The 60,948-nt window shown below is 45.8% G+C and overlaps 2 protein-coding genes, 1 long non-coding RNA gene, 11 other non-coding genes and 2 pseudogenes across 21 annotated transcripts in view; 15 read left to right on the plus strand and 1 right to left on the minus strand.

Moving 5' to 3' along the window:
- Positions 1–7,199, plus strand: part of STAU1 (staufen double-stranded RNA binding protein 1) — a 37,327-nt gene extending 30,128 nt beyond the window's left edge. For 4 of the 6 annotated variants that reach the window (XM_077458796.1, XM_077458799.1, XM_077458800.1 and 1 more), the window contains 4 exons: positions 2,817–3,136; positions 3,350–3,472; positions 3,598–3,683; positions 6,720–7,199. In XM_077458796.1, coding sequence (XP_077314922.1) covers positions 2,817–3,136; positions 3,350–3,472; positions 3,598–3,683; positions 6,720–6,807 — 617 coding nt within the window. In that variant the 3' untranslated portion in view covers positions 6,808–7,199. Of the gene's footprint in view, positions 1–2,816; positions 3,137–3,349; positions 3,473–3,597; positions 3,688–6,719 lie in introns of those variants that run through there. The other 2 variants (XM_077458801.1, XM_077458803.1) reach the window with 1 other exon arrangement.
- Positions 7,200–9,676: 2,477 nt separating this feature from the next.
- On the minus strand, positions 9,677–24,750 carry LOC143935150 (retinol dehydrogenase 10-like). Its single transcript, XM_077458804.1, has 5 exons — positions 24,267–24,750; positions 21,717–21,815; positions 20,191–20,336; positions 13,911–14,042; positions 9,677–9,923 (listed from the first exon to the last, which is right to left on the minus strand). The coding sequence occupies exons 1-5, from the start codon at positions 24,717–24,719 to the stop codon at positions 9,857–9,859; spliced, it is 897 nt and encodes a 298-aa protein (XP_077314930.1). The 5' UTR covers positions 24,720–24,750; the 3' UTR covers positions 9,677–9,856.
- Positions 24,751–31,265: 6,515 nt separating this feature from the next.
- On the plus strand, positions 31,266–43,547 carry LOC143935151 (uncharacterized). Of its 3 annotated transcripts, none has more exons than XR_013263467.1 (18): positions 31,266–31,358; positions 32,703–32,780; positions 33,185–33,242; positions 33,469–33,518; positions 34,263–34,317; positions 34,547–34,596; positions 36,107–36,164; positions 36,450–36,499; positions 38,604–38,682; positions 38,934–38,988; positions 39,218–39,267; positions 39,741–39,809; positions 40,892–40,946; positions 41,250–41,321; positions 41,665–41,714; positions 42,020–42,074; positions 42,889–43,038; positions 43,159–43,547. It is a non-coding gene; the product is annotated as an uncharacterized LOC143935151 (long non-coding RNA). The 3 variants fall into 3 exon arrangements; XR_013263465.1 differs by having other exon boundaries at positions 41,271–41,321; XR_013263466.1 differs by having other exon boundaries at positions 31,344–31,362; positions 41,271–41,321.
- On the plus strand, positions 32,988–33,077 carry LOC143937640 (small nucleolar SNORD12/SNORD106). Its single transcript, XR_013263728.1, has one exon. It is a non-coding gene; the product is annotated as a small nucleolar SNORD12/SNORD106 (small nucleolar RNA).
- Positions 33,315–33,401, plus strand: LOC143937636 (small nucleolar SNORD12/SNORD106). Its single transcript, XR_013263724.1, has one exon. It is a non-coding gene; the product is annotated as a small nucleolar SNORD12/SNORD106 (small nucleolar RNA).
- On the plus strand, positions 33,586–33,671 carry LOC143937639 (small nucleolar SNORD12/SNORD106; annotated as a pseudogene).
- LOC143937638 (small nucleolar SNORD12/SNORD106) lies at positions 34,388–34,477 on the plus strand. The gene has a single exon (XR_013263726.1). It is a non-coding gene; the product is annotated as a small nucleolar SNORD12/SNORD106 (small nucleolar RNA).
- On the plus strand, positions 36,224–36,313 carry LOC143937641 (small nucleolar SNORD12/SNORD106). Its single transcript, XR_013263729.1, has one exon. It is a non-coding gene; the product is annotated as a small nucleolar SNORD12/SNORD106 (small nucleolar RNA).
- Positions 36,581–36,670, plus strand: LOC143937644 (small nucleolar SNORD12/SNORD106). Its single transcript, XR_013263732.1, has one exon. It is a non-coding gene; the product is annotated as a small nucleolar SNORD12/SNORD106 (small nucleolar RNA).
- LOC143937634 (small nucleolar SNORD12/SNORD106) lies at positions 38,740–38,826 on the plus strand. Its single transcript, XR_013263723.1, has one exon. It is a non-coding gene; the product is annotated as a small nucleolar SNORD12/SNORD106 (small nucleolar RNA).
- LOC143937642 (small nucleolar SNORD12/SNORD106) lies at positions 39,061–39,150 on the plus strand. The gene has a single exon (XR_013263730.1). It is a non-coding gene; the product is annotated as a small nucleolar SNORD12/SNORD106 (small nucleolar RNA).
- Positions 39,884–39,969, plus strand: LOC143937647 (small nucleolar SNORD12/SNORD106; annotated as a pseudogene).
- Positions 41,024–41,112, plus strand: LOC143937637 (small nucleolar SNORD12/SNORD106). Its single transcript, XR_013263725.1, has one exon. It is a non-coding gene; the product is annotated as a small nucleolar SNORD12/SNORD106 (small nucleolar RNA).
- On the plus strand, positions 41,399–41,488 carry LOC143937645 (small nucleolar SNORD12/SNORD106). The gene has a single exon (XR_013263733.1). It is a non-coding gene; the product is annotated as a small nucleolar SNORD12/SNORD106 (small nucleolar RNA).
- Positions 41,795–41,884, plus strand: LOC143937643 (small nucleolar SNORD12/SNORD106). The gene has a single exon (XR_013263731.1). It is a non-coding gene; the product is annotated as a small nucleolar SNORD12/SNORD106 (small nucleolar RNA).
- LOC143937633 (small nucleolar SNORD12/SNORD106) lies at positions 42,309–42,399 on the plus strand. Its single transcript, XR_013263722.1, has one exon. It is a non-coding gene; the product is annotated as a small nucleolar SNORD12/SNORD106 (small nucleolar RNA).
- Positions 43,548–60,948: the final 17,401 nt, after the last annotated feature.

Raw genomic sequence — 60,948 nt, forward strand, 5'->3', positions numbered from 1 at the left:
ATACTTTGTGTAAATCTCAGGACTGCCACCCAAGGAGTTTTTCCATGGGATGAAACTCTTCCTCCTTGCATCTGGGTTATGATTTTTTTTTAAATCAACAAGTTTTATTTTGTTTACAGTACATACATGTTATAGTGTACATTTCCAGGTATGGTACATATTATACAAAGCTTCAAATAAGTCTTATCTCCGTCTCAGATATTTGCTATCACATGTCCTATGCTTGAAATAAATGAAGTAAAGAGGTACCTCATGCCAATGTTTTGCGGTTTGCTTTATTACCCATGGGCTTGGTGGTCCACATGCCGTTGACTTTCCCGTGTGTGGTGCGAGAGTTAGGTTATGAACAAGTGTCTGACTCCTGCAGCCACCTATTTCAAATTGTATAGTATTTCTCAGGACATCCTCTATTGGTGTATAGAATTTTTTTTATATGGGAGGGTGTTGTTTATTTCCGCTTTCCAGTCTACATGGGTTATCACTTATACAGGCAGTCTCCCATGTGACTCCTCAATGGGATCTGAATCTGGCTTTCCCTGTACTTCAGAAACTTGAACCCATTATAAATGTTCCTCTCTCTATTCTCCCTGGCAGTTGTTTTTCCTGTGGCCAACACCTCTGCGAGGTGAATGTCTGAACTGGGTGGACTTATCATTCAAAGAACCCTTTCTGGCTTTGCTTAAGTACAAGATGGATTTGAGGTCCAGGATTTCCGTCTGACCTAATGGCCGGACTGACAGCTATTCTGTTGGATGGAACTTTTGTACTCCAGCAGCTCTTTGGTATCAAGTGGACTCTATTCTGATTTAAAGATTTTCATCTACAATTTGTTCTGGTGGACATCTATGATGCTGTTATCGGTACAAATCTGAGGATTTTATATCCTCATGAGTTTGATCTTTCTGATTCAATTCATGCTATTCGTGGAATTTGAGGTCTATTTATGTATCCATCTTATTAGCCCTCCTGTGGTCCACCTTTGTGAGCGTGCACTTTAGTCTGGGGACTCCGTTACTGGGATTCCATCTGCTGACCACCATTTTTGCTGGTTCAGATCATTGGTTAACATTAGCCAGCGGCCATTTTTGTTCATTCATATACCGTAAATACTCCTGAAGAAGCTGAACAAGCGAAACATGTAGAGTGGTATATTATGGAATGATCAGTTGTTTTATGGTTTCACCATTCTAGTGAAATTATGAACTGTATTTATTATGTTGATGATATTATTGTTTTTATTGTTTGTAAAAAAAAAAAAAATTTTAGTTTTGAGCATATTGCTTATGTGACCTTAATTAACTTTACAGTTTAGCACCTTAAAAGTCCCGGGGTTTTGTTTTAAAACTCCAGTGTCCTTCCTTGCTTTGTCTGACCTAATGTAGTTTCTGCCTTTCACTTCAATCAAGGCATTGTTCTCCTGTCCCTTATTTCAGTTCATTAAAAGGAAACTTCCATTCACTGTCTGCATGTGGTTCACGCAATGCGATTCTTTTTCAAGCACTGCTTCTTTCAGAAAGACTGATTCTGATGCAATCCGGAAGGGTGCATCAGCTTCAGTCTACCATCTCTAGGTGTCTCTGGCAGACCATCATTCAAGCTTTTGGCCTCAAGGACCAGGTCCCCCTCTTTCCTGTTAAAGCGGAGGTCCACCCTAAAATGGACCTCCGCTCATCGGAATCCCCCCCCCCCTCCGGCGCCACAATCGGCACCTTTCAGGGGGGAGGGGGGTGCAGTTACCTGGATAATCCAGGTAACTGCACCCACTTCCGGGCTAGCTCTCTGCGGAAAGGGGCGTACGTTTACGCCCCTTTCCGCAAGCGCCCGCCCCCTTCAGCAAGTGCCCCGCTGCCTGCTGGGAAACACACAGCTCCCAGAGGCAGCGGGGACCGTCCGGATTGCGCCGCGCGGCTCGCGCGTGCGCAGTAGGGAACCAGGAAAATGAAGCCGAAAGGCTCCATTTCCTGATTCCCATACCCAAGATGGCGGCGGCAGGACCCGACAGACGAGCGAGCAATCGGCTTCGGGTGCCGACATCGCAGGCGCGCTGGACGGGTAAGTGTCACTATTTAAAAGTCAGCAGCTGCAGTATTTGTAGCTGCTGGCTTTTAAAAAAAAAAAAAAAAAACGCGGAGTCCCGGTGGACTCCCGCTTTAAGGCTCATTCTACTAGAGCTGTGAGTGCCTCATAGGTATTTAAGAATCGGAATCTGTTTCCTAGAGTTGTAAGGCTACCCCTGATCTCCTGTACACACGTTCTACCACGTGGATGTGTGGGCCTCATCTTACGCCAGCTTCAGACATAGGGTCCTTCAGGCAGCTCTGAGAAATAGGCTCTTCTCTACCACTTCTGTATGAGTTTATTTGCTGTGTTGCCCAGCCCTAAGTTGGACTTCTTTTGGACATCCCAAAACTTTGTCCTTTCATGGACAAAGAATATAGGATTTTTGTACTCCTTGTAAAATCATTTTTACAGAGTCCATTGAGGGAAACCAGTCCCAGCCCTATGTTTATGATCATGCTCCTAGTTCCGGTTCACTACAAAACTGAGGCTTGCTGGTAGCAAGGGTGGTTATCCTGGCCTACAGTTTGTGTTTGCCAGTGTCCAATCCAGAAGCGGGCAACAGTATAATCCTGGCGTCGGGCTACCTGTGTCCCTCAGTGGACTCCAGGAAAAGGTTTTTATGGGGAGTATAAAAACATGTACTTGTGTATACAGTGTCTTCTGTAATTATAGAAAATTGATGAAATTTGTGATTTAATTGTGTAAACTGAGTTGTTCCATCAAAACAATGAGCATAAAAATTTTGTTTACTTCAGACAATAAAGAAGACGAGTTTCGAATGCCCTATCACAGCCATCAGCAGCTGCCAGCCGGAATTCTACCCATGGTACCTGAAGTAGCACAAGCTGTAGGGGCCAACCAAGGACTTCACACCAAAGAATTTAATAGAGTGGCTGCAAATCCCGCTGTGGCCACTGTAACCGCAATGATTGCACGAGAACTGCTATATGCCGGAACCTCCCCGACGGCAGACACAATTATGAAGAATAACCATGGCCCCGCCCACACGCTGCACGGTCCGCTCACTCGGCCCTCGGAACAGTTAGAGTACCTGTCCAGCGTGCAGGGAATTGAGGTGAGAACAGCCAGTCCCAGGGTTTTTTGGTATTTGCTGCCTCAAATGAAACGTGATTTGGATTCTGCGCTTTAGTAAGTGACAGAATGTGGTTTGTGCTGCTCTGATGTGGGATTTGGATACTGCAATTTAGTAAATGAGGGAATGCAATTGGACAATGCGTTTTTTGGTGAATGATGGAGCTGGTTTGATGTGTAACTTTTTGTTTTGCAGGTTGAATATAAAGACTTTCCAAAAAACAACAAAAACGAGTTTGTATCTCTAATAAATTGTTCCTTCCAACCGCCACTAATCAGCCACGGTGTGGGGAAAGAGGTGGAGTCCTGCCATGATATGGTAAGATGACTGCTGGCTCTGCAGAGGGGTGTGCAGTAGGCGGAGTCATGACGACATTCATTTATAGTGTTGGTTAAAGAAGAGCTGACATTTCATTTTTTTTTTTTTTTTTCTCTCTGCTTCAGGCTGCTTTGAATATCTTGAAGCTGCTCTCTGAGATGGACCAACAAAGTCCTGAGGTGCTGAGGACGGGGAATGGACCAATGTCTGTGTAAGTTCAGGAGCCGTTCTGCCCACATTGCTGCCCATCTACTGTATACACTGCTGACCACAGAGGTCCACCAATCACTCTTATACCCTGACAACCCAATAGATTTACCCATTCATATCCTAACCCTGCCGATCAGAGACCCAACAATTCCTATTTTACTCTGCCGATCAGAGACCCACTCATGCCTCTCCTACCCTGCTGACTACAGAGACCCACTCATGCCTCTCCTACCCTGCTGACTACAGAGACCCACTCATTCCTCTCCTACCCTGCTGACTACAGAGACCTACTCATTCCTCTCCTACCCTGTTGACTACAGAGACCCACTCATTCCTCTCCTACCCTGCTGACTACAGAGACCCACTCATTCCTCTCCTACCCTGCTGACTACAGAGACCCACTCATTCCTCTCCTACCCTGCTGACTACAGAGACCCACTCATTCCTCTCCTACCCTGCTGACTACAGAGACCCACTCATTCCTCTCCTACCCTGCTGACTACAGAGACCCACTCATTCCTCTCCTACCCTGCTGACTACAGAGACCTACTCATGCCTCTCCTACCCTGCTGACTACAGAGACCCACTCATTCCTCTCCTACCCTGCTGACTACAGAGACCCACTCATTCCTCTCCTACCCTGCTGACTACAGAGACCCACTCATGCCTCTCCTACCCTGCTGACTACAGAGACCTACTCATTCCTCTCCTACCCTGCTGACTACAGAGACCTACTCATTCCTCTCCTACCCTGCTGACTACAGAGACCTACTCATTCCTCTCCTACCCTGCTGACTACAGAGACCTACTCATTCCTCTCCTACCCTGCTGACTACAGAGACCTACTCATGCCTCTCCTACCCTGCTGACTACAGAGACCCATCCAATTCCTATCCTTCTGCTGACCTAAGACTTGGTTCTTCCTCTCTGACCCTGCTCACTTTAGAGACTTGGTAATTCCATTTCTACTCTCTGTATAGACTTGGTCATTGCTTTCCTACCCCGCTAACTGTATAGACTTTACTTGGTCATTCTTCTCCTACCCTGCTGACTATAGGGACCTGTCTATTCCTATCCTTCTGCTGACCTGAGACTTGGTCACTCCTCTCCTACCCTGCTGACTATGGAGACTTGGTCATTCCTCTCCTACCCTGCTGACTATAGTGACTTGGTCATTCCTCTCCTACCCTGCTGACTATAGTGACTTGGTCATTCCTCTCCTACCCTGCTGACTATAGTGACTTGGTCATTCCTCTCCTATGCTGATGAATATATAGGGACTTGGACATTCCGCTGCTATACTGCTAAATATAGGGACTTGGTCCTTCCTCTCTGCCCCTACTGACTATGGGGACTTGGCCATTCCACTCCTACCCTGCTAACTATAGGAACTGGGTCATTCCTCTCCTACCCTGCTGACTATAGTGACTTGGTCATTCCTCTCCTACCCTGCTGACTATAGTGACTTGGTCATTCCTCTCCTACCCTGCTGACTATAGTGACTTGGTCATTCCTCTCCTATCCTGATGAATATATAGGGACTTGGACATTCCGCTGCTATACTGCTAAATATAGGGACTTGGTCCTTCCTCTCTGCCCCTACTGACTATGGGGACTTGGCCATTCCACTCCTACTCTGCTAACTATAGGAACTGGGTCATTTCTCTCCTACCCTGCTGACTATAGTGACTTGGTCATTCTTCTCCTACCCTGCTGACTATAGGGACCTGTCTATTCCTATCCTTCTGCTGACCTGAGACTTGGTCACTCCTCTCCTACCCTGCTGACTATGGAGACTTGGTCATTCCTCTCCTACCCTGCTGACTATAGTGACTTGGTCATTCCTCTCCTACCCTGCTGACTATAGTGACTTGGTCATTCCTCTCCTACCCTGCTGACTATAGTGACTTGGTCATTCCTCTCCTATGCTGATGAATATATAGGGACTTGGACATTCCGCTGCTATACTGCTAAATATAGGGACTTGGTCCTTCCTCTCTGCCCCTACTGACTATGGGGACTTGGCCATTCCACTCCTACCCTGCTAACTATAGGAACTGGGTCATTCCTCTCCTACCCTGCTGACTATAGTGACTTGGTCATTCCTCTCCTACCCTGCTGACTATAGTGACTTGGTCATTCCTCTCCTACCCTGCTGACTATAGTGACTTGGTCATTCCTCTCCTATCCTGATGAATATATAGGGACTTGGACATTCCGCTGCTATACTGCTAAATATAGGGACTTGGTCCTTCCTCTCTGCCCCTACTGACTATGGGGACTTGGCCATTCCACTCCTACTCTGCTAACTATAGGAACTGGGTCATTTCTCTCCTACCCTGCTGACTATAGTGACTTGGTCATTCCTCTCCTACCCTGCTGACTATAGTGACTTGGTCATTCCTCTCCTACCCTGCTGACTATAGTGACTTGGTCATTCCTCTCCTACCCTGCTGACTATAGTGACTTGGTCATTCCTCTCCTACCCTGCTGACTATAGTGACTTGGTCATTCCTCTCCTATCCTGATGAATATATAGGGACTTGGACATTCCGCTGCTATACTGCTAAATATAGGGACTTGGTCCTTCCTCTCTGCCCCTACTGACTATGGGGACTGGGTCATTTCTCTCCTACCCTACTGACTATAGGGACTTGGTCAAGCCTCTGCTACCCAGCTGTCCACAGACCTGCCCATTCCTCTTTTATCCTGATGACCATAGAGACCCACTCATCTTTTTTTCTACCCTGCCAATCAGAGACCTGCCTATTTTGGACACCCACCAATCTCTCTCCTGCCCCACTGACCAGAGACTCGCCCATTGTTTTCCTTTCTTGCTGATCGGAGACCCACCCATTCCTGTCCTCCCGTACTGGTCATCCTTCCCCACCTTTAACCCTTTTGTTGGTTGCTGATCCCTCCAGCTGAATCTGCAGCCCTCTGATTAATGATCCACTATGTATATTGTAGAGATGGCATCTGGCCGTCATTATGTCCATCTAATGCTCTGTGTTGTCGCTCTCTCTTATCCCCTTAGGTGTGTCAAACCCGAAATGGAAAGTGACTCTCTCCTCAAACCAGCTAGCTCAAACACTTTGGGACAAACACTGGACAATACAGCCTGATGACCGCCGCAGACGGAACTCCAAAGCACCAGAGAAAATCAAAATTATTATTATTATTTTTTTTTTTTTTTCTGTTTTTGTACTTGAACCGCTGCGACGAGTCCCGTCTCCTCTTCCCACGTCTCTTTCCCGCCTGTAATTTCAAATGATGATTTTTATAGTTTTTGTATCGGTTCCATCACTTTTTGAAACATTTCATGAATTGATCATATCCTCACATGTAGTCATATATGGATGGATTGTTTTTTTTTTTTTTTCTTTCTTTTTTAATGAGGCATTAGTGGCAATGAAGTTTTTTTGTTTTCAGTTGTAAAATGCGCTACCACTAAATGCCAGTTCTGCCAGGTAGCGATGAACTAACCATTGTAGGAATAAATATCTGAATTTTTTTATTTTTTTTTATTTTATCATTAGCACTAGACAGTGTTCAATAATTTGAGTGTTTACTTTTGTGTTTGTATTAAGGAGTTTAACATGAAGTATGTGAAAGGTGTGCAGCCTATATCACTGCATCATAGGATATGATCCGACCGGCGTGCCACCAGCTCATTTGATTTTCTTTGTGTGCTTTATCCCGTGGATTTACATCTCCATGTTGGGCTGAAAAAATGCCTTCGTCCGTGTATGAGTCGTGTTGCTTTAGGTGTGTTGGTAGCGTGCCCGCGACACCTGCAGTACATTTTGCATATTGTCTATTTAAAACGCATCATGCGTCGCCAAGTTCGGTATCGCTTCAGGTCATTGTTTACCCGGAATTTTTTCTCCCCATGGAATGTAACTAGTGTTTGTCACAAGAAAAAAAAAAAAAAGAAAATACAAAAAAATAAATAAATAGATAAAAAAAAAACATGAACCAGCTTGGCGGAGAGTTTTGTTTGACACTGCTCTACCAAGGTGTCTGGAATTGGCCTTGATCTTGCATTAGTCATATTGAGGACTTACATGTGGGTTGCTATTTTCCAAATATGTGAAGTTGATTAGAGAACTGCTAATATGACACTTTACAGCTGTATCAGTCTGGAGGTCCCATCAATTTATGATCATTATTGCTGGGTCCATCAAGCTTCACTGTGTTCTGGATAGTGTCAGCTCCCCCCCAAACATTATGGTTAGAGCCTGAGTTTCTCCTTTATGGCAGTACATAAGAAGAGATCCAGGACAGATCCACAGACGACACGTTCACCTTTTCTCTGCGATGGATCTGCACACCTGATGCATTTACCTCTACCCTGCGACGGATCCACACACCTGACATGTTCACATGTGCTCTGGTGCACATCCGCATACACGACATGTTCACCTCTTCTTCGGTGCACATCCGGATACACGACATGTGCACATCTGTATACACCTGACATGTTCACCTCTGCTCCGGGACACATTCTTATACACCTGACATGTTCACCTCTGCTCCGGGACACATTCTCTTACACCTGACATGTTCACCTCTGCTCCGGGACACATTCTTATACACCTGACATGTTCACCTCTTCTCCGGGACACATTCTCTTACACCTGACATGTTCACCTCTGCTCCGGTGCACATCCGCCTACACCTGACATGTTCACCTCTGCTCTGGGACAAATCCACACACTCAACATATTCACCTCTGTTCTGGGACGGATCCACATACCTGTTATGTTTATCTCTACTCTGCAACGGATCTGCACATCTGACACGTTCACCTCTACCTTGTGATGGATCCACATACATGACATGTTCACCACTGTTCTGGGACAGATCCACACACCTGATATGTACACCTCTTCTCTGGGAGGGTTCCATGCATCCATGTTCACCTCTGTTCTGGGACAGATTCACACACATGACATGTTCACCTTTATTCTGGGATGGGTCCACGCACCTGACGTGTTCACCTCTGTTCTGGGACGGACACACACACACACGATTTTCACCTCTGTTGTGGGACGGACACACACACACACACACGATTTTCACCTCTGTTGTGGGACGGACACACACACACACACGATTTTCACCTCTGTTGTGGGACGGACACACACACACACACACACACGATTTTCACCTCTGTTGTGGGACGGACACACACACACACGATTTTCACCTCTGTTGTGGGACGGACACACACACACACGATGTTCACCTCTGTTGTGGGACGGACACACACACACGATGTTCACCTCTGTTGTGGGACGGACACACACACACGATGTTCACCTCTGTTGTGGGACGGACACACACACACGATGTTCACCTCTGTTGTGGGACGGACACACACACACACACGATGTTCACCTCTGTTGTGGGACGGGGACACACACACACACGATGTTCACCTCTGTTGTGGGACGGGGACACACACACACACGATGTTCACCTCTGTTGTGGGACGGGGACACACACACACACGATGTTCACCTCTGTTGTGGGACGGGGACACACACACACACGATGTTCACCTCTGTTGTGGGACGGGGACACACACACACACACACGATGTTCACCTCTGTTGTGGGACGGGGACACACACACACACACACGATGTTCACCTCTGTTGTGGGACGGGGACACACACACACGATGTTCACCTCTGTTGTGGGACAGATCTATGCACATGACATGTTCACCTCTGCTCTGGGACATCTCCATGCATTTGACATGTTCACCTCTGCTCTGGGACGGGTTCACAAACCTGAAATGTTCGCCTCCTGTTCTGGGACAGATCAATGCACACGAGATGTTCACCTCTGTTGTGGGACAGATCCACAAACATGCCATGTTCACCTCTGGGACAGATCCACATACACGACATGTTCACCTCTGCTCTGGGACTGATCCACACGCATGACATGTTCACCTCTGCTCTGGGACAGATCCACACATATATTCGCCTACATCTTTTATTATATGTTCACGGTACAGAAAAGGGCAGATAATCAGCTTTTTTAGTGTCTACAAAACAGAAAATAAGATGTGTTTGTGGATACCGCAATAGAGGGTGAAATTCATATTTTGAGTAATGGGGTGAGCTTGGGTGGAAACATCTGGAAAATGGTATTGATTGAGTCATTTTGTCCTTTTTTCTCCTTCTAGAAACTTGTAGCAGAGGAGCTGCACCTCCCAGGGCACAACACTGGGGAGAGAAAACACAGATCATAGATATTCCTACATCATGTCTTTTCACACTGCACCCACATTATGTCTGCATGTCCTGCGCTTTGCTGCCATAGAGAACTGGTCACCTCTACCCTGACGGTGCTCACTAGGCATCATATGATCATTTTGCTAGTCTGTGGGATCTCAGTCTCACCTTAGAGAGAACAGTGAGGTTAATTTACGAAAACTGGAGAGTGCAAAATCTGGTGCAGCTGTGCATGGTAGCCAATCAGCTTGTTCAGTTCATCTTTGACAATAAAACCTGGAAGCTGATTGGTGCAGCTCTGCAGAGAAACCAGACTTAGCACACTACAGCTTTAGTAAATCTCCCCCAGTGTGTAGAGTGGGGTACCGTACTTGCCACCAAGGTTCTGCACCCCACCCTGGCACAGAGGGCTATATGCAAATTAAACCACTTCCCTCCTGCACTCTAGATCTCCATAGTGACAATGGTGAACCTAATCTTCAGCAACTTGATACTAGGCAAGACCTTGCAGCCCCCTAGGAACTGGAAGGAGTCCAATAGAAACACTAGAACAAAGAACAACAAGAACAGAGGATGTGCCAGCCTTGTGCATTACCTTTTATAAAACCCTTTATTGAAGAAATAAAACCGTTGTATGCTCGCAAACTGCATATAGTATAAAAGCGAAGTAAAGGATTTTTTCCCCCCTATTAATACTTACCTAGATGTATGTAGCATGGGTTTGATGCTGCATCTGTCCCCTGGCGCCTATGCACTGAGAGCCGAGCGATCGGTTTTCACAGCTTCATGAGCAGAGAGCTACAGATGGTCAGCCACAGCTCTCTGCTCCTTTTCCTCCTCACTCATTGGAGCGATGAGCTGTAGAGGGGGCGGAACAACCATCTCAACAGCTCACTAAGGCTGAGCCGGGTGTCAGTCCAGGCACCTGGTGGATCCAGACTCCGTGATCGGGCTGATGCGATGCCTGGATTGACAGTTGGTGACATCAGCAGAGTGAAAACGAATTGCACTCCTGTGATCCATAGAAGTACAGCCAAACAAACTTTGGCTGGACTTCTTTTAAAGTGGTTGTAAAACCTTACAGACCACTTACCTACAGGTAAGCCTATAATAAGGCTTACCTGTAGGTACTGGAAATATCTCCTGAACCTGCATGGTTTAGGAGATATTTACTATATATACTTGCGCTGACGTTATCTGCGCATGCACACTAGATCTTGCACGGAAGTGACGTCACACGACTCCGGCCAGTCACAGAGCTGGAGTCCGCGACCCTGAAAGGAAGAGGGGTGAAGATGGATGCTTCCACCAGAGGGGACATTGTGGACTTTGTTTGCAGGCAAGTGGCACATAATGGGCTAGTATGCGATGCATACTTGCCTATTATGCTTTTACTTTGCAGGGGAATAAAGAGGAAGTAAAACCCATCAGGGTTTACTTCCTCTTCAAGCGTGTTTTGAAGGTATGTCCCCTGTTCCTCAGAGCCAAAACATTCTGGCTCTGAGGAAGAAAGGACCCACCTTCGAAACATGTTAGCCATCTTAAAACATCTTCCCTATGTTGGGAGTGGAGCACTGAATTTTTATGCTCTTAATACTATACACAATAAGCAAGGCTGGTGCACCCTCTGTTCTTGTACAGAGACCCGCATACCAGAGAACAGAGTGGAATCATGGGTTGCTTTAAAGCGGAAGTCCACCCTAAAGTGGACCTCCGCTCATCGGAACCCTCCCCCCCTCCGGCGCCACAATTGGCACCTTTCAGGGGGGAGGGGGGGTGCAGATACCTGTACAGTACAGGTATTCTGCACCCACTTCCGGGATAGCTCTCTGCGGAAAGGGGTGTAGATTACGCCCCTTTCCGCAAGTGCCCCGCTGCCTGCTGGGAAACACACAGATCCCAGAGGCAGCGGGGACCGTCCTTATTGCGCGATTCGCGCATGCGCAGTAGGGAACCGGGAAATTAAGCCGAAAGGCTCCATTTCCTGATTCCCATACCCAAGATGGCGGCGGCAGCACCCGAGAGACGATCGAGAGATCGGCTTTGGGTGCCGACATCGCGGGTGCGCTGGACAGGTAAGTGTCACTATTTTAAAAGTCAGCAGCTGCAGTATTTGTAGCTGCTGGCTTTTTTAAAAAAACGCGGAGTCCCGGCGGACTCCCGCTTTAAAAAAAAAAAAAAAAACTCACACTAGGCCATTTTGGAGCATTGCATTCTGTTGTCCCCATGATACCTTCTCGCTGATGTAAGACCTACAACGATTGCTGTATGTATATAAGGATGTAAAGGGGGAGAGGGGGTAGTATATTACACTGGGAATGATAAAGGGATGATTGTAAAAGCAGAACCTTCCGCTTAGTGCTCAGAAAAATTGCAACTGCTCCAATTTGTAACTTGATGTTAAACCCCTCTCACACTGGGGAGGTGTCAGCAGTAAAACGCTGCTATTTTTAGCGGTGCTTTACCACCAATTTTGCAGCGCTATTTGGCCTACCGTCCCCCCCCCCCCCCCGCGCTAGTGGCCGAGAAAGGGTTAAAACCACCGCAAAGCTATGCAAACTATTCCGGTGGTATAGCCGCGCTGCCCCATTTATTTCAGTGGGCAGAAGCCGCTCCAAAGATGCTGCTAGCAGGACTTTTTTTTTACCATCCTGCCAGCGCACCGCTCTGGTGTGAAAGCCCTCGGGGGCTTTCACATTGGAGACACAGCAGCGGCTATTTCAGTGCCCTCCGGTGTGAAAGGGGTCTTAGAGTAAGGTGCACATGGAAGGGCTTTGCACAAGACAAAAAAACATTTTTTCCCAGCATACTGGGTTAAGTTTAGGGGTTAGATGGTTAGGGTTTCCCCTTGAAGAACAAGGTTAGGACTCAGGGACTGGAATAGGGATCTCCTCCAAAGGTCAGCAGGTGTGTCCACAGAGGTCAAGAGGCGTGGCTGACCCACACCCACCAAAGTGTTCCGCCTACCCCAACTAAGTCGGGGGGAAAGGGCTTTGACTAAAAAAGTTGTCATACAGTGGTCACCTGATTCGGTCTCCTCTACAAACCTGCTGTTTTTCTGATATAAAAAAGATTTGATATCATGACTTAAAGACCCCTTTCACACCACACCGCCCATTGCGTCGGCGGTAAAACGCCGCTATTTTTAGCTGCGTTTTACCGCCGGATTTGCTATTTCGGCATATTGCCGACGGTTTTAACCCTTTCGCGCCCGCTAGCGGGGGTAAAAGCGCCCCGCTAGCGGCCGCGAAAGGGTTGAAACCGCCGGCAATACGCCGCAATAGCGGCGTTTTTCCGGCGGTATTACAGCGCTGCCCCATTGATTTCAATGGGGAGCAGCGGTGGAGGAGCGGTAAACACACCGCTCCTTCACCGCTCCAACGAAGCTGCTGGCAGGACTTTTTTCTGACGTCCTGCCAGCGCACCGCTGTAGTGTGAAAGCCCTCGGGGCTTTCACACTACACATAATGGTGCAGCTTCTTTAGGGCGGATTGCAGGCGCTATTTCTAACGCTATAGCGCCTGCAAAACGCCCTGGTGTGAAAGTTTAGTGCTTGGCCCATGCTGTGATATGAAAGGCTGCTTACAGAAAAGGTAGCTATACAAAGACCTTATGCAAATAGAAATGTAAAATATAAATGTAATTATAATCATCTGCAGCATCACACCAACAGAGTGCTAAAATATATATATATATATATATATATATATATATATATATATATATATATATATATATATATATATATATGTTGCAGATGATTATATTGATATTCATGACTGATCATGCTGATGACAGATTAGCTGCTTCACTGCCACAACAAATCAATAAAAATCCTATGAAAGTTTTCGGCAATGTGCAAATCCTACATCACACTAATTGGCCGTTTGTGTTCCTGGACCCCAGAGCTTACAATTCAGAGCAACAAAGCGACATTGACGCTCATCTCCCAATATAGAGGGGTTTATGTCTACTCACTGTTTGAGAAGAGCAGCAAAATAGAGAATTCTGGGAGTGCAGACCATGTCCTGTTCACTAAGAATCCCTCCGACAGCCTTCCTGATATCTCTCTCCTGAGATGCCGATGAAAAATAAGCTTCTAATTCCGGTCTAATGAAAAAAAAAAAAAAAACAAGGCAGAGACACACTTGTCACATTTACTTCCATATTTATATAGCGCTGACATATTCCATAGTGCTGTACAGAGATTAGTGAGCCAGTCAGTGGGGTAACTAGAACCTTCAGGGCCCCGATGCAAGAAACAATGAAGGGCCCCCCTGAACCCCAGCCTTCCCTCCAAGTCCGGTGGTGGAACTCCAGGGCGTGGTCACAGGTATGACTTTTGTGAGCCCTGTAGTTCCACCACTGGTATCAGTGTTTTTTTTTTTTTTGTTTTTTTTTTTTTTAGGTGCCCCATTGGGGGACTGTCCCTAGGCAGGATGGAGTCCCCGTCCCCAGAAGAGATTAGGTCCTTTTCTCCAGGGCAGATAAAGTTACTGCCCCCAGGTGAGAAGGGGTCACTGTCCCCAGGGGAGGTGGGGGTCCCTGTCCCCACAGGAGAAGTTGTCCCTGTCCCCAGGGGGAGATGGAGGGGGTAAGTAATGGTGTGTGGGGGATGGGGTCCTCTCACTCACCATGACCAAGCTGTAGGCCGTGCACTCATCCATGTTGGCCTGGGCTCCATCCAGTGTGCTGAATATCAGAATATCTCCCAGAAAGACCTTTCAACATCTGTGTATGACGGGGGAGGAGGGGGGCTGTCAGAAAAGCCTATAGTGTCCTCCGGGGAGCTCTCATAGGGCTGCACTGCAGCTATGTGCTTAAGGTTTGTTTACCCGGGAGAAGTGTGCAGTGTGGGCCGGACTCAGGGGGGGGGCTGGGGAGAACAGACATCGGACTGAGCGGCAATGCATGGAGCAGGAGAGGGGTACTCTGAGGAGCCAGCCGAGGACACGGGTCATGCAGGGAATGCAAAACTAAATAGCAGCCAGTGCAATTTTCGAGCATGGAGCTCTGCTAGTCACCCTCCACCTCCAGCCACCCGTGTGCATGGTGCACTGGTACCCCTAGCTGCCTATGCTGCTGCCGGCCATATGTAGAGGGGGCTGCATGGGCCCCCTGCATCAGGACCCGGTTGCAGTCACGACTGCTGCACCCCCTATAGTTACGCCCCTGGAGCCAGTCATATCAGTCTTTGTAGTAGAGGAGCTAATATACTGTCCACCCACAGTCACAAACTATTAATATTATTAAGATACATTTATATATCTCTGTCATATTCCACAGCGATGTACGGCAAACACAGCCATTCAAACCAGTCTCTGCACCTGAGGAGCTTACACTCTTAATGTCTCATCACTAATATTATTTATAGCTTAATATTTTATATATAGCTTTGACATAGTCCACAGTGTTCTGCAAAGAATACTGAGCCAATGGTGTTAATTTTGTCGACTAAAACATTTTAGTCGACTAAATGAATACTATTTTATTCGACTAAAATATGACTAAAACTAAAACAATTTTTCTTGTATAAAAAAATAAAACAATTGAGATGACTAAAATACGACTAAAACTAAAATGGCATTTTAGTCCAAAGACTAAAATGGGACTAAAACTAAAATGGCATTTTAGTCAAAATTATAACCCCACTAAGGTTTATTGTTGCCCTCTTTGTCCCATTGGGGATATTTCTCTTCGCTTCCTGTCCCTTAGATGAAGCAGGAAGTGAGGGCAAATCCTTGCAAATTTAGGGAATCGCTTGGAGGTCACCAGGACTAGTGTCCCCATTGGAAGATTTCCCCTCTATTACAACCCAAACCCAAGTTTGGGACTTTCACATTTAATGAAAATGGTAAACAGGACAAATTATCAGGGTGATTCTCCTTAAAGTTAAAGAGGAAGTAAACCCTTACAAACCACTTTGACCTACAGGTAAGCCTAGATTAAGGCTTACCTGTAGGTCCAAGAAATATCTCCTAAACCTATATGGGTTAGGAGATATTTGCCCGAAAACGGGCACCGCTGTCTACGGCGCATGCGCCGTAGACAGCGGCGCGCAGGCGCACTAAACGCGGCAGTTCCAAGAATGGAGCTGCCGCATTTGTCGACTCCCTGCGCATGCGCGGGAGTGACGTCATCGCGGCTTTGCCGAATGACAGCGGCGGAGCTGCGAGACGCCACTCCCGTGCGCATGCGCGGGAGTGACGTCATCGCGGCTTCGCCGCTGTCATTTGGCGGAGCTGCGAGACGCCACAAGCAAGATGGATGCGGCGGACTACAGGGGACAGCGGCGACTTCACTGGCTCCTGTGTCAGGTAAGTGACACATAATGGGCTACTATGCGATGCATAGTAGTCCATTATGCTTTACCTTTGCAGGGAAAAAAAGAGGAAGTAAACTCATCAGGGTTTACTTCCTCTTTAAAGGGGTGTTCCGGCCAATATTTTTTTTTTTTTTTTTAAAGTCAGCAGCTACAAACACGATAGCTGCTGACTTTTAATAAGGACACTTACCTGTCCAGCGATCCCGCGATGTCGGCTGCCCCGAGGCCGATCCGTCCATCGGATCGGCTGCTGGCGCCTCCATCCTAACCAAGGAAAACAGGCAGTGGAGCCTTGCGGCTTCACTGCCCATTTCCTACTGCACATGCGCGAGTCAGCCGGCGCTTTGTGAATGGCCCCGTTGTTTTCTGGGATACACACCTGTCCCAGAAGGCAACGGGGCCGCTCACCGAAGAGGAGGAAGCACCGCAGAATAGGAAGAGGCAGATTAAGTTAGATTAGCGTTTCAGGTAAGTGAAAAAAAAAAATTTGTTATTTTATTAATGCATTTTTTTTTTTTTTTGGGTGGCCCTCCACTTTAAGCTGGTCATGCACTAGTAGATTTCTGAATGAAAGTTCACAGGACAATTCATACAAAAATTCTCAGTACATTCGAAGACTTGGCGATAGTAATTCGAAAGTACGTTAAAATCATGTTTGCTTTTAACTAGGGCTGTTACTGATTAAAATTTTCGTGTTCGATTAATCTTTTTTTTTTAATCGATTAATTTCGATTAATTATAACGCACATACAGATCCAACTACTTTTATCTGATCTCCTTGCATTGCAACTCTGCATTAGTCAGTGGTAAATGTGGTATACACTATATACAATCACCCGACACTAGTTAGTTTCCACAATCCATGACTTAACTTCACAGTTCACACAAATACGTTTTAAATTCAAACTGTAGCACTGATGCAAGTAATTTTTTATTTTTTTTTGTACTCAAGTCATTTTTTTCCCACAGTAGCTTGACAATCCCTCCAACTCCGGTCTAACTAATCACTCTCACCTTATGGCATGGACCCCCGTGCAAACAGGTGGTCATGCAAGTGGGTATCAAAAGGGTTAACACGGACCATAAACTCTCACATATCCTAAGGCCGCGTACACACGGGCGGACTGTTCGCCCAACTTAGTTTGTCAAACAATCCGACAAACAGTCCGCTCAAAATTTGCATGAGCGGACTTGACCACACACGATGAACGAACAGTCCGCTGAAAGCGTGCGCGATGACGTGAACGGCACGTACGACGGGACTCGAAAAACTACGTCCTATACACTGCAATGCAACCTTCGGCGTGTAAATCCTTTCTGAGCATGCGCGGAACTTAGTTTGACGAACAAGCCTACACACGAGCGGACTGTCCGCTCAAACCAAGTTTCAGCGGACTGTCTTACGGGAATTCCGAAAAACTTTGTTCGTCAGACTGTCCGCTGAAACTGTCCGCTGAAACTGTCCGCTGAAACTGTCCGCTGAAGCCCACACACGAGCGGACTGTCCGCTGAAACACTGTTCAGCGGACAAAGTTGGGCGAACAGTCCGCCCGTGTGTACGCGGCCTTAGATCTCAGCAAGGACGCCGGGTCATGTGTAGAAAGAAAAATCCTCACCGCTTAAGTATAATATTTAATTTTTGTGTTCAAACACAAACTACTCACGTAAAGATGATAAAAACACAGCATGTAAAGCCGACAATCATGTAAGTTCCATAGGGCAGCAGTGGGTGACGCCATGCGTAGCTCCTCCCCCATATGCGTTACATTCAATCAGAACTTCAACGTCACCGGACTCCTCCCCCCTTCCCTTCGTTAGTAGACGGACGCACTTGGGGAAGGGGGGAGGAATCCGGTGACGATGTCCGTGACGTCACCGGATCTCCGACGGAACTCCCTGAAGACCCGGAAAATTAAAGATTAATCAAGGAATTAATCTTTAATTTCCACAGCCCTACTTTTAACGTTTGTATCGAATGGACTTTACCAAATGAAAATCACACACACTGTTAGAAATTCATCCATTCGAGAAAAAACTTCTGTCCCGAGCCTATGAATTTTCTTGTCATTGCGGTAAAAACGAAATGCGGATTTGACCCTATGAATGATCGGAGAATTGAATGAAATGAATGAATTTAAATTATTTAAAAAATGTTTAGAACAAACTGTTACTAGTGCACGGCCAACTTTAGTCTCCTCGTACTTCTTAGAATAGCAAAAAAATTCCGACAGACTCCCCCCTTCCCCGCAATATCAACTATCGGCAACTAAGTCTGACTTATGAATCAGGATGAAGTCCGGTCAGTCGACTCAATTGTTGAGCAATTTTTTTTTTTTTTTTTAATTATTAATTAATTCATTCTTTTTTTTATATATATATATACTGTTGCTTTTCATTTTTTTTTATCATTTGTATTACTGTCACAAGAAATATAAAAATCCTTTTGACAGCAAAAGGCATGTAACAGGTACTCTTTATGGAGGGATCTAGGGTCAATAAGCCCCCAAATCCCTCCTCTGCTCTTAAAAGCATTCAAAACACTGAGATTGGTGTTTTTGAATGTTTTTAGGATTTTTTTGAAAACGGTGCTGCTGACACCTGGGTAAGTGATGTCACATTATCGCTTCCAGGTTACTATAGCGGAGACCCGATCAAAGCCGATTCTGGCTTTGTTTGGGGATCCGACGTGCCGGTGTCGTGTCAAATAGTGTCCCCCGGCGGATAGTGTCCATTGTGTACTCTCTCTCTCCCCCCCCCAGCAACTCTCTCCTCCCCAGCCTCCAGCATCTCTCTCTTCCCCCAGCAACTCTCTCTCCCCCACAGCCTCCAGCAACTCTCTCTCCCCACAGCCTCCAGCAACTCTCTCCCCCCAGCATCTCTCTCCCCCCCCCAGCCTTCAGCAACTCTCTCTCCCCCAGAGCCTTCAGAAACTTTCTCCCCCAGCCTCCAGCAACTCTCTCCTCCCCAGCCTCCAGGAACTCTCTCCCCCCAGCCTCCAGCAACTCTCTCTCCCCCTCGCCTTCAGTGTTTCTCTCTCTCTCCCCCCAGCCCCCAAAAACTCTCTCTCCCCCCAGCTTCCAGAAACTCTCTCCCCCCCCCAGCAACTCTCACTCCCTCCAGCTTCCAGAAACTCTCTCTCCCCCAGCCTCCAGAAACTCTCTCTCCCCCAGCCTCCAGAACCCCCACAGAAACTCTCTCCCCCCTCAGCCTCCAGTGTCTCTCTCTCCCCCCAGCCTCCAGCAACTCTCTCTGCCCTCAGCCTTCAGAAACTCTCTCTCCCCCCAGCCTCCAACCCCCCCCCCCAGCTTCCAGCGTCTCTCTCTCCCCCCAGCAACCCTCTCTCTCCCCAGCCTCCGGAAACTCTCTCTCCCCCAGAGCCTCCAGAAATTTTCTCTCCACAGCATCCAGCAACTCCCCCCCCCCACAGCCTCCAGAAACTCTCTCCCCCCCCCCCAGCTTCCAGCAACTCTCTCCCCGCCGGCCTCCAGCATCTCTCTCTTCCCCCAGCAACTCTCTTTCTATCACAGCTCCAGAAACTCTCTCTCCCCCACAGCCTCCAGAAACTCTCTCTCCCCCACAGCCTCCAGAAATTCTCTCTCCCCCACAGCCTCCAGAAACTCTCTCCCCACCCAGCCTCCAGCGTCTCTCTCTCCCCCAGCCTCCAGCAACTCTCTCCCCACCCAGCCTCCAGCATCTCTCTCTCCTACCCCCAGCCTCCAGCAACTCTCTCCCCGCCAGCCTCCAGCATCTCTCTCTTTCCAAAGCAACTCTCTCTCCCCCACAGCCTCCAGAAACTCTCTCTCCCCCAACAATCACACACACTCGACTGTTTCTGCGTAGAAAACCACTGGGGTGAAAAAAAATCAATCTTGATTTCCCATACATCATGGGGTCATCACTGACAAGCGAACCTGTCACCTGATCAGTGCCCACCTGATTGAGGGGATGTCCGCAGATGTGTGGGTGGGGAGATATCGGCAGATCAGGGTTGTCTTCACTCCATCAATGTTTTTGGATTTCAGAGCATGGCTAAGCGATTCATGGAGGCCGACTGCGGCAAACTGACTGGCGCAGAAATCCTGAAATGGAAACGGCATCATGGTCATGACAAACACTAATTACACACAGATAGGGTCACTGACTCCTCCCCGTCATTTACATATGGCCCCAGGAGTCACCATCTTCTCTCATTCATTTACATATCAGCCTTCAGAGTCTCCTCCCCTATATTTACATATAATATCAACAGTAAGAGTCTCCTCCCCTATACCAGGGATATGCAATTAGCGGACCTCCAGCTGTTGCAAAACTACAAGTCCCATCATGCTTCTGCCTCTGGGTGTCATGCTTGTGGTTGTCAGAGTCTTGCAATGCCTCATGGGATTTGTAGTTCTGCAACAGCTGGAGGTCCGCTAATTGCATATCCCTGCCCTATACTTGCATATAATACCAACAGTGAGAGTCTCCTCCCCTATATTTACATATAATATCAACAGTCAGAGTCTCTTCCCCTATACCAGGGATATGCAATTAGCGGACCTCCAGCTGTTGCAAAACTACAAGTCCCATCATGCTTCTGCCTCTAGCTGTCATGCTTGTGGTTGTCAGAGTCTTGCAATGCCTCATGGGATTTGTAGTTCTGCAACAGCTGGAGGTCCGCTAATTGCATATCCCTGCCCTATACTTGCATATAATACCAACAGTGAGAGTCTCCTCCCCTATATTTACATATAATATCAACAGTCAGAATCTCCTCCCCTCTATTTACATATAATATCAGCCATCAGAGTCTCCTCCCCTATAGTTACATATAATATCAACAGTCAGAATCTCCACCCCTATATTTACATATAATATCAACAGTCAGAGTCTCCTCCCCTATATTTACATATAATATCAACAGTCAGAGTCTCCTCCCCTATATTTACATATAATATCAACAGTCAGAGTCTCCTCCCCTATATTTACATATAATATAAGCCGTCAGAATCTCCTCCCCTATATTTACATATAATATCAGCCGTCAGAGTCTCCTCCCCTATATTTACATATAATATCAGCTGTCAGAATCTCCTCCCCTATATTTACATATAATATCAGCCGTCAGAGTCTCCTCCCCTATATTTTCATATAATATCAGCCGTCAGAATCTCCTCCCCTCTATTTACATATAATATCAGCAGTCAGAATCTCCTCCCCTCTATTTACATATAATATCAGCAGATAGCGTCCCCTTTCCCTTATTTCCATATTGCAGCAGAAGTCACCATCTCTTGCCCTTCATTTACATATAATACCAGCTAACATCTCCCTCCTCCCCCTTATTTACATATAATATCAGTATCTCCTCCCCCTCATTTACATACAGCAACGCCATCTTACTTTTCACACCACTACACCGTTGGCGCCCCCTGGTGATCTCTCATTGTGCAGTTAGCGGTAATAGAGGAGACACTGACCTCCTGGTATGGTGCTGCCACAAGTCCCAGGTGGCTGGACACGGTGACAACGTGCCCCTTCTTCTTCTCCATCATCCGGGGAAGGAAACATTTCACCATCTGCTGAGAAACCGCATCATTATATGTGGAGCCTAGAGAGCTTACACTCACACAGCCTGTATGTACAACAAGCTCCACCTGGTTCTGATATACACCCTCCTATGGGTAGGGATATATATATATATATATATATATGTGTGTGTGTGGGGGGGGGGGGTCAGGCAAAGCAGGATGGGTGCTAGAAAGACAGTTCTGACTGCGGGTTCTATGATGCTTCAGCTCAGGATTATCACAGACGTAACATGGCAGAGCAGTTGGGTGTAGCATGTTGCTAAATTAGCAGATGCAACAAGTATCAGCATATCAACAGGAGTCAGCAAGTGTCATCAGGTATCGACAATTGTCAGCATGAATCAGAAGGTGTCAGTGGGCATCATCAGGTGCCAATAGGTGTCAGCAGATGACAATGGAAGTCAGCAGGTGTCGTCAGACATCAACAGTTTTCAGCGGGAATCAGTAGCTGTCAGCAGACAACAACAAGCGTCAGCACATCAACAAGCATGAGTTGGAGTCAGTAGGTGCCAGCACATCAATAGGTGTCAGAGGACACCAACAATTGTCAGCGCGTCAACAGGTGTCAGTTGGAACCAGCAGGTGCCAGCATGTCAAGAGATGGTAATGGCAGCAGCAGGTGATATCTGGGATTGACAGTCGTCTGCATGTATTGGTAGCGTCATGAAATATCAACAGGTGTCAGCATTTTAACAGCTACCTGTAGGAGTCAGCAGACATCAACAGGAGTCAATGGCAATCAACAGATGTCAGCAGGAATCAACAGGTTGTGGGAGTCGGCGGGTGTCAGCAGACATCAACAGGTGCCTATGCATCAAGTGTCAGTTGGAGACAGAAAGTGCCAGCACATCAACAGGTGCCCGCAGGTCATATCAAAAGTCAACAGTTGTCAGCAGGAATCAGCAGGTCTCAGCAGACATCAACAGGTGTCGGTCAGAGCATCAACAGGTGTCTGTGGGAGTCAGTAGACATCAACAGGTGTCAGTTGGAGCCATCAGGTGCCAGCACATCCACAGGTGTCAGCAAGTGATATCAGCAGTCAACAGTTGTCAGCAGGAATCAGCAGGTGTGGGTAGACATCAGCAGACATCAACAGATGTCAATAGCTCAAGAGATGCCTGTGGGTGTCAACAGGCAGCAACAGGTGTCAGCAGTCACCAGCAGGTGTAAGCGTGTCAACAGATGTCTGTGGGAGTCAGCAGGTGTCAGCTAGAGTCAGCAGGTACCAACATGTCAACAGATGTCTGTGGGAGTCAGCAGGTACATTACCAGTGACCCCCCCCCCCCCCCATCCAAGTTTCACCATCTCACAGAGTGAATGTTTTCCAATAATTTACCCTCTACGTGGAAGTTTAGAATTACAAGCTGCCAATTCCAGATTCATTTTCCATTTTGAATTTGTTTGGCAGACAGAGTATACCCAATAGAAATGATGATATGCAAAGTGCAGTAACCCACACCAATCAGATGTCAATATGCTGATGCTGGATTAGTGAATGATAAAATCTCATTGGATGTTTTTTTGTCTTTTTGAATTTTCATGTTTCATGTTTCAATTTTTGTGTTTCTAGAGCGCCACCTACACACTGACTTCCCCTCCAGTGTTGCCAACCGTCAGTGTTTTTCCTGGCAACCAGTAAAAAAATGTCACTTTTCTGCAGTAAATGACAGTAAGAGGAAAAGGGTGCCAGTAAAAAAATATGGCTGTGACGCTTGGCTCGGAACTGGCATGTGCAGTTCGGGTCCGGAACTGGACAGGACCATCCAAGTGCCTGCTACAGTGTGTTCAGGTGGTACAGGTGGGGGGGGGCGGGTCTGGCGGAGATGGTGCCTGAGCATGTTGTGTGATGTCATGGTGCAAGGGAGCCGAGCGGAGCCGCCAGAGCCTCGTGTGCGGGTCTGTGGGACGGAAGCAAGGCAAGCCAGGAGCGGCACTGTCAGTTCTGTTTGGACTGGAGGGGACTATGAGGACCACCTGGCATGGAGAAAGACTGTCACTGTAACTCAGGATGGGACGTGTTAGTGATCTGTGCTGCTGCACCAGGGTCACTGTGAGAGTCCATTTCATGTGTGTGTGTCGCCCATTCTATTTTCCTGCCCCTGAGCCACTTACTATATTGAGAATAAAATAAGAAATATGCTTTTTGGCTTAATATCTACCTTAAATCACATTGCTAATTGCATATTGTACTTATTTGTAGCCTAAATACAGAAATTTGCACTCACAACTGTAATTTTGTAACTTTTGGAAATGCCAGTAAAAACTTGGCCGTGCCAGTAAATTTTGGGTGTTGTAACAGTAAATTTCAATCTGATAGGTTGGCAACACTGTTCCCCTCTGTGGTTGGCAGCATTGCAGGTGGACAGCGGCCCCTGATTGGTTACACAACAATGTACATACATATATGTCAGCATCCTGCTTTCTGAAGTGTTGCCTACCCAGAAATGAGCGTGGCAGTTCCTCCTCATCCTCCTCTCAATAACGTCATCCTCACATTGGAAGAATCGCTCCCCGGGCACAATGCTGCCATTGTTAACTAAGATGGCGACGTCTCCCACCTCTCGCTGCACTCTGCGGGCTGTGGCGTAGACTTCATTCTTCTGGCTCATGTCACAGGTGTAGGGGTAAGCGCGGACCCCCAGACCCTTCACCAGGCGCACCGTTTCCTCCATCCCTTCTCTGTCCTCATCCCAAAGTACAAGTGCAAGTACCCCTTTCCTGGCAAATTCCAGGGCAAAACGTCTTCCAACATTACCGGCGGCTCCGGTCACCAGGCAGATGGCACCTGACACGTCTTTTTGTTTGGGTTTGACCACCCATCGCATTGCCGATGGAACGATACAGCCACATACTTCCCAGAACATCAGAAGAAAATCGCGAAGGACCTCCATGGCACAGCCTGTCTGTTCTGCTTTCAGGACCGGCGTAGCCCCGAGTATATGATAGGATTAAAGGATCATAGCCAATCCCTAACAATAGCACCTTTCAGGAAAATTCCTGACCATATAATGTGGATTTATAGATCGCGGATTTTAACAGACCCAAAACCAGGAAGAAATTCCAAGCAGACAGGACTGATGATTAATATCCAACAGAAGACAACCATTGTGCCTCATCTGATCAATTTATTGATCCACAGCGACTGTCCACGTCTGCCATGGCCTATCTGGTCACGCGGCCATCAGTGCCACGACCATCTGGTCACCTGACCACAAGGGAAAAATGTCGGCAAGTCTTCCCTCAAAGCACTGGGCCAATCATTTCCAAGGACGCCACGCCATGCTACTGAGTTTGCTGGTACACCTTCACAGCAGCTCTCTTTTTAATTATCTTCTCACATTTTCAGACCAGATCAGACCATTTTCAACATCCAGATAATGAGAACAGAACATTTCTAGATATTGAACCAAAAAAAAAAAAATATTGAAAATAAATAAATAATCAAAGCTTGTCCCTGAAAGACCGAAAGGGAACCTGGGTGCTTGCAGTGCCTGAAATACGAAGTAAGGTTGCATGGGTAGTTGGAGTGTCCCTGGAAGTCAGGTGACCTGAGTGGTTGGAGTGTCCCTGAAAGTAAAATGACCTGGGTGGTTGAAGTGTCCCTGGCAGTTAGGGGACATGGGGTGTTGGACTGTCCTGGGAAGTCAAGTTTCTCAGGTGGTTGAAGTATCCCTAACAGTTAGGGGACATGGGTGGTTGGGGTGTCCCTGGAAGCCAAGTGACCTGAATGGTTGGAGTGTGCCTGGAAGTTGAGTGACCCAGGTGGTTGAAGTATACCTAGCAGTTAGGGGACATTAATGGTTCTATTGTCTCTGGAAGTATGGTAACTTGGGTGGTTGGGGTGCCCCTGAAATCAGATGACCTGGGTAGTTGAAGTCTCCCTGAAAGTCAGGTGACCTGGATGGTTCAAGTATCCTTATCAGTTAGGGGACATACGTGGTTGGAGTGTCCCTGGAAGCCAAGTGACCTGAGTGTTTGGAGTGTCCCTGGAAGTCAGGTGACCCGAGTGGTTGGACTGTCCCTGGAAGTCTGGTGACCTGAGTGGTTAGAGTGTCCTTGGAAGTAAAGTAACCCAGGTGGTTGAAGTTAGGGGACATGAATGGTTGGAATGTCTCTGGAAGTCAGGTGACTTGGGTGGTTGGCGTGCCCCTGAGATCAGATAACCAGGGTAATTGTAATTTCCCTGGAATTCAGATGCTTCAGAAAATAGGTTCATGGCGCAAGAACCCTGAAGTATAATTAAATGATTTCCATTGTTGTTGTCATCCAAAAGTATGATGGTAGAATTAAGGATCTGAATTTTGGGCCGGGGGAGCTTCTCCACACTGAACGATATTCCACAATCACCTGTGGTTGAGATGCAGATGAGTGAATCTAGAATTAAGGAGCTACATCATTATATTTGAGTCCAGATATAAATGTATTTCAAAATCCAGTGCACACATAAAAGTAACCTAAAATTCTAAAATCAAAAACTAGTTTGGGCATCATTAAAATAAAAATAATAAATAAAGTTGCAAGGTGAAGAAAACTGGATGGATGCTCATGATAATATTAATAACAATAATAATAAGGAGAAGACGACGACGAAGAAGAAGAGAAAGAAGAAGAATACTAAATTGATGAAAATAAAAATATGGAACATTGGGTTATACTGCCAGGATGAATTTTTGAGAGAGAGAGAGAGAGAGAGAGAGAGAGAGAGAGGTGGAGACCAGTGTCCCTTGATGAAACCCAACAAAAGGACTTTATGGTGAATACAAAAGTCCTACTTTTTTAACTGTTCATTGTAGAATTAGTAGAATCAAGAACATTGGGACAACCTATAAGCAGTCCATATGTGGGAAGGGCAACCCAGAAACACAACGCCCAGGGGCAAAAGAAGGACAGTGAAAAGAGTTACAATATATCCATAGTTTGTATCTTCAGATACAACACTCAACTAGTAAAACTCAGAGATTGTGTGGAAGACCAGGCGGTGGTCTTGCAAATCTGGGAAACAGAAGCTTGATGCTGAAAAGCCCAGGAAGCACTCTTCAATCTTGTGGAGTACACCTGAAAAGCTGAAAATGTATTCTTAAACTGATAAGCTTTAAAAATTACATGTTCGAGTCACTGAAACATGGTGGAACAATAGGCAGTCTGTCCTTTAGAGGGACCTTCAGGAATGACAAACAAGAAGTCAGTCTGTCTGAAGGAAGATGCAGCTGAGAGGTAAACACAACCGCTGGCGGGATATCCCCTTAGCCCTTGTACACGCGGTCGGACATTCCGACAACAAAATCCGTCGGATTTTGTCCGACGGATTTTGTCCGAAACCGGTGTTGCATAGACACGGTCGGACAAAGTTGTCGGGAACATCCGACCGTACGTAACGTGATAACGTGATTTCGTTACGACGGGACTACGTTCAGGCTAATAGCCAATAGCTTTGGTCTAGGAATTTGAGACTAGGAATTTGATCTGAGCGTGCGTGGCACTTTGTCCGATCGGAATTCTCTACACACAATCGGACAAAGTCCGATCGGATCATGTTGTCGGAAAGTTTTATAGCCAAGCTCTAAAACTTTGTCCGTCAGATATTCCGATGGAAACAGTCCGATGGAGCCCACACACAGTCGGATTATCCGACAACACGGTCCGATCAGACATTTTCCGTCGGAATGTCCGACCGTGTGTACAAGGGCTTAGGATGAACCAGAGCAGGACAGGGAGATGGAAGAATAATGTCTTGGTTAAGGTGAAAAGCAGAGTCTACCCTAGGGAAAAATGAGGCTCTGGATTTTAAGCCCCATACACAGAATATCATACAAAAAATACCTCTTTCAACGCGACTGTACGATAATCTGATAGTTAGTACACAGCTTTCATCAGAAATTTTACGACGGGACAAACACGATCGTTTTTCTGGTGCAATACCATATGGTACAATTTTCGTTTAATCAGTACAATTTTCGTCCAAAAGTACAATATAAATACATTACTTCTGAATTCTTATTCTGTCATACGAGAATTTTTGTACTTTAGTAACCTATTCGTTTTCGATATGGAGACAAGCATGCAAAAAAAAAAACCCCAAAAAAACAAAGAAAAACGAAGATCATTCATCCAATAATCTCATAGCTTGTACTAGGCTTTAGAATAGTTTTACCACTATGAAGCATAGGATAAGATAGATCCTCCAACTTGGACACTCACCTAGCAGAGGAAAGCTACCATATAAGTTATATAGTAGAATAAAGGTTATCTCTGATGGGTTCAAAATGCAGTCTTTGAGCGAGGGAAACCAGGCTGAGATGCCACAAGATCAATGGAGGATGTACAGGTGGAACTATATGAGCAAGACCTTGCACAAGGGAATGAGAAGCAATCGGTCTTTGAAATAAGATCATGTGATATTTGCCGTTGATGGTATTCAAGGCCAGACGCTAATCCAGCCCTGATTGGACAAAGCTCAGTATCTGTTCCTCAGAGTATTTGTGTGTGTGTAATTTTCTGTCCTTGTACCAGGCATAGTATGCTGTTCATGTGCGGTGATAGCCCTTGCATGATGTGGACTTCATAGTTTTCAGGAGTGTAGGAATGGCCGAATCAGAAAGACCCCTATCTCTAAGAAACTGGGCTTCAACAGCCATGCCAACAAAAACAGAGACCATGAAGCAGGGTGCTAAACCAGCCCTTGAGACAGAATATCGAGAAAGCCCCGGTTGTGTCTGCCATGGTCCAATTCTCCTGATCCAGATGAGAATCACAGGAAAGGCCTCTATCTCGATCCTGCAGAGCAGATGAGGAAGGAGAGCCAGAAGGGGAACGGTATACATCAAATGATACTGATCCCATGGAGTCACCACCAGAGCATCCACTGCTTCCACTTCCACTGGGTCCACTGGCTACCAGGAGACAAATCTGTGGCGTTTGTTGTTTAACCTGGAGGCTAGGAGATCCACATCCAACATCCCTCACCTGAGACACAGGTCCTTTAACACCTCTGGGTGAAGAGACCATTCTTCTGAGTCCAGGCACTGTCGGGTGAGGTAAACCACTTTCCAGTTGTCCACACCTTCAATGTGGATGGTAGACAAGGCTGGAATGTAAAGTTCTGCCCAAGACAGAATTTGTGCTCATTCTCTTTTTCCGCAGCCAGACTTCTCGTTTCTCCCTGATGTATGCCACTACTGTGGTTAAGTCTACTGTCCGACTAGCAAGATACTGAAGCTTGGCCCAGTGGGAGATTCCTCCATCCACACAGTTTAGCATACATGGAGAAATCTGTTGCCCTTTTTTCCATCTAACCATAGAAAATCAGCAGATAATCTATAGGTGTATGGCCAGCTTTAGTCCCTTCTCACTCATTTGTACAGTTATAGGCCCATTTTACACCAGCGGACTGATTGGTCAATTTTTTCAGGTGGACCCGATCGGACCACCCATTGTTGTCTATGGGACCAGGGATATCTGCTGACACCTGCCGAGCATCCGACCTAATGAAATCCACCAAACATATTTGCACGGCGATACATTTAACACCCATCCAGCGTATCGGATGATAATTGGATGGGAACAGACTGCATATCAATGTCCATCCAATTGTCATCTGATCCAATCTGCCGAAGGGATGGCAAACCGCCCCATAGTGGAAGGCGGTGTCAGGGCTGATTTAGCCTTTCCTTCTCTGGGCTTGCTGCTCAGCTGTCGGTTAATTGCCAGCTATCTTCTCTCCCCACAGTTATCAGCTGTTCCTGATGATGCTCGTCTGACCTGCCTACTTAAAGCCTTCCAGCTCACTTCACCTCTGCCTTCGTCTTGGTCACATCACTAGAAACCATCTCCTGCGATTTGTTTAAAGATTGGCTTGCTGACATCCCTTCTGGCACCTTATCCTGCTTGCTGTTGCTCTACTTGGATCCCTGACTTCTGGCCTGGCTGACTACCCGATCTGGTTACTGGGCTCTGGCTATGCTTGACTACGCTTTTTCTATTTACCTTTTTATTTTTATTAATAAACAAGTGTGATTTAATTGTACTTCTGTCTCAGTCTGATTCATGGTTTCTGACAGGCGGGCTGTGTCTGCATAGCGGAGCGGACGCGGACCTGTCACCCGCCTGCTCAGTGGACAGATCGCCCCGCTGAGCAGGAGGATTCTGCTTGGACGGAACTGAAAGGGGCCTTACTGTCTAATAATAGAAATATATTTCAAGTTCTCAAATATATCTCACGCTCCCCAATTGCATTCTATTGACAAGACAAAAATGGTATGACCATGCCCCATATGAAACTGATACCTACTATCTGTATCACTATATACTGGCTTTTCCATTGGAAATCCACCTCAGTGCCTATAGATCAATTGAAAACCAGAATAAACACTATCAATCTTATGTAGAAGATATTCCATACATCATAATACTATGCAATTTTATAAAAAAAATAAAAATAAAATGTAATCCTTGGTTTATTCACGGTGAAGTTTTATTCAATTTGATTGCCCACTAAGCTGTTCACAGATTATTCCTCCGTAATTTCATATATAGACTGTAATGGAAATTTGTAGGTTCTGTATATAATTGTATTCTATTTTATATGTATTGCACAATGCCCTCACTGTGCACACGGCACTAACAATGTTTTAGTACATGTTTTGCATTCTTTCAAGTCCTGATTAGAATTAGCCTGCCTATGTAACGCCCCTTGTTACCATAAACGTACAACTGTAATATTAATGTGATACCTACGCAATCATGTGTATAAAAACCTTCAAATGCGTCATAATAAAGGAGAACGGTTATTTGGAAAGATGCTGAGCGTATCTTTTGTGTCTGTTCCCTACTGCAGTAGTTATTATTAATTTGGAACCACTAATCAATATGAGGATAGGAGTTGCCTATCATCAAAATATCAATTTCACACCTATTTGTTACTAAAACTAGCTTTGATTACTATATCGTAGCCCTTTGATATGTTAACTTTTTCACTTTTGTACCAGAATTCATCGAAAATAACCCATGCAGGACTTATATTTTATTCATTTACATTTGAATACGATGAATACATTCCACTTTATATATATATATATATATATATCTAATTTTTGTACCGCATTTTTTTTCTCAAATTGAAACAAAAAATAAATAAATAATAATAATAGAAATAATAATAGTAGCAATTGAATAAAAATTTCTTTTTTTTTTTTTGTTTAAATAAAAATGTCATTTGTATTTGCTGTAATAGAGAGCAGACAACGCTGCCCATTAATAATTAAATGTAATTATTGTATTATATCCCCTTCTACAAGATACAAGGGTGACACCGGGGCAGAGTGTGTGGGGGACTTTGCTCCTTTGTGCATGAGCTATCATTATGGGATAGCACTGTGAAATCGGTTACTGAGCAACCACCAGCAAGTGTAAAGTGAGATAGAGTGTCTCTTCCGGCCCCTGCTGACTCCTGGAAACCCTGTAGCTGTTTTTACTTCCTGTGAGGGGGAGGAGGAGAGCACAGCCGAGCACATGTTCTCAGAGTGAGCTGCAGGGTGAGTAAGTATGGAGGGCGAGCTGTGCGTGGCCTGTGATTGAGGTTTGTTCTCCTTTCACTAGGAAAGAAGGAGGGGGTTTACACTGGGGACTCACTCACTTATAGGACTGGGGGACTCGCTTATAGGACTGGGGGACTCGCTTATAGGACTGGGGCTTTTCTGCAGCATGCCAGTCTGCTCACCATACTCCTCAGTACTGGAGGAGATCAGTGTCCTTTTATGTTGTCTTGCTACTATCATGATCCTTTTTTCTTTTGTTTTTAGATCCTTTTTATTTTTTGTAAGCTTTCATCTGAGCAATTTTTTTTTTTTCTAGACTTTATTAAGGGGGGTATCGAGAGGTTATCACATCTGTAGTTTGCGGCGCCCCTTCCTGTCTCTGAACAGTACTACACAGCCCATTATTATTAGTCTGATACAATGTACATAGACTTTTTTATTATTGTAGATCTATTGGATTTATAATGCAGAGCTCGCTCAGTTTGGATGCTCTCCGGCCATGCTGGTCTGAAGTTCACCATCTTGGCTCCTAAAGCCCAGACATTAGGGGTGCAACGGATCAAAAAACTCAGATCTATGATCGGATCGTTCCTCAGATCAGAGTATCAGATCATTTTTCAGATCTGCAAAAAAAATAAATAAATCCTGTTCCCTGAGTTTTAGATTTCGGTTATTTTCAACACACAACGGAGCTTATATGCTTAAATACAGTATTTGTAAATCCGACGACCTGTTTAGATGTTACATTTTAAAAGCGGCAGCAAACCTGCTGAGCTTACATGGTTGCTAATGTGACAGAACACCTCCTGGTTTTCATTTAACTATTAGCAACCATGTAAGGTCAGCAGGTTTGCTGCTGTTTTTAAAATGTAACATCTAAACAGGCCGTCGGATTTACAAATACTGTATTTAAGCATATAAGCTCCGTTGTGTGTTGAAAATAACTGAAATCTAAAACTCCGGTGGGTGTAACAAGGTGTCCTCTTGCCCCCTTCTCACTATCATTACTGTGCAGGAGTGTGGGGTGTAGCAAGATGGTGACGAAACGTCACTTCCTGACGAGGCAGCGGCCGCTGGGTGTACCAAGATGGCCGGCGCTAGGCCGAAGCTGCAGGCTTTCCTAAGCCATGCGGTCAGCGGATCGTGTGGTGTGCCGATTTGAACCGGGTGACCCGTTTTCGGATCATGGATTGGTGACGATCCATTGCACCCCTACCAGACATGTGGAGGGGGGTGGGGTATGAGAGAGCAGTTGTCTTAGCCAATAGTGGCCAACCACATATTTTGTAGGACTGTGAGCTGGTCTGGTTCAGATTTATAGCTGTATATTGTCTCTTGCAGGAAATGGAGTCTTCTGGCGTCAAATGGAGTCCTCCAGTATTAAGTAAAGGTCACCTTCCAGGATGATATTCTCAACAGGTATGATCGTCCTCTGTGTAATCTCTCATAAAATTATGTGTTAATAAAGAGGAGAAATTAAATGGGGAAAATGTATTGTGTGTGCCCAATAGGCTCAGGTTTTTGTATCAATTTATTTTTTTCTATTAATAAAAATGAATAAAAAAAAAAACTCGGTTGCCCTGGTTTTCTGGGACTTGTCTCTGGGTATTCTCAGTCTCGACTCTTGCTGGTCATGTGATGACAATTTCTTTCCCCGGCAGATCGACCATGTTGATGATTTGCATGCTCTAAGCCAGTTTTGTCTGATACACCAGCAGTGTTGATCTGTGATTAAGCTTCAAGAATGGCAACAGATATGAGCTGGTGTGACTACAGCCAATGTACTATTATATCATTTTATAGCTTTATATGGTTTCTTGCAGAAAATGCAGTCCTCTGATCTTCAGTGAAGATCACCAAGCAGAATGATAATGCACACAGGTATGTTCAGCCTCCATTGACTTTTGTCTACTCCGGTTTGCTGGGACTTGTCTCTGGGTATTCTCGGCTCTCGCTGGTCATGTGATGACAATTTCTTTCCCCGGCAGATCGACCATGTTGATTTGCATGCTCTAAGCCAGTTTTGTCTGATACATCAGCAGTGTTGATCTGTGTGCGCTGATATATGTGCCTGCTGTGATTTATAGCTGTACAATGTCTCTTGCAGGGAACGGAGAGGCTTTTGACCACAATGTGACCGATCTTCATGTAGTACAGGTACGGTGTACACTTTTGCCATCCTAGATTGTTTCTTTGTTTGCTCAGACTTGTATTCTCGGCTTTCGCTGGTCGTGTGATGACAATTTCTTTCCCCGGCAGATCGACCATGTTGATTGCATGCTCTAAGCCAGTTTTGTCTGATACACCAGCGGGAGTCCACCGGGACTCCGCGTGTGTTTTTTTTTTTTTTTTTTTTTTTTTTTTTAAGCCAGCAGCTACAAATACTGCAGCTGCTGACTTTTAAAATAATGACACTTACCTGTCCAGCGCTCCCGCGATGTCGGCACCCAAAGCCGATCTCCCGATCGTCTCTCGGGTGCTGCCGCCGCCATCTTGGGTATGGGAATCAGGAAGTGGAGCCTTTCGGCTTCATTTCCCGGTTCCCTACTGCGCATGCATGAGTTGCGCTGCGCAATAAGGACGGTCCCCGCTGCCTCTGGGATCTGTGTGTTTCCCAGCAGGCAGCGGGGCACTTTCGGAAAGGGGCGTAATCTACGCCCCTTTCCGCAGAGAGCTATCCTGGAAGGGGGTGCAGATACCTGTACTGTACAGGTACCTGCACCCCCCTGAAAGGTGCCAATTGTGGTGCTGGAGGGGGGGAGGGTTCCGATGAGCGGAAGGTCCACTTTAGTGTGGACCTCCGCTTTATGCTTCAGGAATGGCAACATATTGATATGAGCTGGTGTGAATACAGCCAATGTACTATTATATAATTTTATAGCTTTATATGGTTTCTTGCAGGGAATGCAGTCCTCCAGAGTTCAGTGAAGATCACCAAACAGAATAATGCACACAGGTATGTTCAGCCTCCATTTAATGTCTTGTTTGCTCTGACTTGTCTCTGGGTATTCTCAGTCTCGGCTCTCGCTGGTCATGTGATGACAATTTCTTTCCCCGGCAGATCGACCATGTTGATGATTTGCATGCTCTAAGCCAGTTTTGTCTGATGCACCAGCAGTGTTGATATGTGTGTGCAGTGATGTATGTGGCTGCTGTGATTTATAGCTGTTTTATGTCTCTTGCAGTGAATGGACGGGCTTCTCACCACAATGTGACAAACCATCATATAGTACAGGTACGATATTTACTTCTGTCATTCTATTTGCTGGGACTTTTATTCCTCCCAGCTGCAGTGATTGCAGGATATTTCTGGTGTGATAATTAAACTCCCCCCCCCCCCCAAAAAATTGACTGACAGATATTGTAAGCCAGTTAAATCTGATATGTCAGTGTTTGGCCTTATACACTGCAGAAATGGGAGGGGCGGAGAGACATGCAATGTGTATGATGTGCACTGTTTAGAGGAGAATTGTCAGTAACCGGTGATGGTTCCTTTTTTTTTTTTTATCTCCTCTGCTTTTTCTGGCTGCAGTATGTTATGGTATGTATGATAATGCGCCCTCTTGTGTCTGTAATTGGAACTGAACACCCAGTAGTACACTAAAGCAACGAATGGAGGATGTAATATAGAATTTACAATGCACCGCACCAGGGTGGATTTTATTTAAATCATCTTCAAAGAGCAACTGTCATCTCTGTCCTGCAGTGACTCACCGACGGTTCCATTCACTTTAATGGAACGGCTGGTGATGTGGCAGTGACGCAACAAGGTGAGGGAGTGGACGCCCGCTAACAGGCGCTGCCATGATGGATCTGCAAAGACAGGTGCTCTTTAAATGTAAGGACTTAGTCTTGCTGGTAGTTAGAATCTTTAATATTTCTAAACCAAATGAAGGTTTAATATTTAGGCTAATAAGCTGTCAGGTTAGTAAAACGGATCCGAACCGATTCAATCATACAGTTTGTAGTGTACATAGATTTTGCAAAATGGATAAAGGAATATTCCTGAACTTTGATTTTATCTCGTGGTTGCTGTGTGTGTGTACATCAATGCAGGACATGTTCTCAGCTTGCATATTTTGGATTCATTGAATGAGTTTACCAAAAATGTAAATCTTACAGAATCCTGCTATATAACCAGCTACATTTTTTTTTTTTTATGCTGGATAAACTCTCTATGCTTAACCTATCTTAAATAGAACTTTCTCGTATTTTATCTTTAATTTTTTTCCTCCAAATGCGTTTTATAAAAATGTTGATAATCCAAAAAATTTCCCCACCCCTTGTGTCTGTACACAATTTTTTACATGTCAAGTACTGCTCTTATATAATCTGAACTTCATGGAGAGGATCTTGCATCTATAGTTTTACAGCGTCCCCATTTGTCTCTGACCAGTACTGCACACCCGTTCTTCTCATACATTGTACATAAACCTTTTGTAGAGAGGACATTGGATTTAGAATACTCAGCCCCCCACAAAAGTGATACTTTCAGGCCATGTTTGTCTGCTGCTCATCACCATTTTGCACCCTCTGTCCCAGACTTGCGGGCAATGGCGGATCTGGTGTAGTACAGTACATCATGGTCTTGCAGTGTTTACTCTGGATTTGTCTTTAGAAATGATAGCAATATACAAACTATTGGTCTAAGCTGACTGAAATATCCAAAACCTTCCTGCTGCCAGATATTCAGTAGGGACTTGTGCAGTTTAGTATCTTATTTATATCTTTACGCTGTCTTACAGGCAATGGAGTCCTCCGGCGTTCAGTAAAGATCACCTTCCAGTGCTGTAAAGCAGACGGGTATGTTCTTCCTGCTTAATCTCTCAGCTTGTCTCTGGGTATTCTCAGTCTCGGCTCTCGCTGGTCATGTGATGACAATTTCTTTCCCCGGCAGATCGACCATGTTGATGATTTGCATGCTCTAAGCCAGTTTTGTCTGATACACCAGCAGTGTCAATCTGTGATTTAAGCTTTAGGCATGGCAACAGATTGGTGTGAACTGGGTGAATACACCCAATAATGTGCCATTAGATTGGTGGGGATTGTTTTTACTGTCATGTTATAGTTTTATACGATCTCTTGCAGGAAATTAAGTCCTCCAGTGGAGATCACCCGCAGGATAAGAATGCACACAGGTATGTTCGTCCTCCAATCTAATCTCTCTCGGCTGCTCTGGTTTGCTGGGACTTGTCTCTGGGTATTCTGTCCCGACTCTCGCTGGTCATGTGATGACAATTTCTTTCCCCGGCAGATCGACCATGTTGATGATTTGCATGCTCTAAGCCAGTTTTGTCTGATACACCAGCAGTGTTGATCTGTGATTAAATTTCAGGAATGGTAACAGATTGATGTGAACTGGGTGAATACACACAACAATGTAGTGTAGTGGCCTGGTCATGGGAGAGGAGGGTGGGGTAGATATTTAGATATTTCAGATCAGTTATAGTTCAGACTAAAGATGGCAGGTAGTGTTCATACTGGGTTGATCCGTTATCTCAGGGCTCGACAAAACCCGGTCGCCAGGTCGCATTGGCGACTAGAATTAGCAATTGGCGCCTCGGGCAGCACAGCTGGGGTTATCCTGTGTCCGTGGACCCCCCGGCGTGATTGCGTCGGGCCGCGCCGCCGGCGGCCGGTAATTGAGCCCCCGGCTTTGAGGCCTTCTGTGATCCTATTCCTTCTGGAATCTGGCGCCCTCTTGTGGTGGCCGTTGGAATTACAACCAGCAATGACAATGGAGATATCTCCTTTCATTTACTTAGAACACCTAAACACGTATGTGTGTATGTATATGTGTGTGTATGTGTATATATATATATATATATATATATATATACACACACTTTTTTTTTTTTTTTTTTTTTTTAACACCCTAGAGTAAAATGGTGGTCGTTGCAATAATGTCTGTCACACCATATTTGCACAGCGGACTTACAAGCGCACTTTTTTGGGGGAAAAAATAATTTATTTAATAAAAAAAAAAGAGCAGTAAAGTCAGCCCAATTTTTTTTTTTTTATATTGTGAAAGATAATGTTGCACTGAGTAAATTGATACCCAACATGTCATGCTTTAAAATTGCGCCCGCTCATGGAATGGCGACAAACTTTTACCCTTTAAAATCTCCATAGTCGACGTTTAAAAAATTCTACAGGTTGCACGTTTTGAGTTACAGAGAAGGTCTAGGGCTAGAATTATTGCTCTTACTCTACCGATCGCGGTGATACCTCACATGTGTGGTTTGAACATTGCTTTCATATATGCGTTCGCTTCTGCATGCAAGCTTGGCGGGACAGGGCGCATTTAAAAAATTTTTTTTTTTTATTTATTTTAAACTTTTATTTTTTCACTGTTCTTTTTAAAAAAAAGTGTATCACTTTTATTCCTATTACAAGAAATGTAAAAATCCCCTGTGTAAAAAAAAAAAAAAAAAAAAAAAAAAAGCATGACAGGTCCTCTTATATATAAGATCTGGGGTCAGAGAGACCTCACATCTCATATTTACACTAAAATGCAATTTAAAAAAAAATCGTCATTTGAAAAAAATAAAACAAATAAAATGTCCCTCTAAGAGCTATGGGCAATGACTTGGAGACAGGTGAGGGGCTGGGGGCTATCTTCCCCTCACTCGTCTACATGTCAGGCCAGGGACAGGTCCGGATCGCCGTCACGGACCTGGCTCCTAACTTTTTTAGCTGGCTCCTAGATTCCAAGCAAATTTGTCAACCCCTGCGTTATCTATAATCTATTGCAACAAATTGGGCTTCAGAAATGGCAGCCAATTTAGTCTGAGTTGGGTGAATGTGCTATCAAATATTCAGTTGGGACTTGGGGCTCCTTCACATGGACGTGTCCATGTACGGAGCCCGCTCTGCTCAGCGGGGGATCGCTCTGTTGATCCCCCGCTGATCAGAAAGATAAGTCGATCTCTGCACACTGTGCAGGGACGGACCTGTCAGAGCGCTGCTCTCCCCTATGGGGGATTGGATGAGGACGGACCGTAGAGTCAGTGGTCACCTGATCCTCAGACGGATGGAAAAGTAGGTCTTTCCTCCGTCACACTTTTTCGGAGCGGGTCGGATGTCAGCGGATATGTCACTGCTGACATCCGACGCTCCATAGAGGTCTATGGGGTGTCCGTTCAGGTCCGCCTAAAAAAAAAAACTGACAGGTTCCATGTGAAAGAGGCCTAGGAGTAGGTTTAGTGTCACCTTCTTATAGCTGTATACGGTTTCTTGCAGGAAATGGGAGTCCTGTGGCTTGGAATGGAGTCCTCCAGTGTTCGGCAAGGACCACCTTCCAGGATATTATATTGAGCAGGTATGATCACACTCTGTAAAATTTCTTTGTTTGCTCGCACTTGTATTCTCGGCTCTCGCTGGTCATGTGATGACAATTTCTTTCCCCGGCAGATCGACCATGTTGATTTGCATGCTCTAAGCCAGTTTTGTCTGATACACCAGCAGTGTTGATCTGTGATTAAGCTTCAGGAATGGCAACAGATATGAGCTGGTGTGACTACAGCCAATGTACTATTATATCATTTTATAGCTTTATATGGTTTCTTGCAGGAAATGCAGTCCTCCGATGTTCAGTGAAGATCACCAAGCAGAATGATGCACACAGGTATGTTCAGCCTCCATTGACTTTTGTCTACTCTGGTTTGCTGGGACCTGTCTCCGGGTGTTCTCGGCTCCCGCTGGTCATGTGATGACAATTTCTTTCCCCGGCAGATCGACCATGTTGATGATTTGCATGCTCTAAGCCAGTTTTGTCTGATACACCAGCAGTGTTGATCTGTGTGTTGTGATATATGTGGCTGCTGTGATTTATGGCTGTACAATGTCTCTTGCAGGGAACTGAGAGGCCTTTGACCACAATGTGACCGATCTTCATGTAGTACAGGTACGGTGTACACTTTTGCCATCCCAGAATGTTTTTGTTTTTTGCAGGGACTTGTAGTCCTCTTGGGTGCAGTGATTGGTGATCATCTGATATTGCTGTTGTGAGATAAGAAAAAAAAAGTTAATTCTGACAGATCGACTCTGTAGATGGATACTATAAGCCAGTTTAATCTGATACTTCATCGTTGGGCCATTTACACTGCAGAGGGTACATTCATTGTGAAGCAGGCCCTCTACTGGGGGGGGAGGAGGGGAGGCAGAGAGAGAGTGTACCCTTTGGGAGAAATACTTCAGATCAGTCATAGTTCAGATTAAAGTTGGAGGATAGTGTTCACTGGGTAGATTGTCTATTGCACCAATTGGGCTTCAGACATGGCAACCATTTTAGTCTGAGGTGGATGAATGTGCTATCAAAAATTGTTTGGTAATATGAGTGAGTTTGGTGTCTCTATAGCTGAATTCTGTCTCTTGCAGGAAATGGGAGTCCTGTGAAATGGAGTCCTCCATCTTTCAGTGAGCATCACCTTCCAGGATATTGAACAGGTACGATGGTGCTTTGACCAATTTCTTGGCTGTTTGCTGGGACTTGTCTCTGGGTATTCTCAGTCTCGGCTCTCGCTGGTCATGTGATGACAATTTCTTTCCCCGGCAGATCGACCATGTTGATTGCATGCTCTAAGCCAGTTTTGTCTGATACTCCAGCAGTATATATCTGTGAATAAAGTGGTTGTAAACTCCAATTGTGCCTAATAAGACTTTAAATGGCGCCTAAAATGTGCACTGCTTAGGAGACACTTGCTGTATGCAGCTGGTGATGTCGTCGGCGCATATGCTCCGAAGGAACAGCCACCAGTGCCATTCCTTCAGAGCCCTGGGCTGTGACCGGCGCCACACACGGCGTCACATGACTCCGGCCAGCCACACAGCTAGAGTCTGCAGACCCGAAAGGGGGAGGGGAGGGATTCAGCCTCCAGCAGTGACGAGAGCTTCATTTGCAGGCAAGTTTCACAGCATGCGCTAGTATGCAATGTATACTAGCACATTATGCCTTTAACTTTGCAGGTCAGAAAAAATAACAATTAGCTTTACTTCCTCTTTTTAAAGTGGAAGTCCATGCATAATTGTACTCCCTGCATCTATAGACGCCACGGATTTAACATGAACCTCTCTAACCCTGTAAAGAAATGAGTATACATAGCTTTTTGGAAGCCAATCTGACCCGCTCCAACCGACCGGATCCCACGCTGAGTTATCAGCTGCGGCCTCTCTGTGTAGGTGGGTGCAGAGGAGATGGAAGACAACGGAAGCCCCATAGTACCTCTATGGGTGACGTTTCTTCCTATTCATTGTTCTCTGCAGAGCTTCCGGTGCTGGAGATTCATTCAGATCGGCTTCCAAAAATGTATGTATACTCCTCTTTTCTTTACAGGGATAGAGAGGTTAGTGTTGGGTCCATGGTGTCTATAGATGCAGGGATTTTAGATTTTGCATGGACTTCCATTTTAGGCTTCAGGAATGGTAACAGATTGACCTGAACTGGGTGAATACACCCAATAATGTGCTATTATGTATTCGGTAGGGATTGTGATTTTTACTGTCTAATAGCTTTATATGATTTCTTGCAGGAAATGCAGTCCTCTGCTGTTCAGCGAAGATCACCAAGCAGGATAACACACACAGGTATGATCATCCTCCATCTAGTCTGTCTGCTTCCCTTTGCTGGGACTTGTCTCTGGGTCTTCTCAGTCTCGGCTCTCGCTGGTCAGATGATGACAATTTCTTTCCCCGGCAGATCGACCATGTTGATGATTGCATGCTCTAAGCCAGTTTTGTCTGATACACCAGCAGTGTTGATCTGTAATTAAGCTTTAGGAATGGCAACAGATTGGTCTGAACTGGGTGAATACACCCAATAACGTGCTATTAGGAAATTGGTAGGGACTGTGGTTGGTTGTTACTGTCTTTCTTTTTTTTTTTTTAAAGCTTTCATACGGTCTCTTGCAGGAAATGCAGTCATCCATTGTTCAGTGAAGATAACCAAGCAGGATAACTCGGGTATGTTCATCCTCTAATCTCTCGGCTGCTCCGTTTTTGCTGGGACTTGTCTCTGGGTATTCTCAGTCTCGACTCTCGCTGGTCATGTGATGACAATTTCTTTCCCCGGCAGATCGACCATGTTGATGATTTGCATGCTCTAAGCCAGTTTTGTCTGATACACCAGCAGTGTGAATCTGTGATTTAAGCTTTAGGAATGGCAACAAATGAGAACTGGGTGAATACACCCAATAATGTGTTGTTAGATAATTGGTAGGGACTGTGATTATTGTTACTGTTGTGTGGGTTTTTTTTTTGCCTTTTTTTTTTTTTTTTTATAATATCTTTATATGATTTCTTGCAGGAAATGCAGTCCTCCGGTGGCGATCACCCATAGGATAAGAACGCAGACAGGTATGATCGTCCTTTTTGTCTATTCTTAGTTGCCCCTGTTTGCTGGGACTTGTCTCTGGCTATTCTCAGTCTCGGCTCTCGCTGGTCATGTGATGACAATTTCTTTCCCCGGCAGATCGACCATGTTGATGATTTGCATGCTCTAAGCCAGTTTTGTCTGATACACCAGCAGTGTTGATCTGTGATTAAGCTTTAGGAATGGCAACAGACTGGTGTGAATACACCCAATAATGTGCTATTGTATATTTAGTAGGGATTTTTACAGATTTATTTTTTATTTATCTTTTATATATGGTCTCTTGCAGGAAATGGAAGTGCTCCGGTGTTCAGTAAAGATCACCCGCAGGATAACGCACATAGGTATGATCATCCTCCATCTAATCCAGGGATCCTCAAACTACGGCCCTCCAGCTGTTGTGAAACTACACATCCCATGAGGCATTGTAAAACTGACATTCACAGACATGACTAGGCATGATGGGAATTGTAGTTCCTGAACAACTGGAGGGCCGTAGTTTGAAGACCCATGCTCTAATCTCTCGGCTGCTCCGGTTTGCTGGGACTTGTCTCTGGGTATTCTCAGTCTCGGCTCTCGCTGGTCAAATGATGACAGAATTTTTTCCCCGGCAGATCGACCATGTTGATGATTTGCATGCTCTAAGCCAGTTTTGTCTGATACACCAGCAGTGTCAATCTGGTCACTTTTTTGTTTTAAACAGACAAAAAAAAAAGTCAAAAGCAGCTTACACAAATACATATTCACAGCTCCAAACAATCATTCTCACCAGTGATAGTACAGGCAATATATTACCGTACCATGCTATTATATTAGATTGTTAGCTGTTTCCATATAAACATTTAAAATGTTTAATACTCTAGCCCATTCAGATGTGTTGGCATAAATGTAATATTAGAGGCCTGAAATTTTAAAAGCGCCAAATACCAGAACATGTGTGCCCATTATTTCCCTCATAGGGAGGATAGTTTTGTTCCTCAAAGTGGTTTTATCCAGGCGGGAGGCTCTGGGCCTCCATTGGTAATCTGTGTTCTCGCTTTAGTTATGGTAATCTTTGTGGGCCTCCAGATTACGTCAAATGGACACCTTACCCGTTTGCTGTTAGACCCGCTCCTTCTACCATCATAGTTCTGTTGCTGACATCTCATCTCTTTACAGGACAACACAGCTCTGGCACACAGGCTGGTCTCCTTGATGTCCGTTCTAGTGTGCTTCATTGTACACAGATCTGGGGAGACACGTGGTCCATTCAGTGATATGATCGTCTGTTGTGAAAGAAGCTTGATGCATCCTGGAAGGTGGAGCCAGGTGAGCGTTGTTGAAAATATACAGACACTTCAATACCGGTGTCTTCTGTTCTAGCTCTGTGCTGGATGTTAATGTGGATTTTTTTTTTTTTTTTTTTTTTTTTTTTTCCTCCTTCTCCAGGAAAAAGTTTAGTGATGTGCTAATGAAGATATTGACTCCTTCAGTTAAATCCAATTTCCCAGCTGCTGCTTTTGATGATTTGGGGAGAACGTTTCCAGTTGTAACCTTAATCAAGACAACGGCGCTGTTTTTACTGTAAAATCTGTGCTGTGTTTGTTGCCCTGTGGAGGACCTGTATTTTTACATGGGCTTTCTTTTTTGGGGAGTTAAAGTCATATGAATAACATTAATTAAACTAATTGCGTAGTCGTGCAATGCTGTACATCAGTTAAACTTTTATCTTTGTTTGGGTTTTTTTTTTCCACTATAAATCAAGACTGTACATTTTTGAAAGTAAAATTTTTTACTTTTCTGCTGTGAAACATCCAATAAAATATGTAAAAAACAAATTTCCTCATTAATTTAGGACAATACGTTTGCTACTATATATTTTTGGTAATAAAAATCCCAATAAGCGTATATGGATTGGTTTACACAAATTATAGCGTCTATTTTGACACTCTGGGAACCAATGACTAAGTGATCAGTGCTAAAAATACACAGTCACTGTACTAATGACACTGGCTGGGCAGGGGTTAAATGGCTAGGGCAATCAAAGGGTTACATTTTTGCCTAACCAGTGTTTTTGTTTACACAGTGTGCTGCTTTCACTTAGGGATGTGATGGATTTGCTTAGTAAGAAAAGAAAATCCATCGCATCCCCACTGTCAGGAGGGAGCTCTGTCCTGAATCTTTTGATAATCAGCGGGTGCCACTGGTCATCCATTGGCTGCCACCTGCTGACGGTCTTCTGCTATGACTAACCACAGCATGGGAAGTGCAGAATATGTATGGAATTCTGCACAGAACGGCTGCCCTGTAGCAGTTAATCCTGCTTTTAGAGGGTGGTTGACAAGTGGTTATAAAGCTGAAACATGTTTTGGCTTAAAGCGGAGTTCCACTTAAATACTGCAGCTGCTGACTTTTAATAAATCGGACACTTCTCTGTCCCAAGGTCCAGCAATGCAGGGGAATGAAGCCCCGCTTGTCGCCCCCTCCTCTTTGCGGCACTGGCATTGTAACTGGGCGCTCTGCTGTGGCTTCACAGGCGGGCACCCACTGTGCATGCGTGAGCGGCAATGTGTCCCAGATTGCTGAGAGGGAGGGGGGAGAGGTGATCTTTCGGCGCCAAGGGTGCACCAGAAGGAAGTGAAAGCTGGGACCCTCAAAAAAAAAAAAAAAAAAAATTAGCTGCTCTCCCCCTCCCCCCCCCAAAAAAAAAGACATGCCAAATGTGGCATGTCAGGGGGTCACCTTCCTTTAAAGTGGAAGCTCCATTTTCCCCAATCGTCTTTCAGGACAGCCACCTTAGAGAGACACCGGCTCCTCCCCTCTGAGGAAACACTGCCTTCAATTTCATAATTTAAGCCTCCTCCTCCCTTCGTTCCTCAGTTATGGTGTTTCCTCCGGCGGGGAGACATCGCCAAGGAACCTTAAGGCTAGATTCGGTTGGTGAAACTGAAGCCATCCGAGCGGAGCCCTGGCCCCGCTCGGCTATCCGACCGTTCATCGGTCGGGCCAGGACAGTCCTATCAGCGGGGAGCTGAAGTGTTCGTACTGTCCATATACCCTAAACTCCGCTTGGGGAAAGCGGGAAGTTTATGGGGACGTCCGTTCGTTCACCCGCGGGGGTTTCAACGGAACAAACAGTCCAGTCGGCTGGGGAAGCTGAATACTCGACTGACCTTTACACGCACTCCAATCTTCGCTTGGGGAAAGCAGGAAGTCTTTGGAGAGGTTCATCCTTGCGTTTCGCCCAGTGGGGTGCTGAACGAAGGCGTCCAGGGCCCCCCTGTGTACGCAGCCGGCTGGGAGCTGGAAGCTGGACCGGTAGGCGGGCGACGTCAGTTCCGGTGGGGGCGGACCCCTTCGTTCGATCCGCGTCTTCCGGTTCCGGACGCGGCACGTGAAAGGGAACCTAGCGTTCGGCTGGTGCAGCCTCTCTTTTCACAGTTGCACAGGTAGCTGTTAGAGGCGCATTCGTACCACGCTTCCTCAACGGGAGAATGTCCGAGGCAGAGGCTTCAAAAACTCCTGGAGATAATAGCACCAGCCACTCGAAGGTAAGAGGAAACCTGGGGAGGTGTTCCCTTACTTGTATCCAGTAGCTCCACTGGTGTTCCTCCTTGGTGGTCGGGGGGAAGGGTAGTGTGTCTGGGATCCTGGTGATGGTTGATCCTAGGGGGGGCACTCCCGGTGGTCCTCTATGTAGCGCTGGTGTTGCTGTTTTTTAGGCTCATGCTGCCCCTTCCTGTATTTTGTGTCTTTCAGAAAGCCACGAGCAAGTCCCCCCATGGTTCTAAGAAGAAGTGCCCTTCGTGTAGAACGTCTATGGGAGACTCTTGGTCTAAAGCTATTTGCAAACAATGTATTGAGGATTTACTTAAGGAACAGGCAGTAGAGCAGGGTGCAGATCTGGTAGCTTCTATGAAGGAACTCTCTGGTACCTTTCAGTCCTTCCAAAACTTTTTTTCCAGTTTTCAGTGGCCCCAGCCTCCGAGCACTCCTACACCAGCGCAGCAGAGTGTACCATCCAGCCCTGTGGATGTTCCTCCTGCAAGGGGAGAGAATTCAGAGGGTCCCAGGGAGGAAGCTGAGGAGGAAATTGACAGTGTCATTTCAGACTCCCAGGGGGAGTCTGACGCAGAGATGCTGGATGGGGAATCCAGCAGAATCTCGCGGTATAAGCTTTCCCTGGAGGATGTGGATGAGCTCTTGGGAGCGATTCATACCACTTTAGGTATTCAAGAAGAAACTAAGACATTGTCACTCCATGATCGGATGTACAAGGGCATGGGGGAACAAAAGAAGCGGGTGTTCCCAGTGCATGACGTCTTGATCGATACCATCAAGAAGGAATGGCGGGATCCCGAAAGGAAACCTTTCTTTTCTGGGGCATTAAGACGTAGGTTTCCTTTTTCGGAGGAAGAGACTCTCGTCTGGAATAAATCTCCCAGACTAGACGCTGCTTTTTCCCAGGTGTCCAGACACACTGATCTATCCTTTGAGGATATGGGGGTACTGTCTAACCCTATGGATCGAAGGATGGATTACCTGCTTAAGAAGGCCTGGGATTCGTCACAGGGAAATCTTAAGCCAGCCATGGCAACCACGGTGGTGGCCTGCAACATGGAGTATTGGCTCACCCAGATTAGCGCACACATTGAAGCAGGGACAGCAAAGGAGACTATTCTATCCTCCTTTCCCATGCTTCTTAAAGGGATAGCCTACATAGCGGACGCTTCGGCGGAATCCGTGAGGATGTCGGCAAGGTCCTTGGCCCTGACCAACTCTGCCAGGAGAGCCTTATGGTTGAAGACCTGGCCTGGAGACAATGCATCCAAACTTAAACTTTGTGGAATCCCCTTTACAGGAGATCTACTGTTTGGACCAGGCCTTGAAGCGGTGCTAGATCGCACAGCAGACAAAAGAAAGGCCTTTCCTGTTAAAAGGAAAATTGGGGAACAAGCCAAAAGAAAGACTCGTCCCCAGAAAAGGGTTGTACCACCCCGTACGGTTCAGCAGAAGAAAAGTTGGGGACCCAAAAGCAAGGGCCCCGGGGGAGCAATTTTTCGCCCTCCTGAACAGCCCAAAAAATCTCAGTGACAGGGTCACGGTGGGAGGAAGATTGGGGGCCTTCCTCCCACAGTGGGAAATGATTTCCTCCAATCAGTTTGTCTTGGGGATCGTCAGAGGAGGTTACCATTTGGAGTTTTCGGAACTCCCTCCTCTGAGGTTCCTTGTCACCGAGCTGCCAAAATGCGCAGAAAAATCATCTGCCCTTCTTTCCTCTCTTCAGGAGTTGGCAGAACAGGAGGTGGTAGTACGGGTTCCAGTAGGAGAGACAAGCAGAGGCTTCTACTCTCACGTCTTCGTGATTCGCAAGCTTTCGGGAAAGTTCAGGCTCATCCTGAACCTGAAGCCCCTGAATGTCTCAGTTACCTACAGAAGGTTTCGGATGGATTCGGTTTACTCAGTAAAAGCACTCCTACCTCCGAACTGCTTCATGGCATCAATAGATCTGAAAGATGCATACCTGCATATTCCAATCGCAGAGTCCCACCAGCGTTTTCTCAGACTGGCAGTGAGAACTCCAATGGAAGTACTACACCTTCAGTTCAGAGCGCTTCCTTTCGGACTATCCTCTTCCCCCCGAATCTTCACCAAAGTAATGGCAGAAGTTCTGGCATTTCTGCGTCTCAGGGGAATCTCGGTGATCGCATATCTCGACGATCTCCTTTTGTTTGCCCCTTCCCCAGCACAATTAATTCAGGATTTACAGGTCACAAGAAACCTGTTAGTAAGCCTGGGTTGGCTCCTGAACCTGGAGAAATCCAACTTAATCCCTTCCCAGAGGGTCACTTTTCTAGGGTACGAGTTGGACTCAACAGTACAAAGGGTCTTTCTTCCTTTGGAAAAAATTCAAAAGATAGACAGGGCTCTGTTGTGTCTTCAGGGCAACCACCAGATCTCCATAAGGAAGATCATGTCAGCGCTAGGGTTGCTGACATCCGCTCTTCCAGCGGTTCAGTGGGCAGGGTTACATTACCGCCCTCTACAATTATTTGTGCTGAAGGTTTGGGATCACAGCCAGGAATCTTTGGATTCTCTGGTTTCGATTCCAGATCAGGTAAAGAGGTCCCTCTGGTGGTGGAGGAAGGGAGCAAATTTGTCCCAAGGTCTAGAGTGGGTCATGCCAACCTCCAGGGTGGTCACGACCGATGCAAGCAGCTCAGGTTGGGGGGCGCACCTAGACTCCCAATTAATACAGGGTATTTGGGAAAAGAAGAACTCGAGGAGATCCTCGAATTGGAGGGAGCTGAGGGCAGTAGATCTAGCTCTCAGAACCTTTCAGAAGGAGCTCCGGGGGAATCACGTAAGGGTAAGGTCGGACAACTCCTCGGTGGTAGCTTACATCAACAGACAGGGGGGCACCAGGAGCAAGTCCTTATGGGCCCTAGCGGAAGCCATCCTCAGATGGGCCGAAGCAAATATCCTGTCCCTTTCAGCAATCCACTTGAAGGGAGAACAAAATCAGGTGGCAGATTTTCTCAGCAGGAGAACTCTGAGAGAAGGCAATTGGGTTCTCAAGCAGGAAATATTCGAAATGATCACCCGGAGATGGGGGATTCCTGCAATAGATCTCTTTGCCGCAAGGGAAAATGCGAAGGTAGCAACGTTCTTCTCCATAAACAGGGGGGACGGGGCATTGGCGGTGGACGCACTAGCACAGAGTTGGGGTTTCTCCAGGTGCTATGCTTTCCCCCCTCCAGTGCTCATTCCAGCAGTATTAAGGAAATTTCAAGTGGAGAATACTACCCTCATTCTAATTGCACCTCACTGGCCCAGGAGGCCGTGGTTCTCGATCTTGAAGGGCCTGTCTGTAGAACCCCCCTGGATTCTCCCAGTGCAGGAGGATCTCCTGTCTCAAGGTCCGGTGTTCTGCCCTCAGGTAGGACGATGGAACCTGGCAGCGTGGCTTCTGAGGAAGAATTGCTAAAAGCCAAGGGCTTCTCAGACCGGTTGGTAGCCACTCTTCTAAACTGTAGGAAAAAGGAAACCCAGTCCATTTACTTAAAGGTATGGAAACGGTTTAACAGCTGGTGTTCAGAGGGTTCCTTCAACGTGCATAGCCCTATAGCCGTTCTAGAGTTCCTACAGGCAGGGGCGGATAAGGGGTTAGCGCTTGGAACACTAAAAGCTCAGGTTTCCGCTTTGAGCGTGTTTTTAGAGAAACATCTAGCGTCAGATCCTTGGGTCGTAAGGTTCTTCAGGGCCCTAGGTAGGCAAAGACCAGCTTCAAGCTCCTCCTTCCCGGTTTGGGATCTTTCTTTAGTTTTACAGGTTCTCACAGGGGAACCTTTTGAGCCGTTAGAATCTTGCTCATTAAAGCTGATCACTCTCAAAACGGTGTTTTTGGTGGCGATCACTACAGCAAGAAGAGTAAGTGAACTCGAAGCCCTTTCTGTCAGGGCTCCCTTTTTTCAGGCTTTTCCAGATCGTCTGGTGTTGAAGATAGATCCGGCCTTTTTGCCTAAGGTAGCTTCTAGTTTCCACAGGATACAGGAGATTGTGCTACCTACATTTTGTTCAAATCCAGTTAGAGAACAGGAACACATGTTTCACAGACTAGATGTTAGAAGATGTGTTCTTTATTATTTAGACTGCACAAGTCAGTTCAGAAAGACAGATTCACTTTTTGTTTTATTTTCAGGGGCCAGGAAGGGTTCCAAAGCCTCTAGACGTACCATAGCTAGATGGTTAAGGTTAGCCATTGGGCAGGCATACGTGGCAGGGGGATTAGATCCTCCAGCTGGCATTAGAGCACACTCAACCAGGGCCGTGGCAACTTCTCAGGCAGAGTGGGCTGGTGCGTCTCCGGAACAGATCTGTAGAGCTGCAACGTGGTCCAGTTTTTCTACGTTTGTGAGACACTATAGACTGGATCTTCTGTCAGCCAAAGACCAAGCCTTTGGTCGGAAGGTGCTACAGGCAGTAGTCCCACCCTAAGGTAATATACTCGCTTATCCTCTCTAAGGTGGCTGTCCTGAAAGACGATTGGGGAAAAATGGAATTACGTACCGGTAATGTCCTTTTCCAGGAGTCTTTCAGGACAGCACCGGTTCCCACCCAAATTGTTGCAGATCATCGGGAACTCATTACATGAGATCGTCAGGTAAGACTTAAAAAGTTTATTTGTTTGACGTGTTCTTGTGTCTCCCCAGTTTGGCCGGAGGTACTCTGGAAGAACTGAGGAACGAAGGGAGGAGGAGGCTTAAATTATGAAATTGAAGGCGGTGTTTCCTCAGAGGGGAGGAGCCGGTGTCTCTCTAAGGTGGCTGTCCTGAAAGACTCCTGGAAAAGGACATTACCGGTACGTAATTCCATTTTTTGTGTGGCACTCACTTTAATGCATTGGGCTAGAATGTTGGACCCCCTCCAATTTCATTGCACTGAGTGTTAATTTTTTTTTTTTTAAATGGTTACAATAATGCTCGGCAGCTGATTTCATGCAGTACAAAATGGGGCTTGTGCTGAGGAGTGCTGGCAGTACTAAAAAAATCAAACCGCATTCAGTAGTTACAAAGGGATGTCCTCATACCTGTATTGGCACCAAAGGAGCTTGCACTCTGTCTCGCCACAATCTCCTACCATTACTAGTGACGCTCCCAAAATTCAGAAACTGGCTGCCTCCTCCAATATGCAGTGTGGTCCTGGTAACGGGCCCTAAAGTTAGAGTAACTTTTTGTGACCTGATAATGCAGTTTTATTGAATAAGAAAATCGTAACGTTGGCACAATTCTTTTTTTTTTTTTTTTTGTATAATGTGAAAGATTTTACACCGTGTAAATTGATACCTAACATGTCATGCTTTAAAATTTGTGGAATGGTGACAAACGAGGGTAGCAATAAAAATAAAATTTAAACAGGTTACCAGTTTTAGAGTTAGAAGTTCTAGTGCTAGAATTATTGCTCTCGCTCTAAAGATTGCGGCGATACCTCACGTCCGATTTGAACATAGTTTTATTTATGCGGTCACAAATTGCGTATGTATTGCTTCTGCGTGCGAGCCCACAGTGACAAGGTTTTATATATATATATATATATATATATATAATCTATTATTCCTGTTACAAGGAATCTAAACATCCCTTGTAATAGAAATAAGCAGGACAGGGCTTCTTTAATGTGAGTTCTGGAGTCAAAAAGACCTCAGATCTCACATTTACACTTAAAAGCAAAACAAAATAAATTTTACTTTTACACAAAAAAAGTGCCCTTTAAGGCCGGAGGGTAGAAGTGACGTTTATCGCTCCAGTCCTCCACAGGCATAGAGTAGAGTGGGGGGGGCTATCTTGCCCTTACGTGACTTCCTGGCCATCACTCCAGGGGATCTAATTGTTTTTCCCTTTACCAATGGCTCTGGTAATGGGGGAAACGACTGTAAAGCAGTGGGGGGCACCTCTCCCAGAGCCTACAAAGGACTGCAGTATGGGGTGGGGGGGGGTGATGAGGGACAGCAAAGAAATGTAAAGTGATAAACTGAACAGTTTATGGAGAAGTGACAGTGGTGGGAAGTGTAGGTTGGAGGATGTGAATACGTGACAAACCACAGACTGCATTTGGCACAGGGGAGGAAATAGCATGCTATTGCTCCTGAAATCTGAGCACCAAAAACATTTTCATTCATTTTTAATATTTAAAGCAAGCTCCCCCTATTCATCCATGTCTCTATGCGTTATTTTTTGCAAAATCATTTTGAAAGACAAGCTAGCATTTCTAGCTGCGGCCATATTGAGTAAGGGCAAATGATTAACGTAGTGCAGGGATCTGCAATTAGTGGACCTCCAGGTGTTGCAAAACTACAAGTGCCATCATGCCTCTGGGTGTCATGCTTGTGGCTGTCAGTCTTCCTATGCCTCATGGGACTTGTAGTTCTGCAACAGCTCGAGGTCCGCTAATTGCATTGCCGGAGAGATGTAGCGTTTACTACCTGGAATCCATCTTCTCTTAGCTCATGCATGCAGTAGTGTGCTGAGAAAACCCCTCCTCCTTTGCTCCCCTCCGGAAGGCTTCTGGGATATGAAGGGCAAAAAACAGGATGTAACCAAAGAAAAGTAAAAAAAAAAAAAGTTTAGAAACAAGTAAATATGATCTACTTTCCTATCTATTTACTAATGCTAGCAGCATGAGGATTACAAATAATAATGTCGATTGGGACTGATGCTGTGTCCCGTGTGCTGAACAGTCAGAGCATGTGAGATGTGCATCGCTCCCAAATGTCCCTGATTTGGAGCAATGTCCCTCTGTCCCCCTCATTTTGGTCTGATCCATATAGATGTAGATAAAATGCACTTGTGTTTCCCAGTGCTAAACCGTTCATCTAAATTGCTGCATTTGCAAAATTTAAAAGCCAATATAAATGAATAGTTGTGGTAAAAAAAAGTCCCTTGTAGATTTGACCTTTTTTTTTTTTTTTTTTTTTTCTTTTTTTTTGGGGGATTAATTTTCCTTTAAGGGGGTGTGGCAGGGGGGCGTGTCCTATTCCTACATATATTTGCAAGTAGCTGTCCCTCATTCCCATCTCAAAATGTTGGGAGGTATGGGTGTGCCCTGTCCTATGGCCTTTTTGCCACTAGTTCTATTTCCTCTATGCAGATGTAAGAATATTTTATACAATTATGGATACATTTACACTCGCCGGCCACTTCACTGGGTGCACCTTGCTAGTACCGGGTTGGACCCTCGCTGGTCTTCAGAACTGCCTTCCTTCATTCTTCGTGGCATTAGAATTCAACGAGGTGTTGCTCCATAGTGACATGATCGCATCACTCAGTTGCTGCAGATTTGTCAGCTGCACATCCATGATGCGAATCTCCCGTTCTACCACATCCCAAAGGTGCTCTATCTTCAATCACGCCGTCAGACATACCCCAAAAATTGTTTAAAAAAAAAAAAAAAAGCTACACCTGCTGTCTCTTGGCTTTGACAGCCATTATATAGGCAAGAGCGGGGTCACCTGGTGACATAACCGAGTGACCCTGCTCCCTTCTGACTTCATGTGACATCACAGGGGGCGGGGTGATCTGGTTATGTCAGTGGGTGGCCCCACCCTTGCCTATATAAGAGCCGTGGTGAGTGTGGAGGCCATTGGAGGACAGGGACCTCATTGTCCAGTGGTGAGATGATTGGAGCTTTGTGACAATGGTGTATTATCCTGCTGGAAGGAGCCATCAGAAGATGGGGGCACTGTAGTCATAAAGGGAGGGATATGGTCACCAACAATACTCAGGTAGGCCGTGGTGTGTAAACAATGCTCAATTGGTACTAAAGGGCCCAAAGTGTGCCAAGAAAATATCCCCCACACCATTACACCACCACCACCAGCCTGAACCGGTTTATAGCCTCAGTTTCCTGTTCTTCACGAGTGGCACCCGGTGCGGTCTTCTGCTGCTGTAGCCCATCTGCTTCAAGGTTTGATGTGTTGTGCATTCAGAGATGGTATTCTGCATACCTTGGTTGTGACGAGTGGTTACTGTTCCCTTTCTATTATCTGCAACCAGTCTGCCCATTCTCCTCTGACATCAACAAGGCATTTTCCTCCACACCACCACCGCCACTTACTGGATATTTTCTCCTTTCCCCACCATTCTCTGCAAATCCTAGAGATGGTTGAGTGTGAAAATCGCAGTAGATCAGCAGTTTTTGAAATACTCAGACCAGCCCGTCTGGCACCAACGACCATGCTGCGTTCAATGTCACCTAAATTCCCTTTCGAATGCACGTTTTGAATTTCAGCAAGTCACCTCCACTACGTCTAGATGCAAAAATGAATTGACTTGCTGCCATGTGATTGGCTAATTAGCAATTTTTGTTACCAAGCAATTGAACAGGTGTGTCTAATAAAGGGGCCGGCGAGTGTATAGAGCTCTGCCATAATCCATAGAGCTGTACAGATTTGCATCGGTTTCTGCACCAAAGGAGCTTACACTCTATACCCCACTACGGTGGCCACATATTATTATTATTATTCCAGATAGCACTTCTGGTGTCATTGCGGAATTATGTTGTCCGGATGGAGATAATTAGTACACTATGTCTATAATAATAGTCAATGATTGAGCGTCTCACCTCATTATCCAGCCTTTCATCTGTGACTGCACAAGCGGCACACTGCCTGCGACATCTAATTTATTCCAAATAAATTGCGGTGACAGATTGCTTTTTTTTCTATTATGGAAGGGTGATGTGTATACTGTCCAGCACAGACATGCCACACTACACCGTGATAATTACAATTTATGGCAAGTAAATTGTTCCCTGACGTTATTCTGCTGCTGACAAGGTGCACCGAGTGATGTCAATGTCACTGCCGGTATACGTCTCCTTAAAGGAAAACTCCAATTCTTCCAAAAAATGTATTTAACATAAATAACTGAGACACTGAGGTGCATTAGGGGCCCATTGGAAATGACCGGGCTGCCTTAATGCAATGTATGTTTATGCACTGTACAGCTACGTTCACAGCTATGCCATTGGTTCCAGTCATGTTTGCCTGCATTTTTAAAATCGCAGCCGTGTAGAAATTGCATGCGGCTTATGCGCCATACCATTTCCCTCACCGGAAAACGTGCTGCGTTTTCAGATGCAAGGGGGTGCCAGTAACCCACTCCCCCCCCCCCCCCCCCATTTTGGGGAGGGGGTCCCTGGTTCTGACAGATACCCGCTCCTACTTTCGGCTAATTTTGTTGTGGAAAACTCATCCAGAAGTCCCCCCCCCTTCGCTGCCACATTTGCCACGTCTTGGTGGGGGGGGGTACCTGGTTCTGACAGATACCCGCTCCTACTTTCGGCTAATTTTGTTGTGGAAAACTCATCCAGAAGTCCACCCCTTCGCTGCCACATTTGCCATGTTTTTTGGGGGGGGGGGGGGGGGGGGGGAGTGGGTACCTGGCTCTGACTAGGGCTGAAACAACTAATCGATTATGAAATGAATCGATTAATATTTTCATAATCGATTAATCGGCCAGTAACAAAATGGGGTTAAAGTTAATGAGTCTGATGATATTTACCAGATTGACCCTCTAATAGTATATACAGTATATGTCCTCTAATCGTATATACAGTATATCCTCTCTAATAGTATATACAGTATATCCCCTCTAATAATATATACAGTATATCCCCTCTAATAGTATATACAGTATATCCCCTCTAATAATATATACAGTATATCCCCTCTAATAGTATATACAGTATATCCTCTCTAATAGTATATACAGTATATTTCTCCTCTAATAGTATATGCAGTATATAGCCTATAATAGTATATACAGTACATCTCTTCTAATATATACAGTATATCTCTCTAGTATACACATTATATCTCTCCTCTAATAGTATATACCGTATATACTCGAGTATAAGCCGAGATTTTCAGCCTCTTTTTTGAGGCTGAAAGTGCCCCCCTCGGCTTATACTCGAGTCATCGCTGTCTGCCCGCTCGATCAGCGTGTCGAGCAGACAGACAGCGGCCATTCTAGAATTCAAAAGCCGCGCCTCCGGCTCCGCCTTCGCCTGTGATAGGCGGAACACTGAATTTCCCAGCAGCCTGTGTTCCGCCTATCACGGGCATCGTCTCATCCTCGTACTACGAACGAGGATGAGACGATGCCCGTGATAGGCGGAACACAGGCTGCTGGGAAATTCAGTGTTCCGCCTATCACGGACATCCGATAGGCGGAACAGCAGTCAGTGGGAAATTGAGTGTTCCGCCTATCACCGACGGAGGCGCGGCTTTTGAATCCTAGAATGGCCGCCGACGAAGAGCTGAAGGACGGAGGCTCGGCTCGGGACAGGACGGGCCGGGCCGGGCCGGGCCGGGACGGGACGCAGGCTGGACGGGACGCAGGCTGGACGGGACGCAGGCTGGACGGACACAGGCAGGCTGGACGGACACAGGCAGGCTGGACACAGGTAGGCTGCACGGACACACACACACACACACACACACACACACACACACACACACACACACACACACACACACACACACACACACACACACACACACACACACACACACACACACACACACACACACACACACACACACACACACACACACACACACACACACACACGGATGCATGGACACACACACAGGGATGGACGGACACACAGGGATGGACAGGCATGTCTCACCCTCGGCTTATACACGAGTCAATAATTTTTTCCAGTTTTTTGGGGGTAAATTGGGGGCCTCGGCTTATATTCGGGTCGGCCTATACTCGAGTATATACGGTAGCCTATAATAGTATATACAGTACATCTCCTCTAATAGTATATACAGTATATATCCCCTCTAATATATACAGTATATCTCTTCTGTCTGTTATTCTCAGAGTGGATTAGATATTTTGCTCCCTAACCATATAGTTGGTTATTTATATTTACCACTGCATATAGAGATATTTAAGAATAAATTGCCTTTTTTTAAATTTTACATATTAACTAAATTAGACACCACACCTTTTTTTGAAGGTGATTAATCGAAAAAAGAATCGGCCAACTAATCGATTATGAAAACAATCATTAGTTGCAGCCCTGGTTCTGACAGATACCCGCTCCTACTTTCGCCTAATTTTGCTGCGGAAAACTCATCCAGAATTTCGGCATCCTTCCCCCGCCGCCCTGGGCCATTCGTAAACCGCAGCGGGCTTTGCGCATGCGCAATAGGGAACTGACTGTGAAGCCTCAAGGAGCCTAAGTGGAGCATCCTGCTTTGGGTGGAGCTTCCTGTTTTGGGTGGAGCTCCGCTTTAATGTTGGTTAAACTAGGTGACCAATGTTTTTCTGTACTGGATCAACACCAGTCACCACAAGGGCCCATAATAAACATCATAACGCTGTTATGATGGGCTTTGGGGTCCAGTGCAGACATGCAGAATTTTTCTGCAGTGCAGTGAAGAGAACCACAGGTCACCAAAGACGCATAAAAAAAAAAAAAAACCTGCACAGTCAAACAGGTAATCTTAAAGGAGACATCAGTGGTCTATTCTCTACTGATGCTAATTAAGCACAGATCGTGCTGCACTCAGCCAGCACTGTTTAAGTGATCAGGCTGCTATACAACCGCCCGGATTACTTTTACATAAAAGCCGGGAGCCAGCTGAACAAAACACATACAAGCATGTGGCAGACATTTAAGGCAACTGGGGTGCTTCACAAGCATTTTAGTGCTAAAAATAGTGGCTGTAAAGCGCTTCTCCTGTTACTCCAGTGTGAAAGCCCGAGTGTTTTCACACTGGAGCGGTGCACTTGCAAGATGTTAGAAAAAGTCCTGCAAGCAGCATCTTTGGGGCGGTTTATGAGCGGTGTATACACAGAAGTATCTTCCTAGTCTCTGACCATCATCTGTAGTATGTTGCTAGTCTCTAACCATCTCCTGCAGTATGGTTCTAGTCTCTAACCATCTCCTGCAGTATGGTTCTAGTCTCTAACCATCTCCTGCATTATGGTTCTAGTCTCTGACCATCTCCTGTAGTATGTTCCTAGTCTCTGACCATCTTCTGTAGTATGTTCCTAGTCTCTGACCATCTCCTGTAGTATGTTCCTAGTCTCTGACCATCTTCTGTAGTATGTTCCTAGTCTCTGACCATCTTCTGTAGTATGTTCCTAGTCTCTGACCATCTTCTGTAGTATGTTCCTAGTCTCTGACCATCTCCTGTAGTATGTTCCTAGTCTCTGACCATCTTCTGTAGTTTGTTCCTAGTCTCTGACCATCTCCTGTAGTATGTTCCTAGTCTCTGACCATCCCCTGTAGTATGTTCCTAGTCTCTGACCATCTCCTGTAGTATGGTTCTAGTCTCTGACCATCTCCTGTAGTATGTTCCTAGTCTCTGACCATCCCCTGTAGTATGTTCCTAGTCTCTGACCATCATCTGTAGTATGTTCCTAGTCTCTGACCATCTTCTGTAGTATGTTCCTAGTCTCTGACCATCTCCTGTAGTATGTTCCTAGTCTCTGACCATCTTCTGTAGTATGTTCCTAGTCTCTGACCATCTTCTGTAGTATGTTCCTAGTCTCTGACCATCTCCTGTAGTATGTTCCTAGTCTCTGACCATCTTCTGTAGTATGTTCCTAGTCTCTGACCATCTTCTGTAGTATGTTCCTAGTCTCTGACCATTGCCTGTGTAGCATATCCCGTCTCTGACTGTTTCCTGCTGCAGTCTCTGACCACTGACTACGTAGTAAGCCCCGGTCTCTGTCCATCTTTTGTAGTATGTTGTCAGTGTTTGATGTCTTTTGTAGTATGTCCCCAGTCTCTTATCAGCTTTTTGTAGCATGCCAGCAGTCTCTGACCACTTACTGTTGTATATCCTCAGTCCCTGTCGTCTGTAGTATGTTTCTCTGACATTCATCTATAATAAGTCCCCTGTCTCTGACCATTGCTTGTATAGTATTGCAGCATACCTGCCAAAAGAAGGTTAATTTTTTTTAACGCCAAAGAAAAAATCAATTACTAATATAGGGGTTTATTGTCTTTACCTAGCAATAAAACCTGACAGGGGTTCTAACCCTCTCTATTTTATCCAGAACTAAAAAACAAAGTTCTGCTTTTAGTTCTACTTTATTGTGAGATCCTTTGTAGGCAATTGGGGAGAGATTTATGCCGTATGGTGACCACTCCTGTAAAGCATATCTATGCTGTAGATCAGGGTTAGGCACCCTCCGCACTCCGGCTGTTGTGGGAATACAAGTCCCATGAAACATTGCAGGACTGACAGCTACAGGGATGACTCCTGGAGGCAGAGGGATGATGGGATTTGTAGTTTTGCTACAGCTGGAGTTCTAGGATTGCCTTCTCCAAGATGATTGATGAATTCACATTGTTTTATTATAATCGGCATTATTTAGACCTCCATCCCCCCCATTTGTTTCCCTTTGTATGTATCTGTGTGCTCTGAGTATCTATTTGCTCGATGTACAGAATTCTATTTTCTTTGTAAATTATACAGATTAAATGATGACATTATTTGATATATGTGTAGAAGTGTTCTGTAGGTGTATATTAATGCACTTTAGATGTAATGTATACAGTCTGCACTAGCCCAGCCTGGGCCCCCAGCAGTGACCTCATCTACAATGGACTGGGTGAGGTGATGGCAGTTGGAAGGTCACACGTGGCAGTTGGACATTACTGGATACTGGCAGGCAGAGTCAGAGCCAAGCAGGACTTGCTCCAGAGAAGCCAAGATGCCCCAGCCAGAATATTACAACTACACCCCCCGCCAGCTATCACTCAGGTATGGGGTCACCCTGCCCATGGCACAATACATTGCAGCCGGTCGAGTCAGGCCTTTGTCAACAGAACATGGGGAATCTGAAGGCCCCTCCATGAGCAAGGCGGAGAGCAGCACGCAGATTGGCGGACCTGAGCTAACTGATCAGGCCATGCAGACCGAGTCAATTGCCACAGAGGACAGCAGACCACCAGCTGATACCCTACATAGGATGGCATCAATGGGAACAGGGCAGAGCACACAAGGCACTGGCACCCTGCATAGCATACCATCGACTGGATCAGGGCAGAATACACAAAGGACTGGCACCCTGCATAGTATGCCCTCAACTGGATCATGGAAGAGGGAGCCAATATTGGCCACCACTTATCATATGTCACCACCTAGGACCATGCAAAGGCCATCACCACCTAGGACCATGCAGAGGCCATCACCACCTAGGACCATGCAGAGGCCATCACCAGCTACCAATGAGCAGAGGACATTAGTAACTGGCACTGCACAGAGCCCACCACCACCTAATGACTCCAGAATATCAAGAGTCTTGGGCGTTCTAAGACACCTTTGGGATTTCATTTGGAACAACGATGACCCGAAGGCCGAGGAATCAAACTTCACATGGAGTATAAGAATGCAACGCTAAGGATTCCATGACCATTTGGGGGGTCAGCCATGATGGAGTCCACAGTAACCTCCAATAAACATCCTGCAATCTATACATGTGTTGCATTTTATTGATTTAGTAATTATAAAACTGGTATGGGGTGTATAATATAACGGTCATTGGAAAATGCCTACCCGTCACAGGCTGGGGGTGGGTCTAGGTTGACCTGGGCTCAGAGAAAGTGAGTTGAATAATGCTGGTCATCAGGCTGAGGACATCTAGTGGCAAAGAAAAAGCATTTTTGGATTGAATATGAATTTTGCAGCAAATTGTGTTATTTTATTGTTTTAATGGTCTGTTCTAAGCTAGTGTTGTCACACATGTTCCCCCCACCCCCACCAACAGAAACTCCAGAAGGGCTGCAATTATCCCAAAGTGTTATGGGGCTTGAAAAGCAGTCCCATCCGCTGCTTCCTGCTCCCCCACCCAGGCAAGGGGATAACAGGAGAGGGGCAATTGTGGCCAGACTGTGCTTTGTAATCATATTATTGTTTTCAGTTTGTTTATCACTTTGGTTTACAGTAGAATGTGATGCAGGAATATGCATGGATCGCACTCAAATTGCAATGCCCTTGTGATCTGCTGCAAGTCTCAGTGCAATCATAATGACACCTCAAATGCAGGTCGCAAACACAGCGCATTTGCCTGCAGGGGATTGCATGGTACAAAACGGCTATGCGATCTGATTGCAGTGAGTTCTCAAAATTGCTACATGCATGACTTGACTGGTGCGGATACAGTGCGATTTGAGTCTATTCAAAATGAATGGGCTCAAATGGCAGGAATGTGGTGCCATTCATATCTGATTCATAGAGTGAACTAAGGTTTCCCTGGTATCTGTATCGGTGGCAATACTAAGCATTTGCACAAAGACTCATGCAAATGCTCTGATACCTGAAACCGATACCTTTGTGGTGCAATTTGAGCCCATACAAAATGGAATAGGCTTAAATCGCACTGCAAAGAATCGCATGCAATTTGAATAGGAAAGCAGTGCAATTTTTGTCCAAATTGCCTGCGGTTTCCCCGCACTGCTCCTGTGTGAACACAGGCTGGTCCAGTCTGGGTTCACATAGGAGCAATGTGATTCGAACAGGAATTGCACCGCATTCCTGCTCAAACAGCATGCGGGTCTTTGCAGAACGGTTTGAGTCCATTAATTTTGTATGGGCTCAAAACGCACCGAAAAGGGGACCAAAAGTACCTGTACTTGCCAGTAAAAAAAACATTATCGGTGCAACCCTAGAGTGAACCACGGTTTAAAGCAGAACTAAACCCATCG

This window comes from Lithobates pipiens, unplaced genomic scaffold, assembly GCF_037356315.1.
Source record: "Lithobates pipiens isolate NorthernLeopardFrog02 unplaced genomic scaffold, aLitPip1_a1.2 Scaffold_28, whole genome shotgun sequence".
NCBI classification, from domain to species: domain Eukaryota; kingdom Metazoa; phylum Chordata; class Amphibia; order Anura; family Ranidae; genus Lithobates; species Lithobates pipiens.

What these genes read in the sequence shown, in the direction of transcription:
- LOC143935150 (XM_077458804.1), bottom strand. Translation starts at nt 24,719, where the DNA reads ATGGAGGTCCTTCGCGATTTTCTTCTGATGTTCTGGGAAGTATGTGGC. An exon ending in ACTGCCACGCTCATTTCTGG is followed by an intron (nt 21,816 to 24,266) that starts GTAGGCAACACT and finishes GTTTCTCAGCAG; the next exon opens with ATGGTGAAATGTTTCCTTCC. An exon ending in TGGCAGCACCATACCAGGAG is followed by an intron (nt 20,337 to 21,716) that starts GTCAGTGTCTCC and finishes TTTCCATTTCAG; the next exon opens with GATTTCTGCGCCAGTCAGTT.